This window comes from Carcharhinus amblyrhynchos, chromosome 16, assembly GCF_965287045.1.
Source record: "Carcharhinus amblyrhynchos chromosome 16, sCarAmb.v2.hapA, whole genome shotgun sequence".
Taxonomy (NCBI): domain Eukaryota; kingdom Metazoa; phylum Chordata; class Chondrichthyes; order Carcharhiniformes; family Carcharhinidae; genus Carcharhinus; species Carcharhinus amblyrhynchos.
Genome location: NC_137339.1, coordinates 36720043 through 36792131, shown reverse-complemented (window position 1 = coordinate 36792131; position 72089 = coordinate 36720043).

The window sequence follows — 72089 nt, the reverse complement described above, 5'->3', positions numbered from 1 at the left end:
TAAAAAGCCAAGTTATAAGTGTGATATACAAGCTGCGGTGGAACATGACTCCAGAATTTCAATATACACTGGATTTTGCAATACCTACCAGAGAGTTTGTTCACACCAGCTTTCAGAACGCTTGCATATGTCGCCTTAAGGATTACACTTTCCTAAAGCATCTGAAATAGCCAAGTTGCATACTTCCTACTGAAAATGTAAAACTTATTTCGCTCCATATCTTAAGAGGTTCCTAAAATAAATAGTAAAATCCAAATGGGCTTTAGCTGAAACTTACTACAGACACAGCAAACCCACCTTGTTATATATAAAATACTTTTTAATGGAATTAACAATACGTCATGACAAAGTTCTAAACAAAATATGGCCAAGATTTCCCCCCAAAAATTCGAAGTGTTGAATTTGTGTGAAAATTGGAATATTTCATGCTGTATCTCCCACAGTCTGTGCAGTGCAGAGGTCACGAGAGTAAATCACTCCAGAAGAGCAGGGCCTATTCCCACTGAAGAGAATGAAATCAGTGCACTGAGTGGGCCCCTGCATACGTGCACATCTCTGGGAGATCGCTAAACAAGTCCTCCCAGCATTGGGATCACTGGCCTCAACCCCCCATAAACATTGTTGGACTCACCGCTGGCCTCTTCCCCTCTGCCCCACTCACATTGCTGGCCTGCTGGCCTTTACCCATACCCCCCCCACCCCCAAATCACGCACATCGCTGGCCTTCACCCACCCCCCACGCTGGCCTGCTGGCCTCTCCTTCAACCATCCCCCAGTGACTCGGACTTCACTGACCTCCCCATCCACCAGTGACCCGCACATCGCTGGCTTCCCCATCCCCCAGTGACCCGCACATCGCTGGCTTCCCCATCCCCCCGTGACCAAGACATTGCTGGCCTTCCCAAGCCCCCCAGTGACACAGACATCGCGGGTCTCCCCAGCCCCAGTGGCCCAGACATCGCGGATCTTTCCATCCTCCAATGATTCGAACATCGCTGGCCCTCCCCATCCCACAGTGACCCAGACATCGTTGGCCTCCTGGCCTCCCCATCCCCCACCCTCATCACACACACAATGCTGATCTCCCTTCTGCTTTGCACACAGATAGAACTGTACTGCCATGTACATCCCCTGCCTGCAAGCGTTCTCCTTTGTTGAGTGAGAGCCTTGAGCATTGCACCCACTCCCCCCGGGACAAATTGAAAGCAGGTTGCCTGTGCATTTCTCAGAAGGAAATTTACCTAACAGGCCAATCACTGGCCCAAGCTGACTGCATCTGGACTGCCCTAACAGGCCAAAGCTGTATATTAGCTACAATGATAGACACACAGCCAGTCATGCCAGGAAGATGGCCCCAAAGATATTGGCCTCGAGATTCGCAGAGACTGAGCAGGCCCTCCTGTTGGCCACAGTGGAGGAGAGGCATCAGCAGCTATTCCCCACTCAGGGCCATCATCCAAGGGCTCCCACATCAAAGGCATTGTGGGAGGCAGTGGCATCCACAGTTAATGCCAGGACCCTGACACCTCTGTCCGCAAAGCAGTGCCACAAGAAACTGAACAACTCTCTTCGGGCAGCAAGGATGAGTTGGCATCCCGTTCTGAAACCTTCACATACATGTTCTGTATTAACAAGGTCAAACTATCCCCAGGCACCTCAAGGGTATCAACCACACAACCCACCAACGCAGAGACTATCACGGCAGTGGTCATGTTATTGCTGAGGCTTCTGGGTCACTTACTGGGGAGCACAGCACAGCCGCTGATGCACCTACTGGGAGGTGCTGCGAGTGGAGATCGGCATCTGAGGGCTAGGGCACACAGAAATCTGCCAACAAGGATGCAGCTGGCACCAAGCTGGATGCCAGGCTTCAGGTTCGTTCATCACAAAGCTGGTGGAGATGTAGATGGGCTGTTAGCAACCATGCTACGACTGGGAGACAAACAGAGTGCGGCTGCAGGAGCGTGAAACCCAGGCCAACACAGAAGGGGTGGCATCTGTAGTGGAAAGTCTAGGTCAGGGATTTGATCACATGAGCAACAGGTCCAGCCATCCTGGAGACACAGCAGGCCATGGCAGAAACACAGCAGACCGTAGAAAAGGGTTACAACGACATCCAGTAGGCACATCCTTGGCCACGGGTATCGGGAACATGTTAGAAATGTTGGCGGCCATGGCTGGGACTCTCACTTGGATTCTAGAAACACAGCAGGCCGTGGCTGTGAGCCTCGACAACTTAGCCCATTCTCAGAGGGCTATTGCTGAGGGGCTCCAGAGCCTGGCTCTCGCATGGAATGCTGTAGCAGAGGGGCTCCAGGGCTCAGCACAGTCTCAGAGAGCCAGGGATGATGGATGACAGATCATGGGGTAGATGCATCAGGGCCTCCAGGACTGGCACAGCTAGGTGGTGTCGGAGCTCCTGGAGCTCAGTCCAGTTACTCTGACATCCCATGGAATGTTCCTGGGGCCTCCAGGCACCCTGAGGGAGGATGACGGGCAAGAGCCCATGCTGGGGCCTTCCACCCAGAAGACTCTGGATGTCTTGAGACCTTCCGATTTCCCCCTTCCTCACACCGGGGATCTCAGGCCCAATTGGATGAACAGGGTGGCACAGAAACATCAGCGTCATTCACAAGTCAGCCGGGGCCCTCCAGGTTTTGGTCCCCAGGGGAAAGCTGCCAAGGGCGTCACAAGCTGGATCAGAGCGGGACTCCTAATCTTCTGATGTGCATCCTAGGGGAGCAGCTAGACAAAGCAGTTGGCCACACAGGATTAGAAAGTTGTAGGGTCATTAAGAAGTCAGCAGTAGGGTGAAGGTCACCAATAGTCAGGGTTAGGTTTTGGGAAATGTTAAGCGGACACTAAAATGTTATTTGTGCCTCACAGCAATGACTATTCTGTCTCTGATTCTCCTCCACAGAGCTGAGTGCACCCCAATTCCATGCATCGAGGCGCAGACTGCGGTGCTGTGCAATACCAGCCCCTTGCCCAGAAGTTACAGGACGCCTGCCCTACTTTCCCAATCATGCACCAGACCCTTAGTCAAACACAACCCCCTGTCATGGCACCCCACCCCCCCCCCCCCCTCCCCCCACTCCCCCGACCCCAGGTGATAGTGTGCTTTTGGAGAACAGGTCAGAGTTAGACTAGACTGGCAGCAGGATCCCAGTGTGCCTTACAACAAATCGTCAGCTGGGGGAAATGGGGAGTGCCGACAGAGGATGGGGATGGGTGAGGGTCAGTTGAGAGGGGGGGGGAGGGGGAAGGGTCACATGGTTTCAGTGTCCAGCTTTGGGTTGTAGGGGGATGGCAGCTGCAGTGGGGCATGGTGAAAGAATGTTGGCAGCAGCCCCCACACTGGACATAACCAGTTAGGTAAAGCGGGCTGCTATCAGGACCTCCTTGTTGCCCTACCAGACTCCTGCCATCACCACCTGCCCTCCATCCTCCAGCTTTTCGTATGGCAGGTCCTCCAGTTCTGCCTGCTGCAGCTCCTCCTCCTCTTGCTCCAGCTGGCCTCCCCGCTACTGCGTGATTTTGTGCAGGACACAGCGCTCAATTATGCTGTGGGAGACACGCTCCGGATCATACTGGAAGGCACTCCCAAAGCAATCCATGGTCACAAACAATTTGCACGTTGAATGACCCTGTTGCATAGAAGTGAAGGACTGCCATCACTTTAACTCCAACTGGCAGCAGGTGCCTGCCCTCCATCATTCTCTCATATTTGCATGCGTTTTCTCCGGGTGCTCCAGTTTCCTCCCACAGTCGATGTGAGGGTTAGCTTGATTGGCCATGCTAAATTGTCCCATAGTGTCAAGGGGATTAATAGGGTGAATAAATGGGGTCAAGAGGATAGGGCCCGGATGGGATTGTGGTTGGAGCAGATTCGATGGGCCAAATGGCCTCCTTCTACTCTGTAATGATTCTATGATGTTAAGTTCCTCGTCTGCCACTGGCACAATACCAGCAATGGCTGAATGAGGCCCTTAGAAAACCCATAGTGGCTGTTTATTGGCCTCAATTGGTCACCAGATGGGAGACCTCTTCTAGAGAAGAGCTCTAGCATGTTAAATCTTTCATGATAGGTATAACCTCTTAATTGTGCAATCAAATGTGGGCCTCACAGCACCAGGGAGCCAGGTTCAATTCCGGCTGGCGTCGCTGTCTGTGTGGAGTTTGTACATTCATCCTGTGTCTGCATGGGTTTCCTCCGGGTGCTCTGGTTTCCTTCCCCAGTCCAAAGATGTGCGGCTAGGTTGATTGGCCATGCTAAATTGCCCCATAGTGTCAGGGGGCTTAGCAGGTTAAATATGTGGGGTTACAGGAATAGGGCCTGGATGAGATTGTGGTTGGCGCAGCCTTGGTGGGCTGAATGGCCTCCTTCTGCACTGTAGGGATTCTATGATTCTGCAGTCATTTTTGCACATTCTTATTTTCAAAATAAGGAAGTCAGAATAGTGCACAGTGGTCCACGTGTGGATTAGTATAGTCACTTGATAACTTAATTTTAAAAATGGAATTTCTGCTCAGACATGATTTGGTGGAGTTAGGAAGGCAGTGGGACCCTTATCCCCAGCTAATGCACTAGTACATTATTTCTGTGGACCAAAGAGCACTGTTTATCTTTCATTAGATGATGCCATATTTGGATGACAAGAGTTCCTGGGTATATGCCAATATTTGCAAAGCGTATCCCAAACAGTAATATTTGAAGTTACTATTGTGTCAGGACATAAGGGTAAATACAATAACACATGGTACAGTTTCATAGTGGTTACCTTTTTGACAGAGTTTCTCCAAAAAAGTGAAACGTGCGTAATTAATATAAAATGCAAAATGCCTCTGATAAGCATTGATTACACTTTGACAATCAGACAACTACCCTTCGTTAAAATGTCATCACTCAAGCCTCTTTTCTCCAAATAATTAATTGCCCTGCGAGATTGGTCTGAAGGAACCTGATTCAATATTGCTGGAATGATATTGATTGGGATTTAGAAGAAAACTTCACATCCTATTGAAATGTGAATCGAGTATAGAGGCCTCCTTAATCCCAGGGTTCTGAGCTCTGCTGTGGCTTGGCTTTTCATTTGAGCATTTTATTCGACATCAAAGCTTACAATGGAGGCTGATTAAAAATGCAAACTGCAAAGTATATTGCCCAAGGAGATGAAAATGCAGGTATTCTTAAAAGGAAATTATTGATAGCTATGAAACGCTAAACTAGTCACTGCATTCAGATCGCACTATGGAAACAGCTTTTTTTGATGCAAATAGATTATCTCTCTTATCAAACTTAAAAGATCCTGCAGACTAATTCAAGCAGTATCTTTTTCTCAGTGTTGTTTAGTTTTAATCTGATTAATTTTGCTGTGCTGAAAAATTCAGCAAAAATATCACCAATGTGCGGATATAAATAAAATTCTGATTATTAATATTAATCTTTCCTTTTAGTCAATCACTAATAGCCCTTCTGTGCATTTTTAACATTTTCTGATTTTAGGATAATAACATACAGTGAGTGGCGCATTCACCTTTTTTTCAAGGTTGTATTTTTCACCACTTTTCTTTCCCTGTGTCATCCATCATCCATGACCAAATGGATTGATAGATGATGGGGCCATGACCTCTGCAAATACCAATGTTGTTTCATCTTTTGAGTGTTAGGACGTGAGCTTGAAACTTTCTCTAATTCCCCTTGCCTCTCACTGGCCAACTGTAGAGAATTACCCACATACTTTGCGTTACATGAGCAAAACATGCTGCCAAGATTAGAACTATATTTTTGAATCGGGTATTTATTAATAAAAAGTATAACTTTTCCAAAAATAAAGAAAGCATGTTCTCTTAATGCTTCATGTGCCCTCTTCTCCTGCTGGTGCTTATATTGCTTCCTGTACTGTAATAAACTTCAGAGAAGGGCATTTACGTATATTATGTATTTACATTGCGTTTCATACATCAGCATGGCAATTAACTGATACTATAATTTCAACAATTTGCATTGTTCACTGAAATAGAAGCTGCCAAAAAAAATTGGTGACATAAATTTATCTCAGGAAATAATGAAATCTGAATAGAATTGGATTAGCTTCCAGTTATGTAATTCCATTGCACGCTTAAGTTTTAAACTGTAAACTCTACTTTGCGTTTTCCATCAGCTCCCTCTTTTGCAATAAAAACACAAACTGCCAGAAGTATCAGCAGGTTAGGCAGCATCAGTGTTGAGAAACAGAGTTAACAGCTGGAATTCTCCAACGTTGCCTGTGGCTGGGATTCTCCAGTCCCGCTGCAGTGAATGGAGATTTGGCTGAGCGCCAAATTCTCTGTTTTTGCTAGCAGCAATAGCTGGGCATCAGAATTTGGAGAATTCCAGCCAACACTTCAGGTTGAGATGACCTTTCGTTAGAACTGCAAAAAAGATAGCAATGTCAGGGGTGAATTTTACCGCCACGAGAATCGGAACGGAAAGTGGCAAACCATGGAAAGGACCGTTGATCTCGGGTGGGATTTTCCAGTTTTGGAGTGAGCAAGGCCGGAAAATCCCACCCTAAGAGTTTGTAAACCAATGGAAGGGAGGGAAGCAAAAGAAAAGCTCTGCAACAGGGTGGAGGGCAGGAGAGATTAAACAACAAAAGTGTTAGGTATGAATCCAACCATTGGAAAATTGTCCCTCTGACTGTCAGTGACTCTAGTTTTGCTAGGGTGCCTGAATGCCACGCTCAGTCAAATGCTGCTTTGATGACAAGGGCAGTTGTTTGATTTCAGCCTTTTTGTCCACACTTTTACCGAGGCTGTAATGAGGTGAGGAGTTGAGTGGCCCTGAAAAAGTCCAAACTGAATATCAGAAAGTAACTTATAGTTGAACAAGTGCTCCTTGATAGCATTTCACCAACACCTTCCATCACATTGCCAATGATTGTGAGCAGACTGATGAGGTGGTAGTTGACTGTATTGGATTTGTTCTAAGTTTTGTGGACAGGACATAGCTGGTAATGTTTTACATTGTAAAGTAGATGCCAGTGATATAACTCAGATAGTCCTGGAGTTTGTGTGTTCAGTACTATTATGGGAATATTGTCAGGGCCCACAGCCTTTGCAGCATCCAGTGCCTTCAGCCATTTCTTGATATCATGAATTATAGTGAATCGAATTGGCTGGTATTTTTAATGCTGGGAACCATAGGCTGACATCAAGATAAATTATCCACCAAGCACTTTTGTGTGCATGTTTTGCAAATGCTTTAGCCTTGTCTTTTGTACTGATATGCTAGGTTCCTCATCACTGGGGAAGAGGATATTTTTGGAGCTACCATCTCTAGTTAGTTGCTTAATTGTCCACCACCACTCATGGTTGGATGTGGGAGGACTGTAAAGCTTCGATTTCATCAAACAGTTGTGGGCTTGCTTAGCTCTGTCTATTGCATGCTGCATCAACTATTTGGCATGCATATTGTCCTGTGTTGCAGCTTCACCAGGTTGGCACATAATTGTTTCATCTGTCTGATGCTATAGTGGTTCACTAAGGATTTTCAATATAGCACTTTGCAAACCCACAACCTCTACCACATAGAAGGACAAAGGTAGCAGGTGCTTGCAAACGCCACCACCTGCAAGTTCCCCTTCAAGCCACATACTAAACTATAAGGTCATTCCTTCATTCCTGGGTAAAAATCTTGGAATTTCCTTCCAACCGCTCTGTGGGTGTACCTTCAACAGATGGACTACTGTGGTTCAACAAGGCAATTCACCACCACAGCCTTGTCAGTGGTAGTCTCATCCCCTGAAAGATTAAAATGAACATCCCGGAGGGAAACTTCTTTCTGATTATATAAAACCGTGCTACCATCTTTGGTGGGTCTGGCCTGCTGGTGGGGCTGGGCCTACCCAGGGTGTGATGGAGGTGTCTGGAACATTGGCTTAAGAGGTTTGACTTGGTGAGCATGACTATGTCAGGCTTTTATTTGACTCGTCTGCTCGACAGCTCTCAAAAAGTCATAAAACTGGTTTTGAACCAACGAACAGAGATGTACTTCAAATCTATGTTTTGCTTTAATGCCAAGTTAAAACTTTGGAAAAAGTTTAAGAGCCAGTAAAGCTGTTATTTTTACTAATAAAGATGTTGAAGGAATCTATAACATTCACAAGAGATGGAAAGTTACTGAAGGAAGCGTGAACAGATGGACAGTAGCAAGGAAGTGTCTAACATAGCTTCAACAAAAAATTAGATGCCTCATTATATATTTGTGGCTCAAGGTGGATTTTGGTAGGACAGTATGGTCTTATCAATGAAACATCCTGGCCCACACTGGAAATAAAGCTATAAAAATCATTGCAGAAATGATTTAATTCTTAAGTTGCATGGCTTGTCAATGACTAAGTGGAAAAATTGGCAACGGGGTTGACTGCCTATGTGTTGATCAAATGTATGATCTCTTGTAACCAATTTGTGATTAACAGGAGCATTATATTATTCAAACTTAATATATTTGAACTTAAAACATTGCTCCATTTTTTTTAGCTCTCATTTCTGAATAATAGGAGTAACCTATCAGGAATAGAGGGTCATGTCTTACAACTGGGCAGGCTGCCCTGCTGTTATTTCTGGTGCCTGGTGATCCATCTGTGTTTTATTCTGTTTTGGCTTTTCTGTAAAACACTCCCGCTTACCACTATTCTTTGCAACATTGTAACTAGCTTCTTTTAATTGAAGGGGGAAGGTCATGCAGACTCCAACTTGCAGATTGAATGTATCCAGAAGCACAGTGTGATTTCCATGTGGTCAGATCTAGAGTGGACATGGGTTGATGTTAGGAGAGATGTAAGGAATGAAGTAATTCTTTCCACATTGCTTTCAACACCATTGGCAGAACAGAACACCAGAAGATGTTTGAGAAAATCAACTATTCTCCAAAGCTTCTTAATTTCATTCACTCCTTTCATTACAACATGAAGAAATGATGTACCTTCTGAAGACTCCACCACAGACAGTTTCAGGGTGAAGAACGGAGTGAAACAGAGCTCTGTTCGAGTCCCCACTTTCTTTAGTATTTTCTTCTCCATCTCCTGACCTTTGCCTTTCCTGCAGACATGGAAGAGTTTACTTACGTGCTTGGTCAGTTAGCAATTTCAACAATCTATCTAGATTGAAAGCAAAGACAAAAATACAGCTTGTTTTAATCAGAGAATACCTATGTGGTGATGATACCTGACCAGTCTCCCACGTGGAAACTCAGCTACAAAGATTCATGCGTCACCTTTCCCATTCCTCAAACCATTTCTTCCTTACTGTAAGCACCAAGAAAACTGTGACCTTGGGACGGGGTGTGCCATTCCCACGATTGATCACGTGGAACAATACTCCACTAGAAACGATTAGCAAACGTTATCTCCTTGGGTCCATGGAGACAGACAATCTGTCCCTTGATGCAGAACTCAACATGCACACGTAGAAAACTCAGCTACCACATCTGGCCAATTTACAAAGAATGCATGGTAAAATGACAAGCTGACCCTTATGTCCAAGATGCCCATGAATTAATCTTATGTTCTCAGCATCTTGTTGTATAGTTGAGAAAGATGGAGCAGCTATCAAGAAAGAAAGCACAACAGTTTTCATTCCACGTTTTCTGAGTTGCATTCTTGACATCTCATGGAAGGACAAAATGCGACAATCCTCTTGAAGGCAGATTATCCAAGTATGTTAGCACAGATCAAGCATTGGTGACTTTCCTGGCTTAAACACAGTAAAAAGTCTGACAACACCAGGTTTTAGTCCAACCTATTTATTTGATAATATTCTCACAAGCTTTCGAGGGGTTACCCTCTTCGTCAGGTGAATGGAGAGTTCTGGCCTCAGACAGAGCATATAAAGCACAGACAGTTTAGAGATTACTGATTAAAATGCGAATCCTTACACCTAACCTGCTGTTCAAGACCTGAAGTGGCTGACAATGTGAGTGGTAGGAGCACTGATCACAGTTTAAAGAGATGTGTATTGTCTCCAGACAGTACAGTAAGTGAGGTTTTGCAAACCCAGGCAAGTCACGGGGGTTACAGATAAAAACCTGGTGTTGTCAGACTTTTTACTGTGTTTACGCCAGTCCAACGCCGGCATACCCACATCATTTCCTGGCTTAGACATATTATGGACTGGGAGGAGAGATAATCTGAAATGCTCAATTGTCTTCCTTCAGTCCATACTCAGTGTGCTTTTCCTTTGACTCAGTTGTGTGTGTTCCTAAATTCACATTCATGTATGCTCAGAAATTTGTGTGTTCAAACCCTGCAGCCCCGGTGCTTTCACCCTGCAGCCCCAGTGCTTCTATCCTTCAGCCCCTGTGCCTGCAGCCCCAGTGCTTTCACCCTTCAGCCCAGTGCTTTCAGCATTTACCCTTCACCTGTGGTGCATTGGCCCTTCTGGAGCCTGCCCCTCTACCAATAACCCTTCACCTTTGCTTGTTTGCCAAGGTCTTTGCTAGTGCCCTCTTTCCCCTCTGAATAAGTAGCTCTGCCCTGGAAGTCAGTTTGTCAGGCCTTTTGTTGCAGTTGTGATTCATGCCATTGTGATGTCTCAATGCCAAGGACGAACCTTTGAAAGAGAGTTGATCCCTGCAGGGAGGCCCAATATTGAGATGGAAATGAGGTGCCTGATGCTGCATCATTGGAAACCCGTTACATTACTGGTAGAGAGAAGGGATGAATGTGGTTACCATTTGGGTCTCTCGTGAGATTGTCCACTCCCATCACCAAACAGGCAGCACAGTGGTTAGCACTGCTGACTCACAGCGCCAGCAACCCTGGCTCAATTCTGGCCTTGGGTAACTATCTGTGTGGAGCTTGTACTTTCTTCTCATATTTGGGTGGCACAGTAGTAGAGTGGTTAGCACTGCTCTTTACAACTCCAGGGACCTGGGTTCAGTTCCCAGCTTAGGTCACTGTCTGCGTGGAGTTTGCCCATTCTCCTCATTCTGTGTGGGTTTCCTCTGGGTGCTCCGGTTTCCTCCCACAGTCCTAAGATGTGCGGGTTAGGTTGATTGGCTATGCTAAAATTGACCCTTAGTGTCCTGAGATGCATAGGTTAGAGGGATTAGCAGGTAAATATGTAAGGATTGGGGGGTAGGGCCTGAGTGGGGTTGTGTCGGTGCAGACTCAATGGGTTAAATGACCTCTTTCTGCACTGTAGGGTTTCTATGTTTCTACGATTTCTATGATATCTGCGTGGGTTTCCCTGTAGGTGCTCCAGTTTCCTCCCACAATCCAAAGATGTGCAAGTTAAGTGGATTGGCCATGTTAAACTCCCAGTGTGCCCAAAGATGTGTAGGTTAGATGGATTAGCCATGATAAATGGGTGGGATTACTGTGGGGGGGGGGGGTGGATTCCTGAGTAGGGTGCTCTTTTGGAGAGTTGGTGCCGACTTGATGAACCAAATGGCCTCCTTCAGCACTGCAGGGATTCAATGGTAAGCCCACCCAAAATAACTGGCATGGAAAATCCCAGCCACTGAAATTGGTCCTCTTGAAGGAATGAAGTTTCATATTTGAATATTCCCATGTCAGTTTCCATAATTTTTCAAATGCTAATTATAACTTAGCTATTATTAGCTTATTATAGACTGCTTATGTTTTCAAAAGATGTTATGCTTGATTCTCTCAACCCGCAGCGCTGCTCGAGTAGTACAGTGGGACGGGAAATATCAGCGTGGGGCCTATAGCAGCATTCACGACCAGCAATCAGCTAATCACAACTCTCCCAGGCCATTTTTGTCAGCATAATTAACCTTGGCCGGAAATCAGCGTGAGGCTGATTACAATAGAGAAAATAATTTCCATAGCGTTAGCGAGCCCGAGCCAAGCTTGCAAATATTTCCCACCTCGCCGGGAGAGGTTCCCATCAGTGGGATCACGCTTGGTCTAGAACTATGTGTACCTGACGTGACGGCAGAGGCCTTTAAGACCCCACTGGGAGATCGGGGACAGGGGGAATGCCCCTTGGTCAGTGTCAACCTGGCACCCTAGCACTGCCCACCAGGCACTGGGCAGTGCCAAGGAGGCAGGATCTGAGGGGGTGGGGTATACTGGGGGGTGGTTGGTGGTGGCAGTGGTGATGGGACGGACCTGCTGTGCATACTGCATTAGGGATCAATGGGGTTGGGAGGGAAGGAATGACTGGGGCCAGCCATGGAGAGTGGGGGATGGGGTTGGGTTGGTCATGGGGAGGGGTCAGGCTGGACATGGGGTAGGGAGGTCACGGAGGGCGGTGATCAAGGGGTTGGGGAGGGTCACAGTGGCTGGCCATCAAGTAGGTGGACGGTCATGGAAACCGGCGATCAGGGTGGGGGGGGGGGGAGCGGGAGGTCAATGAGGCCGGCAGTCAGGAAGCTGCCAATGGGATGGGGGGTGGGGGCCAGTGTGCAAGGGCCAAATTCCTCACGGTGGATCAGCGCATGTGCAGTGTCTCACTCAGCACGCTGATGTCAAGCTCTTCTGTGGGATTAGGCCTCCTCCCCCCACTGGCGTGAATCACAATCTGAATTCTGTGATGCATAGAGTCTCAGAGATTCAGCTTGCCCAAAAAAAGGGTGGGAAAATCCCCTGTATTCCTGCCCATTGGGGCACTTAGTTTTTTTTAAGTGAATCCCCTCATTGTCTGAATTTTCTACTCTTAATCATTGTAAAGTCTGTTTGAATATGTGTTGGGGCAATGTCTCAATAATCTTTTGGAGCATTTCATGTTTCTATATAGAGGATGACTAATGCTTCTTCTGCCTTGATTCCTTTATCCAAATGTCATCCATTATCATTCTGCCTAATGCATTTTGAAAAATCAATACATGTTAAACCTCTATCTCCAAATGAAGTCTGGATTATTTAACTACAAGCACGTTTCTGAGTCAGTGCATACTCACCAATGGAATGCCAACACTGGACAAATTATTTTCTGCAAAATCACAAGTACTTCCAAAACTAGAGAAATCTTGTTGTTTTGAAAAAATCTATTTTGTGATAAGTGTAAGGCGTTGGAATTTTAGAAGAAACATGTTGAATTAAATTATTAATTATTTTTTACTGTTTAGTAAAGGTTAATTTTCTATTGCAGCATAATTATATTCAAGTTGTTTCAAAGATCTGATTTCATAATTTATACGTTTTAGAAAATTGATTTTTAGTTTGGGAATTGGAATGTTTTAAAAGGTCAGTGATGTGTGTTCATTCAGTCAAATGTTGTAAGTGGATATATTAAACATTGGACAGCCTATCTTTTAGCTTTGGGAATAGCCATGGTGTATAAAGTTATTTCAGTAAATAATTTAAATTATTGAAGTGGTTTTCAGATCAAAGAAACTAAACGCATCTTTGTAAACAAAAGATCTTCTTGGTGAGAGCAGGGAGTCCGGAAAGAGGGAAATTGTATCCATCGAAGATATAAATTATTTACGCAGACTTCAGAATCAAAGGGTTTTTTTGAAGGTAAATGATAATTAGTTTACATTTCTCTTTGGAGCATTCCAAAACATATCATGTTGCCATTGAGAGGGGCTATGGAAATTAGGAAGGTTCATTTATTTTAATTTGACTGAGCATTTGCTCATGAAAAGCAAGCAGTCAGCTTGAGAAATTAGTTTGGAAAAGGCAGAAAGAAAGCATCTGCCAGGATCCATTACTCAGCTTTGGGACTAGAAGCCGTACAGAAGATTTGGGAGCAGAAAGGAGCCTGTCTCTATCCAAACCAGGACGGGAGGAATAGCGGACCATTAGGGACCTGCGATGTTCCAGGTTTTGCTTAAGCTGAGCAGACCATGTCCAGAATTTTATTGGCACGCCCACCCTGCAATTGAGATGGCGTGGCTCAAAGAATGGCATTCTCCATTGGCCTCAGGCGGAATCTTACGAGCATCAGACAGGCGAGGTGGTAAATTTCCGGCACACAGCTGTGAGGTTTTAAAAGAAAATTGGGAAACTTCTTAGCCAAAAGTGAATGGAAGGATACCCATGAAATCTTACCTCGGAGAATAGCTGGAATGCCAAGGAAAAATTAAAAGTAAATTTCTGAGAGATGTAGCATACCTTCGGGTTAGTCCCAGAAGGAGACATGAATGATTCCTCAACATATCGCAAAGTATAAGCGAAGTAAAAATGTAGAAACTGATTTTTAGAACTATAGACCTATAGAATCATAGAACCCCTTCAGTGCAGAAAGAGGTCATTCAGCCCATTGAGCCTGCACCTACAACAATCCCACCTAGGCCATATCCCTGTAATCCCACATATTTACCCTGCTGGTCTCCCTGACGTCAAAGGGCAATTTACCATGACCAATCAACCTAATGCACACATGTTTTGGAGTGTGGCAGGAAGCTAAAGCACCAGGAAGAAACCCACACAGACAAGGGAGGGGCGAGGGGGAGGATGTGCAAACTCCACACATTTAGTCATCCAAGGCCACAACTGAACCCGTGTCCCTGGTGCTGTGAGACAATAAGGTTAATCACTGTGCCATCTGGCCACCCATATAATGTAAGACTTTTTAAACTATGGCCTTAAATTGGTAGTGTTTGTTTTATTTACTTTGTGATCTATTCAATAAAGTTAATTTTCATTTAAAAATGTGAAATCATGTGGAGTCGTTCTTTTAGCCAATTAATGAGTGCTTGTATTTCTCTTTAAACATTATTGCTTCACATTTAGAATAAAAATGAAATGATCTACTAAATCCAAAATGAGGGAATTTTGGATTTCCCTCATTCTTACCAATCAGGAGATAGAGCCATGCGCACAGTACAACAGCAGCAGCTGACTTTTGCAGGTTTAACAGGCAGTTGGTTAGCGTTTAATATGTGGATTGGTATCATTTCCACAATCATTCTGGTTTGCACTTCAATTATAATACAAAATACAGAGAAAATACAACCTGCATTAAGCTTATCGTGGCCTTTGAATACCCAGAAGTCAATGGGTACTTTTAGATTGCAATCACTATTTTTACATTATGGGCGGGACAGTGGTTAGCAGCGTTGCCTCACAGCACCAGGGATCTGAGTTCAATTCCACTCGGGTCACTGTCTGTGTGGAGGTTGCACATTCTCCCTGTGTCTGCGTGGGTTTCTATCGGGTTGTCCGGTTTCCTCCCACAGCCTAAGGATGTGTGGGGTTAGCTTGATTGGCCATGTTAAATTGCCCCTTAGTGTTAGGGGATTAGCAGGGTAAATAGATGGGGCTACAGGGATAGTGCCTGGGTGGGATTGTTGTCAATGCAGCCTTGATGGGCTGAATGGCCTCCTTCTGCACTGTATGGATTCTATGATTCTACATGAAAAAATGTGGTAGCTAAGTTGTCTACTGTAAAGCCAAAAGTCAGTAAAATGAACAAATGATTAAATCTGATTTTGTGTGATCGGTATGAGAACAAAATATTGATTTACTGTAGTAAAAAAGACCAGAAGAAAATGTCAACTTTTATTGCAACACGGTTAGCTGAGAGCAATACTTCCCTATGAGAGACATTGGGAGACGTTGTAGGTTAACTTCCACTATTAAGGCAACCTGACTGTTTTACCATATTCCCAGCCCAGCTCTGAGTCTGGGGAGAGGCCAAAGCAATGTTCTCCACCGTGTTTCTGCCTGCCTGTAGCTTCACACTGATTAGTCCCATTGTGGGGAAATGCAGCTGCCCATGTGCAGGCAAACACAAGTATATATATATATATATGAGGGAATCATACGGTGCCTACAGTACAGAAGGAGGTCATTTGGCCATCGACTCTACACCAACTACAATCCCACCCTGATCCAATTCCTGGAACCCCACATATTTATCCTGCTAATCCCCTGCAAATTTAGCATGGCCAATCCATTTAACCTGCATACCTTTGGACTATGCAAGGAAACCGGAGCACCTAGAGGAAACCCATGCAGACATGGGGACAACATGCAAACTCCACAGAGGCAGTAACCTGAGGCCAGAATTGAACCTGGCTCCTTGGCACTGTGAGGTAGCAGTGCTAAACACTGTGCTACCATGCTGCACAACTTCCATTGTGTTTCCAATCATCTTTACTCTTGAAGTGTTGGAGATGCAGGCTGCCTGTTAGAGTAATTAAATAAAAAATCAAGAGTTTGTAAATTGCATGAAAACCAGGCTAGATTTTCAGGAAGGATTTTCTTTTTCTTCCAAGGCTCAATGCAGACTAAGGGCTGGATTTTTGTTCAGCGAAGAGGAGGGAAGGTGACTAGGTTGAAGTCAGGAAATCATTGAGAACACGTTGCCTTCAGACCTTGCCAAATTTAATCACAGGAGTTGATGAATTTTCTTGGCCTGTGTCCCTGCGAATGATCAGAGGCCAGTAAGACCAGAGGTAGGGTAGGCGATTGGAGATTGGATTGGGATCTTTGAAGTAGGATGGGAAGAATCAGAGACCACAGGCCAGGAATTGATGGTCAGAGGCCTGGGGAAGTGAGAAATCGGAGGCTGGGAGTCAGGTGGTGTGGTCAGAGATTGGGAGCTGTGGGTGGAGACCTGTCTCGAGTAGGAGGTCAGAGGCCAGTTTTGGCATGTAGTGGAGGTCAGAGTCTTTGTGAGGTTAGTGAAAGGGAGATCAGAAGGGTTATCAAATCATATAGGTTGATAAGGCAGGTAAACTGGATCCAGTGAGTAAGTGGGGAAGGACATACCTGCTGCATCCAGCAGTTTCCACCTTAATTTATCTCTGAGACCTCATTAAGCTTGGGAAACTTTATGAGCCAGCGTGAAATTTGAAACCATGCCAGATTTATTAAAATATTTAAATTGCCATCCACTTCCTGGGAGGTTGGTTGTGTGCCCATAAAATGCAAGAGAATGGGAAGATTCCCAGCCTACTTTCTGAAGCTTTCCCCACCCAACATACTGTTGGTGCACCTAAATCACACAAACATCAGCAGTTGAAGTTGCTTACCAACATTTCTCAAGGGCAATTCAGGATGGGCAATAAGTGTTGGCCATGCCAACGATGCCCACATCCTATGAATGAATAAAGGAAAAGATTTGAGTCACACATCCTTTAATGCAGCAAGTTGTTACGTCCTGGAATGCCAGCCCGTAAGGCTGGTGAATACAGATGCAGGGAAACTTTCAAAAGAAAAGTGGACATATATTTGAAAAGGAAAATCAATTCCAGGGCTGTGAGTAGAGCTAACAGGCTAGTTCTTTCAAAGGGCCAACACAGACACAGTGGGCTGATTGGCCTCCTGCTTTGCTGTCAGATTTCTAGGTCTTCCATTAGTGAATCAACATTTAAAATGTCCTGTAAACCCGACAGCCTGCAACTTGTACCGCGAGAGATCAATGGAAGTTAACTTGAGAGTGAAGTAAAAACCCTCGGCTCTCTTGTGTGTTTGGTGTACATAGCCGGATCCAAAATTCTGTTTTTACACTTGCATCATTCTTCAGGCCAACCATCTGATACTCTTTGAAATGTGCTTTCATTTAGAATAAATGCTCCGGGTAAACAGTATGTAAACAGTCAGATCTGACTCCTCGGCAGCAACTAGCCTATATTAAATCAGATACCAAGGTTATTACATTCTCATTGATTTCCGAGAGTACTGTCAGTTAGGATGCTATTCACCACCCTGGAATTTAGAATCTGTTAAACCTACTTTATACTATAATCCTCTTAAGATTACATTCAATTTCAGCTGTCCTGGCCCAAATTGAATGTGATTCTTCCCTCGAGTACATACAGAGTTTTGATTCCTAGTTGAAATCCACAAAAGATTCTCATCTTGTACCAGCATTTATTTATACAAGGATTGTTTAGAAGCTCACCATACAATGTAGTTGAGAGATTTTGCTCCAAATCTTATGAGGATAAATAACTCTAATATTTAGACTTGAGATTGTGATTATATAGCTTTATTCCCGATTAGGTTGAGTTCTATGATTCTGTTGCCATCTTCTTTAGAATTCATTCTTGGGATGTGGGCTTTATTGGCCAGGCCAGCATTTATTGTCAATTCTTAATGGCTCTTAAGAAGGTGATGCTGAGCTGCCATCTTGAATTGCTGCAGTCCCTGTGATGTAGGCACATCCACAGTGCTATGAGGGAGGGAATTACAGGATTTTGACCCAATGACAGTGAAGAAACAGTGATATATTTCCAAGTCAGGATGTCGAGCGACTTGGATGGGGACTTTTAGGTGGTGGTGTTGGACATGTATCTACTACCCTTGCCATCTTGTCCTTTGAGGTCGTCGTGCTCATAGATTTGGAAGGTGCTATCTGAGGAGGCTTGGTGAGTTCCTGCAGTCCATCTTGCAGGGTACACACTGTGCATGGAGGGAGTTTGTAGATTAGGTGCCAATCAAGTGGGCTGCTTTGCCCTCAAATATGTTGAACCTCTTCAGTGTTTTGGAAGCTGCACTCATAGAACCATAGAATCCCTACAGTAGAGAAAGAAGCCATTGAGTCTGCACCAACTCTCTGAAAGAGCATCCCACCCAAGGCCCTTCCCACCACCTTATCCCCATAACCCCGTGGAGTTGCTATTGCTAAACACCTGAACCTACATATTCTTGGCCACTAAGGGGCAATTTAACATGGCCACTCCACCTAACCTGCACATCTTTGGACTGCAGGAGGGAACCAGAGCACACGGAGAAAACTGACGCAGACACACAGGGAGAACGTGCAAACTCCACACAGGCAGTCACCCAAGGGCAGAATTGAACCTGGATCTCTGGAGCTGTGAGGCAGCAGTCACGATGCCACCTTGCCACTACTCATCCAGGCTTGTGCCTTGTGGATAGGCTTTGAGGAGTTAGGAGATGAGTTATTCACTGCAGAATTCCTTGTCTCTGACCAGCTTTTGTAGACAGAGACCATAAAAAATAGGAAGATGAGTAGTAGACCATTCGGCCCCTTGAGCTTGCTTCGATATTCAATAGGCTCATGGTTGATCCAACATTCCTCACGTCTGACTTTTTTCTGTAACCTTTGATTCCCTTACTGATAAAAATCTATCTCAACCTTAATTCTACAAAAGGACTCTGCCCCCACAGCTCTCTGCAACAAGGAGTTCCAAAGACTCACAACCCTCTGAGAGAAGAAATTACTCCACATCTCAGTCTTAAATTAGCATTCCTTTATTCTGAGACTCCAGTCCTAAACTCTCCCTATAGGGGAAACATCCTCTCCCAAGCCCCAAAAGAATCTTATATGTTTCACCTCTCATTCTTTAAATTTGAATGAGTAGAGTCCCAACTTGTTTAAACCTTTTGCCATATATCCCTCCATAACAGGGATCACCCTCCTGAACTTCCTTTGAATTGCTTCCAATGAAATAGCAGGGTGATTTTCCGACCTTGCCTGGCACAGATTGTGCCAATCCCGGAAAATAGCATACAGCCTAAAAATTGGCTTCAGGTCCGGCGCTAAACAGTTTACAATCGTCCAGGTCCCTATCCAATGATACAAACCAGGTCACGCCCAGAAAGGGTGCAAGGCCTTTTAGCATATTTAATGTAGCATTAAAAATGCACAAGCCATTCAACACCAATATTCTCCCAGCTCCCGGGACCAAGTCTGGTGTGAATCCCTGCTGGTCCCCACTAGCAGAGATCAGGTGCGATGACCATGCCAGGGAGCTCGGTGGCCACTCAAGATCCTGGGTGGGTGGGGACATGGCTGGGCAGTGCCTATTTGGCAGTGCCATCTGGCACTGTCCTCCTGGTACACTGACATGGTCCAGCTGGCACTGTGGCAGCAACAGTTGAGCACTGTCAGCGTGCTGGGGCAGTGTCAAGGGGTTGGGATCTGAGTAGGGTGGTGTCTGAGTGGGGACTATGACAGGATCTATGATGGGGGCTACGCAGGATGTTCGTGCAGAGGAGGTTATGCAGGGGTGGAGCATGGAAGAGGGATCATGAAGGGGCTCCATGTCATGGGGTCATGAAGGGATTGGGAGAGCCCCAATACCCCGAAGCCAGCGATTTATGTCAGGAAAGGGGTGGGGAAACATACCGCCACCAATGGAGGCAGAAATGTCCCAGTGTCCATGGAGGGAGAGGCGGCCTCCCACTGCAATGAGGTCGGGACACCCTTCCAAAATGGCACCCAATCACTTTGCAGCCAGATTCACCAGAACCAGTGCAAAATTCACCACTCTACCTGAAAGTGGCATGTTCCCCCCACCCCATCGCTGACACAGGTCACTGCATCGGAGCTCTGCCATTGGGTCCCCCAGCCTGACGCCCAACATGTCTCCCCAACATGACCCCCAACATGATCCGCCTTGGCATGCCACCCACCCACCCCCACCCCCCCTCCCCCCACATAGCCCCTTCATCAAAGCCCTCACTGAAGTTCCACCCCCTTAGCACTTCCCCTGGCATACTGGTTGTGCCCACCTGGCACATCGACAGTGCCCAACTGGCACGGCCGCATTATACTCTATTTGCCATTATGCCTTCCTTCTTAACCTATTACTATCTCTTTGTATCCCTCTCGCAATGCCTTTTCACCTAATATTTATTTATATGGCTAATCCCATTCAGTTTGTGATCATCGGTAACCCCCATAAGGATGTGGGCTGGTCACTTCTATTGATGATGTCAGGAACAGGTGAATCTGCAGCAAGCAGGTTGGTGAGGATGGGGTCAAGTATGTTTTTCTCTCTTGTTGTTCCCTTACCACCTCCCTCAGACCCAGCCTAGCAGCTATGTCCATTGCAACTCAGCCAGCTTGGTCTGTGGTGGTAGGACGGAGGCATTTTTGGTGATAGATATTGAAGTCAAAGTACATTCTATGCCCTTCCCATTCTCAGTGCTTCCTGCAAGTGGTATTCAACATGGAGGAGTACAGATTCATCAGCTAAAGGTAGGGAGGGCAGGTTCCCTCGCCCATGTTTGACCTGATGTCATAGACTTCATGGGGTCCAGAGTTGATGCTGTGGACTCCCGACTGTATACTACTGTGTCACTGCCACCTCTGCTGGGTCTGTCCTGCCAGTGGGACAGGACATACCCAGGGATGGTGATGCTGGTGACTGGGACATTGGCTGTAAGATATGATTCCATGAGTATGACTGGTCGGACAGCCCGACCAATTTTAACACAAGCCTTCCAGATGTTAATAAGCCGGACTTTGTAAAGTCAGCGGGGATGAATTTGCTGTTGTAGTTTCTGGTGCCAAGGTCAATGCCAGGAGGTCCATTCAATTTCACCGTTTTGGGGCATTTTAACAGTTCGATGTGACTGAGAGGCTCCCTAGGCCATTTCAGAGGTGCATTTGCTGTGAGTCTGGATTTAGATCCAGGTAGGGAAGACCAGGTACGAATACTTAGGACGTTAATGAACCAGATAAGCTTTTTCGATAATCAACACTGGTTTCAAGGTCACCATTAGACTTTTGATTCCAGATTTTTATATTGAATTCAACTTCCACCATCTGCCATAGTGGGATTCGAACCTGGGTCTCTGGATTATTAATCCAGTGACAATACCACTGTGCCACTGCTTCTCTCCTCGAACAATTTGTGATAATAGAATCATAGAATTGTAGAATCCTTAAAATACAGAAGGAAACCATTCAGACCACTGAGCCTGCACTGACAACAATCCCACCGAGGGCCTATCCCATAACCCATGTATTTACCCTAGCTAGTCCCCCTGACACTAAGGGGCAATGTAGCGGAGCCAATCAACCTAACCTGCACATCTTTGGACTGTGAAAGGAAACAGGAGCACCCAGATGGAAACCCATGCAGACACGGGAAGAATGTGCAAACTCCACACAGACAGCGACCCGAGGCCAGAATTGCCTGGCGCTGCAAAACAGCAGCGCTAACCACCGTGCCATCTTGCCACCCAGTTGTTGTGAATTTGCAGTGCCAGCATATTTGTTTAAACATCTTAGGTCTGTGATCAGTGCAGACAAGAAAATGGAGTACATTTTTAGCAGGGGCTGGACTTGGGGGGAGGGGGGAAACTAATCATTTTTAATCTTGCTTCAGCTGCAGACAGAAAGTAGCTGCCTTTCATGGTGCTAGTACAATAGTGGTCATACTGTCTATGCACCAATGGAGTCTTTATTCCTCTGTAATTCATTCACTGAATGCAATTCATTCGCTGAATGCATCCAGTGTTCTGAGAGCTAAAGAATAACCACTCTTATCAGAAGGTTTGACGGAGGCCATAGATTACATCAGGTTTTCTAAAAATAACAAGCTCATAGTTTCAAAAAATCACATTTGAGGACACAGTATGTGAATAATTTGAGTCTGGTAAGTGGGTATACCTAGGCAGAAAAAGGTGGCTTTTGGACTAAAAGCTTTCTGCCACTGGAGAAACAGGATGAAAAATACTCCAGATTGTTTTAAGCAACCGCACCCCTCCCCCCCCACACCCTCCACTCCCCCATCTCACTGGACCAAATCTATTAGTTACCTCAGTGATGGAGCCATCCTTTGACTTCGCACCCACTCTGGATAGAATTTATTTTTCCGCCAGTGTTTTGATAATTTTCTTACTAATTCCAAATTCATCAATGGTGGTTGAATTAAATTCATGGCATGAGATTTTGCCTTCAATATGGAGGGTTGGATCTTTATCTCCGAGCAGGTACTGCGAGTTGGGAATTTTGCTGTCTCCGGGTGGAGGGGGGGTGCAAGCAGCACTGGGGTGGGGAATTGGGATGGAGGGGCACAGAGTGTCAGGGGGAGAGCAGTCATTGGAGGTGGGGGAGAGGGCTGTAAACCTTGAGTTGGGCCTGCTGACCTTAGTCCAAATGTCACCTTTTTCTGCCCAAGTAAACCCACTTATCACACTCAAAGTATTCACATGTTGTGTCCCCAAATGTTATTTTTTTGTTACTGTGCACTTGTTATTTTTAGAAACTTCAGAGCCTGCCAAGTGCCAAGGTGGATTAGTTTAAACGTCTATCTCGGTGCTCTAGGAATTTATCCAAATTATAATAAAAATAATGAGGCCCATACCCTTCACATCCCTTCACCCTTCCACAAACTCCCCAGTCACACTGCATATCCCTTCTATGCCAATTATGTAGTCTACACACTCCCATAGCCTTTCATACTCTCCATGCCAACCTGTGCCCCTCCACTCGCTCTCCATGACCCCTCATATACTCCATGCAAATTTATGGACTTCCACCAAACCGCCCCCTCCCCACCCCCACACCCCAATTCCACATACCCTCCATGAAAGCCTATGCCCCTTGATCGGCTCCCATGGCCCTCATAAAACCTCTGGCACTTTCATTCCCATTTACCCAGGGTGCATGCTGTATAAAACAAATGATCAATGACATGTAAAAACACTTCAAAAAATGGTCAACTATTCATAATTTTTTTTTAAATAAGCTGCTTTTACTGAAGCCCTGTAAAAATGTCAAGCAAGTAGACAGTTACAGTGGACAGGTTCCTCAGATCAACCCATTTTTTTCACTGATTTAATGAGGGTCAGTTTTCCCAGCGGCAGGAATGAGATATGCGCCCTCCATCATGATTATGCAGGTCTGCCTGCATGAGTGGGCTGCACTCAATCCAGCCCAATGTTATTATGTGTTGAAAACAGCGTGTAGTACACAACAGTTCAAGTAAAGTTGGGTAGATTACCTCGCATCCTGTAATGTGTAGGTTAGTAAAGACTCGAGGACTGGTGCCAAATCTCTATAATCAGGTAAACTATTCCCAGGAAGGTGTGGTGACAAACTATAGTATTCAATCCTGAATCAAATACCTACATTTTATGTAATAATGAAACAGTTCTCCTGGGTGGTGAAGGTTTGAACCATTGAGCAAATAAACTAGATCTGACATTTTCCAGTTATTTAGCAGAGGGAAGGCTGAGCCATATTAAAGTTCGATATAGTTATCATAAGGTTATCAACTAGCTGTATAATATTTTCTTCATTTTAAAAAATAATTTATTCAAAATAATTCTTGCAATGTAAACTTTTTTGTTTAAAGTTTATTTATTAGCATCACAAGTAGGCTTACATTAACACTGCAATGAAGTTACAGTGAAAATCCCCTAGTCGCCACACTCCGGCACCTGTTCGGGTACACCGAGGGACAATTTAGCATGGCCAATGCATCTAACCAGCATGTCTTTTGGACTGTGGGAGGAAACTGGAGCACCCAATGTAATAAGGCTTCAGAGACAAAACCCCTTTATTTACAATTCCAACAGCAGTACACAGAGTGCTGTCAATCAGCAGTCTACCTTCAGGAGTTCCAGAGGAACTGACATTCCCAGTTAAACACAAGAAAAATACTCCCTGGTTGGCTCACCAATTGCTTCCTTAATCAGGAAATTCATATTCCAATAGTCCAACATCAATTGCCTGATTGAAATCATTACACCGGGGGAAACCCACAAAAGTCATGGGGAGAACGTGTAGACTTCGCTGTGACCTAAGCTGGGAATCAAACCCGGGTTCCTGGTGCTGTGAGACTGTGGTACTGGCCACTGTGAGCTGTGCCATCATTAGTAAAATAAAGTTTCTGTCGATACTTCTCCCTGACCTGGCAAGTCAACAGCGCAATTTAACTCTCCTTTATTTTATAATTGGGTTTCTGCTGCTCAAGAATTCATCTCATCTCAATAAGCTTTTTCAGTTGTGATCATGGGCATGTCATTGTATGCCATAGTTACAAAGAAGTTGATAAAAATATCAACATTGGATCAGAATACTGAGAAACTGCATGGATTACACGACAGTCAAACACATCGAACCAAAGGGAATTTTTTTTCTCTTTACAAAAGTAGGATACTAAATAGGATACTAAATTATTAATTGCCATTGCAAACAGAGTATAAATTAAGTTGACAAATCATTAGTGGGAATAATGATTTCTAGAAACTCAAGTGACCTGTGTTTATAAATCAAGCATGCTGATTAAAGTACTTTGTGGCAATGCTGTAGGGTAAGAGGTTTCCTGCAAGTTATTTGTTAGATTTTAGCCAGTAATAGTTCATCCATCTGTGGAACTTGCAGTCCAACTATGGTCCATAAGTTCATGATAGAACTGTGAGAAAAATTGTAAGCAATTCAGTCGAGATCTATGCCTGTCTTCTCATTAACTGTGCCTAATCTTCTCATTAACGGGTACAAGAATTGTGTAAAGACCAGGGAATTAGATAGTACAAAGAAGAACAAAAGAAAGTACAGCAGAGGAACAGGTTCTTTGGCCCTCCAAGCCTGTGCCGATCATGATGCCCCAAACAAAACTAAAGTAAACCTTCTGCCCTTACTTGGTCTGTATCCATCTATTCCATTCCTATTCATGTAACAATACAGATTCCAAATGGTTTTCACAGGCATTCTTTAGAGATGGAAGAAGCTTCACATGAATTTCATAAGAAACCATGAAAGGAGATTGTAATAGCTTGAGGTGACTCCATGTGGCAAACAGTTAGCTGAAAGGTTTATTCATAAGAAGAACTATATGTGGAAATGGTTCAACAGCACAATTAATACAGGTCTATTTCTAATAACACCTTGAACTCTAACTGGAGTGCCCCAGCTATGGGAATGCCTGTCCTCACTCCCAATTGGCCAAGTTTGTGCACTCGCGCTCCATTGGCTCCAGCTTCACCACATGGCTCACAATGGCTTGCCCCTTAAAGGAGCCATACTGCCACAGACGTGAGGGACATTGATACATTGATGTAGAATTTCAGTTGGCCACCCAAGAATTAGTCTGTTGCTCGGGATCTGTTGCTATTCAAGGAATACTGCATTTCCTGTCAGTATACAGGAACAGGAAGTTGGTGCCCTGACATTACCATTGTGCACCTGGAACAAGAAGTCACCACCCACTCCACCCATTGGTACACATGGTTCTGCTGACTTCATTGTTGAATGCTCACTGCCCACTTGTTCACCCCGCATGTTGCCCGACTTGCCGTTTCACTCGTTGGCCCATTCCCAATCCTTGGCTTCTTCATTTGTCATTCTGCTCACTGTCTGTAGAAAGCAAGGGAGCAGGGCAAAGAAAGGGAGGGAGGCATCAAGGTGTTGGAAGCAGGGCAATCAGTGAACAAGGCGGTGAACGCATCACAATTGCAATTCCAAAATTTCAACTGTCTTTTTGGGATTCAATTTTCTTCAACAGGGAAAATGCAATTATGTTGAAAAGAGCACATGTTGATGTTGCACTTTTAAAAATATTTTTACATCGCTCAATGCTATGGGTTTTGAAGTCAGCCTTTTAATTAATCATAACATTACTCTTCAAGTAACCAGGCCAAGTCTGCCCCACCCGCCATGGGAATTGGAGCAGGCAAAGGGCAGACAATGGGAAGATCCGTTGACCTTGGGTGGGATTTTCCGGCTTCAGAACGAGCAAGACTGGAAAACTCTGCCCATGGAATTTTCTTAAACAGCTGTTTTAATTGAGCTATATAGCTCAAACTCTGGAAAGTCATTAGTCACAGTCTGTAACTAGCCAGAATGCTGAATCCAAAAATACACAAGCAATTATAGTTTTGATTACAAGTGATTAGCCATTACCCATCACGGGATAGGAGTTATCCCTATCTGCTCAGAGTTATTGATTGTTCATTGTGCAGATATTAAAACCAATCACAATCACCTTACACTTGCTTAATTATAATATCCAATCGGCATGAATGCTTAATTATGTTAGCTGACCTAATCCATCATTGTTACAATTTATCTTTGTCCCAGCTTGTGCCTGCGTCAGTGTACATCACTCCTTTTTTCCAGTTCCAGGTGTCTGATTTAATGAATTATCTCAGACTAATGGCCTTGGTGCTTATCTGTAAAGACCTTTTTATTCATAGCAGCCTATGTGATTTTTAAACTTTTTTTCACTCAACATTACAAATGGTCCTATTCAGACAGCTATTTATGGCATGGCAGGCAGTAATGTCACAGGCACTTTTACTGCATGTCTGGTGAGGACCCACCTTGCAGTTGTGGTGGGAGCAAATATAGCCTTAAAGGGACTGCCCAGTGTGTAGCTCATATCTGAATAACAATAGGTTTTAAATCTCGTACTATAGTTATTCCTATAATCGACAGCTGGCTTGTCTGCCTTTGCAAAGGCTTTAAGCTTTCTTATCTCATAAATGACATTGTAGTGAATCAATAATGTGTATCTTGCAACAAAATCTTCAATTTGAGACCAAAGCATTGTTAAATTTGGATAGATTACTACCATTAATACTAATACATGATAGACAGCAATTATGTCGATTCTAGCTACAAACTATGATCTGCATGGAAGCTTAGAAAGTGAAAAAACCTAGTGACTCACAATAGTAACTTAGCAATTGGAACAAATTGGCTTGGAATTTTCTTATTAAAATTATAACTCTTTGAATGCCCTCGTTGGCATGATGTAAGAAAAATTAGGCAATTAATTGTTCCAGTACAATCCCACTGACAAAGAAGCTGTCAATATATTGCTCTTGGTCTCTGTCAGGCATTGGGCCATATCTCATCCCTAATCATACAGATTCATTGGCAGATGAGCACAGTTTAAAGCATCATCTTCTCGCTCTGCATGGAATTCTCTCATCGCGCCTGCAATGGGTTTAGTGGTAGGCAGGAGTGGAGAATCTAGCAGGAGCCAAAATGTCAGAAACCTCTGGCATAAAATCACGTGGTAATTCTGCCGATAGCGTATTAATGGTGGGAAAGCCTTCCCGCTGGCTGGTGGTGTTAATGTTATTTACATTCAGTTGCATCTCATGAATGCTCATTAAAAAAGCTACCCACCTGTGTCCTGTTACAGTAGCATGAAATTATGCCAGTCTAAAACTTAAAGAGTGGCGTGTACAAGGTTGTCTTCAGTTCACAAGGGTCTTTGGGCTGAGTACAACAAAGCATTTCTGCCATAGTGCTGCACTGCTCCCGATGTGCTGTTCATCACCCTGCCGGGGCAGACCAGATCCTGCTCTCCATCCCCATGCTAAACTGGTCTTCATGGGCAGGACCATACTGCTGGACCATCCTGGGTGACTATGTCGGATCAATACAGGGCCCAGGGGTTGGGGGTGCAGGGGTATCCGTCCCCCCGGTGTCACACACCAGTGTCTATCTGGACACGGTTGTTCTGTGGTTCTCATTCTGCCACCGTAACAAAGCTCTGAAGTTTGATCGGGGGGTGGAGTGTGAGGTGAGGCCAGGAATGGGTGGATGAATCAGCTGCCGGCTTGCCAGGCTTGCTAGTGCATAATTATGTTTCAAGTGCAGAATCTGCCATGGGATCCCACATTTCTGGCCAGCTGAGATGGCACCTGCCCACTGCACTTTGACTCACAAACAGAGAATTCCACCCTTTGTTTCTGCATCCTGCCCAGATGTTTCTGCATCTATAATGAAGTATGAATTAACTTTGTTTTAAATGTAATTAAAAGGCCAGTGTACTACACCAGAAGTAATGGAGCAGAATGAAAACCATAGCCTCCAAATTATGGCGTCTTCTGCAGGTATTTCACAGGTTGCAAAGTCATTGTGAACGATTGGAACATTTTTACTTTCTAGTCACCAAAAAATAAATAAAATGATCATAGTAAATTAATGGATTCTCAATTATTTTGTGAGAATAGCCTTATACCTATATTCTAAAAAAGAATGAAGATATGGAAGGGGCAAGGACAACGGCTACAATAAAACATCATTTCAGGCATTTTCAGCCAACCCACAGGTGCCCACTCAACCTTAGCTTTTCACATTGAAAATGTACTGGGATTCCGCATTTCAAAGGGTATTGCCAACTGTTGGCTGAAAACTTCCATGTCAACCCATGTCAACATAAAACCCAGTCTGATCAGTCCCTACAAAAGCAATCAGAATGCTGGATTTGTGAGGAGGTGGATCCTCCTTTATCTTCCAACAACCACAGATACAGCAATCAGTGACTTCTGTACCTCTATTATCAATGAAACTGTATAGAAAAAAGAGAGGCTATTCAGCCATATGTCTTCATGCTGGCTCTTCATGTCAGCAATTTAAGACTAATTCAAACGTCCAGCATTCTCCATATCTTGCCAGCTATGATTAAATGGAGGTTTTATACATAAATGCCCTAATATTGTGCTAATATTGTTGACCAATATGTCTTCCATGTGACGCACTGCCTTCCCATACCAATCGGAAAGAATTAAGACATATTTCCCAATTGGATGACACTCAACTGTCAGCAGAGCAACCTTTTTCCCATTTTCAATATATTAATACCTGATAAAGAAAAATGACAAAAAGTAAATTTTAATGTCCCTCTGATGTTTTCACTCTCCCATGGCCTTGTAACCTGTACCTTACATTTTTGTTTCGTTTTTCTTTAAAATTTACAATGGTCTCTGACTGATCAGCAGCTGGTAACAACACACTCTATCTTTATCAAAACTCTAGAAGCAAGTTTTTCCAAACTTTTCTGTCTCTCCAGATGATAATATAAATTGATGATCCTTTCATTGCTGACAATCGAACCAAAGAAAATACTCTTTCCCATTTTACTCTGTCAAAGTTTTCTGTATTTAAAAAAGTCTCTTAAACATCTTTGCTGCAGTAGAAATAGAATCATAGAATCCCTACAGTGCAGAAGGAGGCCATCCTGCCCATCGAGTCTGCACCGACAATAATCCTACCCAGGCCCTGTCCTTGTAACTCCACATATTTCTCCTGCTGATCCCCCTGACATTAAGGGGCAATTTAGCATGGCCAATCAACCTAATCCACAAATCTTTAAACAGTGGGGGGAAACTGGTGCACCTGGGGGAAACCCACACAGACAGGGGGAGAATGTTCAAACTCTTCATGGATAGTCATCCAAGGCTGGAATTGAACTCAGATCCTTGGTGCTGTGAGGCAGCACTGCTAACCATTGTGCCACCGTGCTGCCATCTCTGACAGTATCCAAGCAAAACCATGCTGCATATTCTCTATGCTTTTAATGTCCTTCTTGTAATAGGGTGCCAAAAACGGCAGACAATGTGGTTGACTCGTAGCTGCCCCCTAAAAGGACCTAGCAAACCATTCAGTTCAGGGGTAATTAGGGAGGGCAACAAATACTTGCCTTGTCCAGATCACAAGAAGGAATTAAAAAGACAGTGGGTGAGATTCCCCGGCCTCCCAACTGCTTGTTTCCGGCAGTGGAAGGGGGTGTGCTGGTTGCTAGCAGTGGGATTCTTTGGCCTTACCACTGTCAATGGAATTTCCCATTGATGTCACCCCACACTGCTGCGAAACCTACTAGCGGGGGTACGCTGCTAGTGGGATCGGAGGATCCTGCTAGCATGAACAGCAGGAAAGTTCTGACCACTATCTGAATGTGGCCTAACCTATATTTTGTAGACATTAATCATCCTTTACTGTAGTAGTTTATGTCCCTATTTGTAAAACAGAAAGAGAGCCCACAAGAGCAGGAAATGTAGTGTGATCTAATTAGATTGGATGCAAAATCTAAATCTGCAGAAAGTGGGTTGAGATATAGCAATAAAATCTGCAGCATATTTAAAAGTTAAAGTTTATTTTTTTGGTACAAATGGGCTGACATTCACACTGCAATGAAGTTGCTGTGAAATTCCCACACTCCAGCACCTGTTCAGGGAGAATTTAACATGGCCAATACACCTAACCTAATCTTGGACTGCGAGAGGAAACAGGAGCATCCAGAGGAAACCCACACAGACACAGGAAGAACGTGCAGACTCCACACAGACAGTGACCCGAGCCAGGAATCGAACAAGAGTCCCTGGCATTGTAAGGCAGCAGTGCTAACCACTGTGCCACCACGCTTGCAGCAGATCAAACTTCACTTTGGCCAGTGGTAGATTCATACTCATAATTCATGCCATAAACACTCATTCATGTAAAACCTTTCCAAAAATTACATGCTACCTTCAAGTAAAGTCACCATCACATGAGAATCTCATTGTACCCATTTCATGTTTGATTAAAGGTGGTGTGTACCAGTCAGCATTGTGTAGTTGTGTGCAGGATCAGCAGTTTCCTTTGTTTAACACTGTGGTGCAAGGGAAGGGAGTAGGAGAATGGCAGCTTGCACAAAAACTCCAAAGTACCAAGGGTGAAAAGAGAAGCTGGGAGGTGGGGGCGGAGGTGTGGTGTTAGGTGTGGAATAGGGTCAGCAACATGAAGGAATGGAAGAGAAAACCAGGACATAGGGTGGAATCAGGGGATAGCAGGATGAAGTGTGAAGGGCCTGGTGTGAAGTACAGAGGGGATGAAGGGTGGGTGGGGACAGTGAGTGAAGGCAAGAAAATAAGGGACCCAAACAGCGATGTCAGTACTGTCTAGATGTGTTTCCATTTCAGGGTGTTGGCTGATAGAATCCTTATAGGGTTTTTGGTTCACCTATAACACTTCAATTTTCCCTGCTGAGTGATCTTGGATCATGTCCTTTACAATGCATAGAAGGGAAGTTCAGCTAACCCTGCAAGTTCAGCCATGTTCCAAAGTGTGATGAGTACAACACTGGAAAGCAACACGAGCCAGAAGAGTGAACAAAGAACACAATATTGTTTCTTTAACAGTAAAGGACACATCTCCCCTATAGCCATCAATGGGTGTCAACCATGAAGCATACCGATACATTTAGCTCTCTGAATAACTTACAGCAAACGCAACGAGGCAATTTCAATTTGTCTTTGACCATTCAATGTTGACGCCTTATAGACTGCAATGCAACCCACAAGGGCATATAAAGAATAATTGTTATCTGTTATTTGCCCCACAACTATGCAATGCAGAGAGACTTAGTTAACTGAAAGGACAGGCTTGAAGGGCTGAATAGCCTTTCTTCTGTGATCCTTGATTCCTATGTTTTGGACTGTTAAAATAGACCTTTACCAAAGACATTTGCTTCCACACCAAAGGTAGTGAGGGGCATTACTAGGCAGAAGGTCAATTTACTCATAATTCTATGCTATTGTAGCGATGCCAAACTACATGAGAACAGAGAAAGGTATACACAAAAAGATCAAAACACTCACTTTAACAATTCTGAAACAAGGTTGCTCTTCCTCCACTCTGTCACATCTTAAATGAATCTTTTAGGATGTAACTGTGCCACTTTCCATTTGTCAAAACATCTATTCTGTCCATTTTACTGAATTTACTGAAATCAGCAGAAGTTTTATGATGTGAGTTTGTGCTCTCTCGGAACTAAATTGAAGATATTGGATTCATTCTACAGTTTGTAAAGCTGACAATCATGGAATAGAATAGGTTCCCGACAGCGCAAAAGGAGGTCATTCAGCCCATCGAGTCTGTACCCATTCTCCGACATTTTACCCAGCCATCCACCCTGCCCTATTCCTGTAACCCCATGCATCTATCATGGCTAATTCACCTAACCTCCACATCTTGGGACACAAAGGGGCAATTTAGCATGACTAATCCACATAAATTGCACATCTTTGGACTGTGGGAGGAAACCAGAACACCCAGAAGAAACATTCATTCCACCATTCAGGGCTGAAGTACGTTTATTTTGCAATATATATAGAAATCTTAAAGATGACCAGATGGGAGCTCGCAATTGTTGTTATTAACAATGCAGTTATCTGCTTATTAAATATTACTCAGTCATCACTCTCTTTTGCATATTAGTATATCATTAGCTCCACTGTAATTATATCTTAAATACTTTTTGTTAGCCACCTCAGAAAAATGCTGTTATAGCTGTTAAATGTTACATGGTTGTCATTCATTGTATTGTTTAACATACTAATAGATAGCTTCCAGTATTACAATCGTGCTCTTGTTAAATATGATAATAATGAACATTCCTTGGTATTTTAATTTGGACTGTGAAAGTAAGAGCTAATTAATACACAAGGAGCTGCTGAGTATTGTTTATGACTGTGAAGTCTCAATCCCAGAACAACACATAGGAAAGGATTTTTTATAGTCACTGTGCTTTCTTTATTTCTTTCCAATCAATTTAACATCTTCAGATTCTCATTTTTTTTCCCCAAAAAGATCCCAGAATATTTATGTCGTTACCCTACTTGGTACAACAAAATCTAAAGATTTTCCTGTAACACCAGGAGTTGGCACAGATAGTCCAGGTCCTTTCAGGAGATAAGTCAGATGGGCAAAATGCATTTTGAGATGCACTCATCATTTTTTTCTTCCTTCAGCATAAGAAATTAACCTTGGCGATTAAACTGGAAAACTTGAGCATTACATTCCTTTGCTGTAGATGTGAGGTAGAATAAAGTATATCCCAGGACGTTGTGGGAGGCTAGGGAAGAAATTGCAAGTCCCCTAGCCGAGATATTTGAATCATCGATAGTCACAGGTGAGGTGCCTGAAGATTGGAGAGTGACAAATGTTGTGTCTTTGTTTAAAAAGGCTGCAGGGAAAAGCTTGGGAACTACAGGCCAGTGACCCTCACATCTGTGGTGGGTAAGTTGTTGGAAGGTATTTTGAGAGACAGGATCTACAGGCATTTAGAGATGCAAGGACTGATTAGGGACAGTCAGCATGGCTTTGTGAGTGGAAAATCATGTCTCACAAATTTGAGTTTTTTGAAAGGGTAACCAAGAAGGTAGGTGAGGGCAATGCAGCTGATGTTTAGCAAGGCATTTGACAAGGTACCACATGATAGGTTGTTGCATAGAGTTAAATTTCACGGGATCCAGGGTGAGGTATCTAAATAGATACAAAATTGGCTTCTTGACAGAAGCCAGAGGGTGGTTGTAGAGGGTTGTTTTTCAAACTGAAGGCCTGTGATCAGTGGTGTACCTCAGGGATCAATGCTGGGCCCACTGTTATTTGTCATTTATATTAATGATTTGGATGAGAATATAGGGGGCATGGTTAGTAAGTTTGCAGATGACACCAAGATTGGTGGCATAGAAAGCTATCACCAATTGCAACGGGATCTTGATCAGTTGGGCTACTGGGCTGACGAATGCCAGATGGAGTTTAATTTAGATAAATGCGAGGTGATACATTTTGGTAGATTGAACCAGGGCAGGACTTACTCAGTTAATGGTAGGGCATTGGGAGAATTATAGAGTGAAGAGATCTAGGGGTACATGTTCACAGCTCCTTGAAAGTGGAGTCACAGGTGGACAGGGTGGTGAAGAACACACTTGGCATGCTTGATTTCATCGGTCAGAACATTGAATACAGGAGTTGGGATGTCTTGTTGAAGTTGTACAAGACATTGGTAAGGCCACACTTGGAATGCTATGTGCAATTCTGGTCAGCCTGTTATAGAAAGGATATCATTAAACTAGAAATAGTGCAGAAAAGATTTACCAGGCTGCTACCGACTCTTGATGGATTGAGTTATAAGGAGAGGCTGAATAGACTGGGACTTTTTTCTCTGGAGTGTAGGAGGCTGAGATGTGATCTTATAGAGGTCTATAAAATAATGAGGGGCATATAGACAAGGTAGATAGTCAATATCTTTTCCCAAAGGTAGGGGAGTCTAAAACTAGAGGGCATAGGTTTAAGATGAGAGGGGAGAGATACAAAAGTGTCCAGAGGGGCAATTTTTTCACACAGAGGATCGTGAGTGTCTGGAACAAGCTGCCAGAGGTAGTAGTAGAGGCAAGTACAATTTTATCTTTTAAAAAGCATTTAGATAGTTACATGGGTACGATAGGCACAGAGTGATGTGGGCCAAGTGTAGGCAATTGAGATTAGCTTAAGTGTTTAAATAAAAGGGCAGCATCGACAAGTTGGGCCAAAGGGCCTGTTTCCATGCTGTAAACTTCTATGATTCTATGATTCTATGAGAAGCAGAGTTAAAGAATGACCTCTTTTATTGGAAATTCTGTATGATCCATTTTTATTTTTCAGATGAAACAACAGTTTAAATCATATCACTACATTATAAAAGTTATCCCATCACTTTGAAGCCTTAAAACCATAAAATATAGGAGCAGAATTAGGCCACTCAGCCCATCGAGTCTGCTCTGCCATTCAATCATGGCTGATACGATTCTCATCCCCATTCTCCTGCCTTCTCTCCGTAAGCCTTGATCCCCTTATTGTTCAAGAACTTATCTATCTTGTCTTAAAGACGCTCAATGACCTGGCCTCCACAGCCCTCTGTGGCAATGAATTCCACAGATTCACAAATCCTCTGCAACGCAGTGTTGTCCAACAAGTTCACTACCTTTTTCCTCCAGAAAATTTGTTGGTTTTTATTTCCAATATCCCAATTTCGCAAGACATTTAATGAATATTGATTATCATTGGTTTTCCATAATTCCTGTCTGTCCAATAGGATAATGGCATGTAGCGAATTGAGGTTCATTAAGTGAATGGAGATTAGGACCCTGGGGCAGGCCATTTGCCTGCCTTCCAGACTAATCCCTGGCTACATCAGAAATGAAGAGTACATCCTACAGGGAAAGCAATCCTTAACATTAACAAATTGCAGCCTGGCTGCCTTAAGGTAGGGATAAAGAGGCCTCCACGGAATGAAGTGAAAGCATGTTGAAACATTTTAGTTGCTACATCATAACTGAATGCGGTGTAGTGATTGCTCTGAGCAATGTGCTTTGACAGAGTTGCTATCACAGGGCATTGCATGATTGCTCACCCCTTACTCCTTTCCATTAATCTCTGGGGAATTAATACGAGATTCATTCCCCTCCTTGCGTATATTTTGTATCATGTAGTGAATATGATTATCTGCTTTCCTCGGGTTAGTGAGCATTCAAATTCTATTAGACGGCACTGGGGTATAATGAATTTGAGGGGCTATTCCTTCTGTGTCGCAAAACTATAACACTCTTCATGCAAAACATATTTGATTTCATTGCATGGAGAGGAAATCCTCCCAACTAAATCCCCGACCCACCCTGGGTAATCAAACAAAGGCCTTTACGATGCCTTTAATGGAAAAAGGGAACAGAAACAAGCAAAGGCCAAAAGTGACAATGACATTAGAATTCAGATAATGCTGCTTTTGATTTGTTTAGCTTAGTGTGGGCTTTTATTAGTTAATTATCTGTAATAACCAGTTTACTGCTGCTTAAGTATACTGTGTTGACATAAAATCTCGCAATGAAATTCCAACCAAATCACGAGGATCCTGATTAGAGTTTTACTAGGGTTATTCTCTGTAAAGTTTATGTTTCTCTATTGATTGATGGAGATTCTGCAAAGACCTGGAAAATGTTTCTTTCTGCATACATTTGTAACTTGTTATGCATTCTAATGTCAAACTGTTACTACTTTTGTATAACAGAGAAAGATTTTAAAAAATTGCCTGCCTAGTTTGGCTATCCATCTGATGGCCTCCTGTGATTCTGAGTGGAGAAAGGATCTTAGTGAGTTGGTTGATGTGATGAATTCCACAGCCTGGGGTTCGTGTCCACCATTCTATACTGAGTCATCTCTCATCTTCTGCGCAGCTAGTCATTAACATCCAATCACTTTGCAGTTTCTGGTCACAGAATCCTGTAGTGCAGAAGGAGGCCATTCAGTCCATTGAGCCTGCATCGACAGCAGTCCCAATCAGGCCCTATTCCCATAATGCCACATTACCCCATCTATTTACCCTGCTAATCTTCCTGACAATAAGGGGCAATTTAGCATGGCCAATCCACCTAACCTGCATATCTTTAGACTGTGGGAGGAAACTGGAACAGCCAGAGGAAACACACACAAACACAGGGAGAATGTGCAAACTCCACACGGTCACTTGAATTGAACCTGGATCCCTGGCACTGTGAGGCTGCAGTGCTAAACACTACACTACCAGTGCTGTCCACTGCCTTCGTGGAGGTTGAAGCCAGGGCGAGTGCAGTTGGGCTTTTATTTCAGCTGCAAGTGCTCCATGATTCTAACCCTCTGGATAGTAGGGTTGATACCAGTCGCACGGATATTAGCTGCTGTTTCCAAGGCTGGCTGGCACAATGTTTAGCACTTTATCAGTAGGTTTTTCAATTGTTGTGAATGTGAAGACTGGTGGTATCCTTTTTTGTCCTTTTCATAGCAGCGCAAAAGATTCGTACTCTATTTTCTAACCTCATCAATCCAGGCCAGGCTGTGTCAATTCAGCAAAAATCTATTAACCACCCCCCGCCCCAACCCCCTCCCCCGCCAGAATACTTTCTTTAATCCCACCTTTCACAAATCCCTAGTTCAACACTTCAATCAATAACTTCACTGGGGTGATACAGTAGCATAATTAGCACTGTTGCTTCACAGCTCCAGGGACCTGTGTTCGATTCCCGGCTCGCGTCACTGTCTGTGTGGAGTTTGCACATTCTCCCCGTGTCTGCGTGGGTCTCCACCAGGTGCTCTGCTTTCCTCCCACAGTCTAAAGATGTGCGGGTTAGGTGGATTGGCCAAGCTAAATTGCCCCTCCATGACCTGGGATGTGTAGGTTAAAAGGATTAGCGGGTAAATAATTGGGGATAGGGCCTGGGTGGGATTGTTGATGGTACAGACTCAATGGGCTGAATGACCTCTTTCTGCACTGTAGGGTTTCTATGGTCCTACAGCACATTGGCATAGCAGCAAATAAGTTTAAAACTTTATTTATTAGTGTCACAAGTAAACTTACATTAACACTGTAATGAAGTTACTGTGAAAATCCCCTAGTTGCCACACTCTGGTGCCTGTTCAGGAGCACTGAGGGAGAATTTAGCATGGCCAATGCACTGAACTAGTGCATCCTTCGGACTATGGGAGAAACCAGAGTACTCGGAGTAAACCCATGCAGACATGAGGAGGATGTGCAAACTCCACACAGATGCCCAAGCCAGGAATCGAACCCAGGTCCCTGGCGCTATGGGGCAGCAGTGCTCACCACTATGCCACTGTGCCGCCCATGACATATTATTGAACAATGTAAGGCAACAGAAGGCTGATGATTTGTTCTGTCAAGAGAATGAGAGTCTCAACTTTCTGCATGGTCAACTGAAAACTGCTGAAGTGAGAATATATAAATTGAGAAAAAAATCGCCATTCACCATTTTTCTTTTGTAACCCACTCTTCTCGATATTCAAAATGCTGGGATCACTCAGAGAATCAACTCAAATCCTCAACATGAGATGAAAGATACTGCACAATTATCTGGTTTCAATTCCATGTTGTCTCTTCTTAACTAAGCCAAATGTACAGAAATGTCATGGTAAAGGTTGGAAGAATATGCGTACTTACTTCTCCTATGAACTGGAATAGACGAGAAGGTTATCAATATATTCCGCCTTGTAGAAAATATTCAACATTTCCAGAAAATGCTGCAGCAGGAACACTGACATTAATCTCTGTGCTGATCCTCTCTATGCAAAGGCAGCAGCGGAAGAAAATCAATGTTCCCAAACAGAAAGATGAAACTGTTTCAAGTTTCTTCTGATTCCTCCATGCAATTTGATTTCCTGCCTCTTCAAGGCAATGATTAATCTCAACTGATACAGAAACCACTAACCATCTAAAAGAGCAAGAATATAATTATTGTTCAGTCATTAAAATGGGCACAGACCAGATCAAAGAAATTGCCAATAAGTATCATGCATCTCTTCTATTCTTGCAAGAAGAAACATCTCTTGCTAACCAACATGAGTAAAGATCAATGAAAGCCCCTAATCTTGACTGACATGCAAGGAAAGTGAGGCATTATATAGACTGTGCATTAAATACCATTGGATAATGGAGATTAAAGAGAAAGAGTTCATGTTTTCCTTTTTGAAATGGATTCACAGTGTATATTTTCTGTTGAAAAATAACTTGAGTCAGAATTTAAGCTTTGTAGTACCACACATTCTGTTAAGGATCCAAAATGACAGGTCAAATGAGTACCCTGGCAGGTTTTAATAGATGAGCAGCTGTCGGGCAAGAAAGAAGGTGAAGCTCATTTGATGGGATCTCCTGTGCCATCCAGAGATATTGCCTCCTCCTCTTCAACGCTTCCCCTTGGCCTGTCTAACATGGCCCTCCCATCTCCTTTACTTCCATCTCAGGGACCTACGAGTCCGGCCCCACTGTTATCCTGGACTTGCCTTCAGTCTAGTTTCCAGAACCTTTACTTCAGGGGCATGCTGTCATTTCAGTAATAGTCACCACTCGAAGCTGGTGCTGCTAGGAGTACAAAGTAACATTCTAAGATGGACTTCTGTTAGACAGGTTGGAAGTTTCACTCTGAATCAATTAACATCCCACTGAGGGTAAAGTGGCTGCGAGACAGCCAACTTTTTCCTGGGCATGCTGCTGAGTAACTTATTCAGAGGAAGAGTGTGGGAAACACAGTGCCCTGTAAATAAGGTGTTCATGGAACAATTCTTCTACCTGAATCTCACAGGAATCCAATGCTTCGGAAGTCTGCATTTCCACACTTAAATTTACAACTGCGATCTCAGAGCAGGGAAAGGAAGGACCTCATGCTAGTGGCTATGAAGGTGACCACGGCAACAAACTTTAGGTATCTGACTCCTTCCAGACTGCTACTAAAGATAGTAGCAACACCTTACAGTTTGCTATCCACTGTGCCTGAAGGAGGTCACTAAGTCCCTATTGAAAGAAAAATAATTTCATTTCATTCTCTCTTAGAGAGAAACAGGTCAAACAAATACAAGGGTTTTTCAGAATGCAGTAGTCTCCATAATGCTGGGTGTCATTGACTGCACACACATTGCTTTGTAGATTAAAACCTGCCAGGCTACCCATTTAACCTGTGGATGCCATTTTGGATCCTTAACAGCGTGTCTGGTACAACTGAGTCCAAGATCTCACTCAAGTTGTTTTTCAACAGAAAATATACACTGTAAATCCTTTGCGTCAACTTTACCCTGCACTGGAATTAAAAGGGCTTCCACTCCATTAAAGCCCAGCTGGTGTGTGACCATAGCAGCACATTGTGCAAATCAATGCTCAGTATCCTGGCAGCAGTCATAATGCCTTCATTCTGTGGCACTCTGCCATGCTAGCTGTATCACAGTAAACTGAATGATAGCTATTGGTGACACTGGTTCATCACCTATGCCTGTGTAAGCAGCAGGTATATAATGAGAACAGTACTATACTGCCATAGAAACTGTGATGGAGCAGGCCCTCAGGTTGCTGCACCAATGTTTCCAATGCTTGGACTGCACTGAAGAAGCCCTGTAATAACTGGCTGAATGAGTCTGAAGACAGCTGTATGCTGCATCTACTCACCATTATGAGGAACCTGTCCTTGCCATCAGCTATGCAGTGAGACATCAAGGAAGCAGAAAACAAGAAGCCAGAGGAGGTGGAACAGGAGGAATGAGGTAGGACGGTGCTGAATTAAAACAGATCTTTTCTATCTAGACTGCATGTGAAGAACTAATTCAAAGGCATTACCAAAAACTTAATCTCAATTTCCCATTCAACAACAGTCACACTCCTTACCATCACATCAGCCTATTAGCTGCAATAAATAATTAATCCATAGAATCCTTACAATGCAGAAGGAGCCATTCAGCTCCGACTCTCTGAAAAAGTTTCTTATCCAGACCCCAACACCCCCCACCCTGCCATCCAATCCTCTCCAATCTCTGTAACCCCATGCTTTTACTCGGGCTAATCCACCTAATTTACATATCTTTGGACACTAAGGGACAATTTAGCATGGCCAATCCACCTTCAGACTGTGGAAGGAAACCGGAGCACCCTGAGGAAACCCATACATATACTGGAAAAATATGCAAACTCCACACAGTCACCCAAGACCAGAATCGAACCTGGGTCCCTGGTGCAGGGAGGCAGCAGTGCTAAACACTGTGCCACCACGCAGCTGGAAAGTCAAGAGAAAGTGACATTTTATAAATGAAACCTCACCATATTGCATGCAAAAATTAACAAATCATCTTTGTGTTTTCTCTTTTTTCCTGTACGCTACTTGCTTTTGCCTGTCCTAGTGCTCCTATGTCATTCTGCCTATGCATCTACTACATGCAACTCTCAATCTGGGAGGCCTGGTGTCAGAATGCACCAGCATTGAGTTGGATTGACTGACTGACAGGCAACAGCAAAGACCATATTGAGAATGTGAGCAGTGATCCCACAAGTGTCATTGTGAAAGAACAGTCAGTTTGTGCTCCATGCAGCTACAGCCACGCCCCCAGAATGGTGCTTCAGAAATCTGAGTAATGTGCTAAAAACAGATTGCCAAACTACTCAGAAACTCTGCAAGACCCTTTGAACAGTAGGATCCAGAGCCATTATGGCTGAGCTTGGGTGGCAGCAAGCTAACATTGCAGGACTTCAGTCTGAGCTTCCACTGTCACACTCAGGCTTTTCAGATGGGAGGCTCTTGTGCTGACATTAGCTATTACATGCTGCATCATGGTTGGGTCCACAGGAGTGCAAAAGCCCACCATTTTTGTGCTGGATTGCATGTTCTTCATACAGTCTTATATCAAGTTAGTGCCGGTTTCATGGTCTGAAACATTTCATGGTCTGAAACATTGAACACAAGCTTTCCAGGATGTTTCTCCAAGCATCAAGCATTTTGATCTGTAGACTCACAATGTCAAAATGGCGGCGCGGGCTCGTTGGGCCGAAGGGCCTGTTTCCCGTGCTGTGTTGTTCTTTGTTCTTTAGACTCGTCAGCCTTTTTCCTTTGTCAAAGTTTTATTCACATGCAGAACTCATGTAATTTCATCCTTCAACAAACTGGAACCTTATCCTTGCCCATAGCTCTGGCTGCAAGGATACGTGTGCCCAGTGTCTCTTCCACCAGGTTACACCTCTTTCCCATCCTTTAAGAGATGTGCATTGCTGGTAACTTGCGATCATGCCGTGAAAGTGAAATCAGGTCACAGGGTTGTGTCTTTATTATGACCGCCTTCTTCATTCTTCTAACTAGGTTATTATTCTTTGGTATTTGAAAGGAAAAGGACAAGGGTAGAGCAGTGAAGGGAGACAGGAAAATAAGAAATGCCTGCATACACCACCTGAAGCTTGCAAATCAGAAGAGGCTGTGGAATGAGGAGGACGTGAGATTTGAGGAGGACAATTAAATATAAAGATTGTGTCACCTTCAATAGATTTAGACCCACAACTGAGTAGGGCCTCAACAATGGTTGTTCTGATGTTGACCAGCACCATCCCCTGCAGAGGGGTTAGAATATGTGGGTGTACATGTCCCTTTCTGGTTAGCTCCTGTTGACTTTTCAGTGTGGGACAGGCACCTCATCCTGCAAAGCGAGAGTGAGAGCAGTGTGTCAGTGAATGTAATGCAATCTGCCTGGCAGATGTCACTGTCATGATTGAATAGCAAGCAGGATGTGCTGTGAGGTGTGGGGGTGAGGCTCCCAACAGTGCAAACTATGTGAGGATGAGGTGTCAGGTAACAGTACCTGTTGAGAGAGTTTGTTGTTAGGTGAATGATAGATGTATTAATTAGCCTGAAGCTAGTCCTGTAGTTAGTAGGATATGTTATTTGACTGGCCTTAGCACTCAAGTGAGGTTATTAAACTTCTTGTGGGACTACAATAATGAAAGCCAAAAGAAAACCTGGGCTAAATTCTAGGTATTGACCACCATGGGTCTCTGCTCCAAATGCCTTTTCATCTTGGGCTACATTTTACGGGGTGCTGTGGTCCACTTCCTCCCAGCTAAAAGGTCACAGGGAACATGTTCAGCAGAAGAAAGACCACCCAATGACTATTTAATGGCTGATTGGCTGTTAATAGATGTGAGATGGGTCATGTGCCCCTCAGGGATGTGAAGCCTCACCTCAAAGGGATGTCAGCCTTCAGAGGCTGGCAGCAAAGTGGGGCATAAGGAAGTGTTCAGCAATGGATTGGGACTTAGTATGTATTCGGGTATCTCACTAGACCATGGTGAGAGGACTGGAGTTAAGGTTTCAGAGAGGATAATAGTTTGGGAGTGGGGATGGGAACAGTGGAATCAGAAGGCCCATTACAGAGGGAAGCATGGCACCGACTACCAGCCCATGCAGTGAAGCCAGCAGGCTAGCCACTTGGCATGGGTCTCTCCTGCTGCCAATTAAATCCCAGCAATGATAGGTTGAGGTTTTTAAGTAGACATTAATTGTCCACTTTAAGGGCCAATCACCCCTGCCACTGAATTGCAATGGGGGCAGTGATGGCAGATAGGTGGTGGGTAAGCTGACCACTGGATTTTACAGATACCTCCTTTCAAATCCATGGTTGATGGGCCAGTATCTCCATGTCTGGAGGGCCTTCTGTCCCCATCCCACTATAATAGAACCATAGAACCCCTACAATTCAGAAGGAGGCCATTCGGCCCATCAAGTTTGCACAGACTACAATCCCACACGGGCCCATTCCCCATAACTCTAAATATTTACCCTGTTGGTCACCCTGACACTAAGGGACAATTTAGCATGGCCAATCAACCCAACCCACACATCTTTGGAGGGTACAGGATATCTCCCCAACTTTCAAGCTCTTCCATCAAGGCCTCTGGTGCTGCATCTGAAATCCATGATGCCCCTGCTCTCGCATTTTCAGTTATTACTTTTTCTTTTCTAAGTCAAATTTAGTTTGCAAAGGGCTCATAGATCCAAACCAGCCACAGTGCAGTGCCCTTCAAGCAGTAGTGGCTAAGGTTGGTACCAACATGTCACAATTTTGGGCCCTTGCCATTGCAAGCAGCCCATTCAACAACGTGGTTAGCACTGCTCCATCGAGATTACATGATAATGAGCTGGCAGCATGAAGGTGCTATGTTGCCTTCTAAACTTGGAATTTGTGTTTATTTACAAATGTAACTGAGACTTCTTTCTACAATTGTACAGAATCGATCAAGGGTCATTTATTGGAAATGTTAACTCTGTGTCTTTCCACATATATTGTATGATAGGCTGAGCACTTCCAGCACTTCTTGTTTTTAATTTCATAACCTCCTAACTCTCTCTTTCTCTCTCGTTTAACAGAAAATAAAATCAGCATGCTGAGGTATTTTGATTTTCTAGGTATAAAACAATGTCAAGCATTGAATATGGCCATTTTGCACTTCATGTCTATATTGTTTCAATTCCAAGTATACCTGTGAATTATGATCACTCTTGAATAATGTCACTTCACAACTTATACAAAATTGATGTTAAAACAGAGATTTATTTGCTCTACCTTCAATTTATCACACTGTAATAACTACTCACAATGTCGTCTCCTCTACACCGGGGTGACAAATGTGGATTGGATGGCTGCTTTCCTAAACAGTTCAGTTTGCAAGTATGACTGATCTTCGAAGCACCTGCCATTTTAATTCTCCACCCCACTCCTCTGGCCTCTGTCCCCAGCCTCCTGCACTGTTCCAATGACTTTCAATGTAAACCTGAACAACAGCACCTCATCTTTCATTTTGGCAGTTCACAGCCTTCTGGACTCAACGTTGAGTTCAATGTTTTTTTATCATAGCCTTTGCTCCCATTTTGTTGGACAGCAGCTTTTGGTGCTGCTCCTGTTATTCCCATTTAAACTTCCTCGAATGCTACCTTTTGTTTCTTTATTTGACCCTTTTTTAACCGGCATTGTCATTACTTATGCTATGTAATTTCTCATGCTTTATTCCCTTTCAGAGAGTCTTTATTTTGTTTTTTCTCTCCTCTAGTTATGATCCCGTAGAAACAAATAATCCTTTTTCAAAAAAATGAATTCCCAGCAGCCAATGGAAATTACCAAAAGGACAAGATTTTGCGTTTAAGACTTTTACTGTAACAAACAAACTAAAATAAAATTGGGTCAAACACTACTTAGCCAACAACCAATGCACCAAAATTAAATAAAAGGTACTTTTACATTAACTAATTAATTCAATTGCAAAGTGCAGTATAACTTATTTTTACTTTAAGCCACGTTTCTGGCAGGTGGATAGCAATAGAAAATTAAATCTCAAGCACTCCCACCTTCTAGCATGCTCACTTCTCCCAGCCACATCAGGATGACTTTTATAATGTATGTCAAAAATCATTCCACTCAAACAGAGTATTCCAGAACTGATTTCCACCAGCAAGGCCCAACTCAGCAATTCATTGTTCCTTAAATCTCAAAGTTCCATCATCCCTGTCCCATCGATGACATGTTGAAAGCTCTTGAGAAGATGTCGCAGCTTCTCTGCTCTGGGGAAGAGCTGGACAACGAATGGAACATCTCGCCAAGGCCATCCCCACACCCCCACTTCTTGCCTTCAAACAACCGCACAACCTAAAACAGACCATTGTCCGCAGCAAACTACCCAGCCTTCAGGAGAACAATGACCACGACACCACATAACCTGCCAGAGCAACCTCTGCGAGACATGCCAGATCACCAACATGGGTGCCATCATCTCACATGAGAACACTATCCATCAGGTACATGGTACATACTTTTTCGACTTGGCCAACGTTGTCTACCTGATGCGCTGCAGGAAAGGATGTCCTGAGGCATGGTACATTGACGAGACCATGCAGACGCTATGACAATGGATGAATGAACACCACTCGACAATCACCAGGCAGGAATGTTCTCTTCCTGTCAGGGAACACTTCAGCAGCCTCTGATCTTCAGATAAGCATTCTCCAAGGTGGCCTTCACAACACATGATGACGCAGAATTGCCAAGCAAAAACTGATAGCCAAGTTCCCCACATATGAGAACGGCCTCAACCGGGATCTTGGGTTCATGTCACACTGTCTGTAACCCCTATGACTTGCCTGAGCTTGCAAAATCTCACTAACTGTCCTGGCTGGAGACAATTCACACCTCCTTAACTTGTGCTTAACCCTCTCTCCACTCGCATTGTCTGTACCTGTAAAGACTTGATTACCTGTAAAGACTCGCATTTCAACCATTATCTTGTATACTGAGTTTGTGCCCTATTTGTGAACACAAATCCTCAAGCACCTGATGAAGGGCAGCGCTCCAAAAGCTTGTGCTACCAAATAAACCTGTTAGACCTGGTGTTGTGAGACTTCTTACATTACTTCTTCCCTACAGCAGTAAAACTTTTGCCTCTGCCTCTCTCTTTCTCTCTCCCGCTGTCTGACTTGAACGGCAGGATGTTCTGGTTGTGCCCACCCCAGGACTGGACATTTTTGCTCAAAGTCAATGGACCTTTAATTGGTCCATCAAATTGTCCGTCCTGCCTGGCAAAGAAATTGTTGCATTTGCCCCTACATCTCTGATTCCAAAAAGCAGCTGTCCATCTTCCTGTGTCAAGATTTTCAATTAGGTTTTAGTGTACATCAAGTGGGTCTGTCTCTGGGCAGAATCAGAATGAAAATTATCCCCATCCCTAATCAAGAACTTTTTTTTACTTGAAATTAAAGAGATATTTTAAAATGTAAATGTCTTGTCTTCCAATCTACTCACCATTCTGACTTGGAAATATATCGCCGTTCCTTCATAGTCACTGGGTCAAAATCCTGGAACTCCCTCCCTAATAGCATTGTGGGTCAACCCACAGCACATCGACTGCAGTGATTCAAGAAGGCAGCTCAACACCATCTTCTCAAGGGCAACCAGCGATGGCCAATAAATGCTGGCCAGCTAGCGATGCCCATGCCCCATGAGTGAATTATAAAAAAATCCCAGATTTATGACAACCTCCTCCCTTTCCCTGCTCAACACAAACTGTTACAGCTCTAATTTTTTTCCTGTTTTGGTGCAAGGTCTTTGACCCAAAATTATAAAGATGGTGCCTGACTCTGCTGAGTATTTCTTGCTATTTATTTCACACTTCCAGAATCCACGTTATTCTGCCTTTGTATTAGAAATTGGTGGTTGCCAGACTAATGCTTTGGCACAAGGAGATTGCAGGGCACAGCAGGACTGTTGCTCATATTTTCACACATGAGTAAAGCTTTTATTTCAGCGTTGTGCAAAGTCAGTGGTTGGGACTGAAATAACAGTAGTGATGGATACCAATATAAACTAAAGTACTTTGAAATCTTTCTCTTGACACAGATAATTTCATTATAATTATAGGACTGTGCATGAGAGACATTCTAAGCAATTAAAATTGTCAAGCGCTGTCTAAACAATGCTGATTTCTTTAAATGGGTTGACTTCTACAGCTCTCACAAATATAATTTATTGTTCTATTGTTGGGACAAGTCATTAATTAACTGGTCTATAAGGAAATTGCATGCGAACATATGAAAAAGGAGTGGAAGTAGGGATAGGGTTTCCATTTGGCCCCTCCAGCCTGCTCCACCATTCAATAAGAGGATGGCTGATCAGTTTGCGTTTCGAATTCCACATTCCCACGTACCCCCGATAACTCTTGGATCTCTTGCTGAACAAGAATCTATCTACCTCAACCTTAAAAACATCCAGTGACTTCGTTTCCACTGCCTTTTGAGGCAAAGAGTTTTAAAATCACACAAACCTCTGAGAGAAAGAAAAATTCTCTTTATCTCTGTCCTATAAAGGCGACCTCTAATTTTAAAACATTGTCCCCTAGTTCTGGACTCACCACAAGAAGAAACATCCTTTTTATGTCCACCTTGTCAAGATATTCTGGATTTTGTGTACTTCAATCATGTCACCCCCTCACTGTTCCAAACTTGAGCGTAAACAAGCCCAATCTGTCCAACTTTTCTTCATAAGACGGATCCTTCATTCCAGGTATCGAGCTCGTAAACCTCCTCTGAATTGCTTCCCTTACATTCACACCCTTCCTTAAATAAGGAGATCAAAACTGCATACAATATTCAAGGTGAGGGGTGAATGTTCCCAAAAAAGCCTAAGGTTGGGATTGTCCAGCCGTTCACGTCAGCAGGTTTCTTTGGGACAGTGTAATGAATGGAGATTTGGATAAGCGCCAAAATTCCCCATTCTTGTAGGCAGCAGTGGCGCCATATGAACGGCTGGAGAATTCCAGCCTACATGTTATAACGGTGAAAATAACATAGCGATCTGTACCAGTCTCTCAAGTGGGCTCCACACCACACTGCAATCATCCAACACTCAGGTACTTTTTGCAGCGTGGTGAGTTGCACGCCTGTATGGGGGAAGGGGCTGGGCCTAAACTTGCTGGTGAGCCTGGCTTCAGACCACTCAGCCGCCATTTCTCAAGGGCATCCCAATCTCACAGTGCACTGGGAGACCCCATCCTGCTGCCATGGTCATCAAGACCACCCTCTCCTTCATTGGCACTATATTCCCCCATGCAGTCCCAGCCTGGGTCAGCAGCATTGACCCCCAACATGTCCCCCCATCATGACTCCCAACATTATCTCTGCAGGACACACCTATCATAGCCCCCTGCAAAGCCCCTCAGTCATAGCCCCCGCTCAGGCCCCACCCCCTTGGCATTGCCCCTAGCACACTGGCAGTGCCCAGCTGCCGCTGCCCAAGTGTCTGGTGCTCCTGACCACCCAGGATTTCAATGCCTCTGTGCTACCCGGTGTGGCTATTACACCAGGTCTCCAGTAGTGGAGACCAGTACGAATTCTTGTTGTTCTTGTGCTGTGTCCAAATGCCAGAAGATTTCATGTGCTGGGAATCGAACAGGCTGTGCATCTTTAAATGCTACTTTAAATATGATAATTGGTGTCACACCCTAACTCATTGTGATACAGTTGGAAAGGAACTGGGACGATTGCAAACTGTTTGGCGCTGATACAAAACCCAATTTTAGGTCCACAAGCTATTTTCTTGAATCAGCATGATCTGCGCTAGGCGCAGGGAGGTTGGAAAATTGCCCCCATATATCACTAAAACCCTGTATAATTGAAACATAACATCCTTAATTTATGTTCAATTCTTTTCATAATAAAGGATAGTATTCCATTAGCCTTCTTGAAGATAAAAGGCTTGAAACCTTTTGTGACTCACATACGAGAATACCTCGATCCCTCTGAACTGTCCAGTTGTTCTCCATTTAAGTATGCTCTGCTCTTTTATTCTTTCTGCCAAAGTGAGCAACTTCACATTTTCCCGCAATATATTCCATCTGCTGGATTTAAAGTAAAGCTTATTTATTAGTCACAAGTTACTGTGAAATTCCCCTAGTTGCCTATTCAGGTCAATGCACCTAACCGCCAGCTCATCTTTCAGACTGTGGAAGAAAACCAGAGCACCCAGAGGAAACCCACACAGGCATGGGAGAACATGCACACTTCACACAGACCCAAATCAGGAATTGAACCTGGGTCCCCAGTGCTGTGAGGCAGTAGTGCTAACCAGTGTGCCACCGTGGTTAATTGCTTACACCTTCTTCACAACACACTATTTTTGTGTCATCTGAAAATTTTCTTACCATGCCTTCACTGTCCTCATCTAAGTCATTGATATAAATTGTAAGATGTTGAGGCCCCAGCACTGACCCAGCTATCTCCACTCATCTCCATGTACCAATCAGACCAAGGCCCATTTATGCATTCTTACATTTATCTGAAATAAGATATTAAAACGTATGAAACATTTTATGCATAATATTTTCACTTTACACTTTGGACACATCCAAAGAAAATCTTGTAATGAATTACAATGAGAGACATTTTTCAGTGTGTGCTATTAGTCAGTGCACCTTCATATTTAATATAGCACACATCCAGATTGCATAATCAATCTCGATTTACACAGTTGTGACCACATAGGAATGCAGGGTATGATGGAATGTTAGATAGGTGTTTATAAGTTAAATAGTTTGATTTGTAATCCTGTGTGTAAGATGCTACATATCACGTTTTGAAAAACATATGTATCTGGCAGTACTGCCCATTGTTAGTTCTGCCTGAATAAATTCAAAACATAAACTGAGATGTTGCAGTTTAGTTCATCACTTGCTAAACATTTATATTGTAGCCATTAGGAGAGGAATATCCAGAGGATGAATTGCAATTGGAAACCAATGGGAATACAGAACTGCAACTGCTGTTAAGACCAAGTTGCATGAAATATCTGCAGCAAAGGTTTGCATATTGGCTCTTTCTAAATTATTTCTGTACAAATGTGTGTACACTTAGCTGCAGCAGAAAGATAACCATTAGAAGTAAGTTTATAAGTAAAGTTTATTTATAAGTCACAAGTAAGTCTTAGATTAGCACTGCAATGAAGTTACTGTGAAATTCCCCTATTATCACATTCAGGCACTTGTTCGAGTCAATGCACCTAACCAGCACGTCTTTCAGACTGTGGAAGGAAATTGGAGCATCCGGAGGAAACCCATGCAGACACAGGGAGAACATGCAAACTCCACACAGATAGTGACCCAAGTCAGGAATCGACCCAGGTCAGTGCTAACCACTGTGCAAAAGCTTTTCTTTTCATTTTGAGCTCAGTCTCGAATGAAATTAACTGTATAACTGTTCCTCAGCTATTTTCTCTCCCAAGCTCCTATTAAAAGTTTACCGGCAGGACTCTCTAGCCGCGCTCACTCAAGACTGGAAAATCCCGTCTGAGGTCAATGGACCTTTGCATGGTCCTGTCCCATCTGCTATGATTCCTGTGGCAGGTGGGATGGGAAAATTCCACCTGACACTTTCACAGTGGTCCAGGAACTATCAATCTTATACGGGAGGTGAGAAATCAGTCAGCACTGCTTAGATCAGGGATGGGATTTTCAGGTCACGCCTGCCCCAAGTTCAGAAGGCCTTTCAATGGTATGTCAAAGATTTACTCCTAGGTGTACCATCAGTTACTTCCAATGCACAAATCCCTTATTTTGTCCCAATAACTGATCTCTGTGCCTGAAAACCTCCAACTACATCAATGTAACATCTTCATTTCCCAAGTCCACTGCATGAAGCAGCTGATTACAGCGTTCTTCGTGACCATGAATACAATTTAGATGAATCTTATGAATAGCCACAACTGATACATTAGCATGAAGATTCATACACGGCCTACCCTCACTGGCCACCCATCTTTCAGGAGGATTGACTTTTGAACTATTTGCCTCATTGGTAGTGGCCTCAAATCCTGGGCTGAATTGGCAGGACAGTAAGGAAGGGGGAGAGTGATTATGGGTGATCAAGAATGCAATCGTACACAAAATATTCTAAAAGCATGATAAAGCGCTTGAAATCCTGATGATTATAGTATCTTCCTCAATTCCAATATTCTAGTTAATTGATAGTTAACTATTGCATCTACCTGACAACATATATTACACAGATATAAGAGACCATTTGGTCAAACTGATACAAAAATATTCTGGTCATGCTTCATTCATGAGCTGTTTTTATAATATGAATTTTATAGCTTTGTGCCACAAAAAAGGTAGACGATGTTCTCTTGAAATCACAGATTCTAAACATGTAGGCTGGAATTCTCCAGTCCCGCTGCACTGAATACAGTTCCGGCTGAATGCCAAATTCTCCATTCTCACTGGCAGCAGTGGCAGGTCATAAGAGATCAAAGCAATCTGGCCATAATTATTACTGGTTGAGGAACAAAGCATTTTATCTTGTAGTGGAAACCTTACATCAATAAACAACTGACAGGTAAAAAATTGAGAACAGCTCGTGGTATAAATCTGATCTTTGGTCATATCAGTTCTGGCATGAACAAATGATAGTGTCACAGTCTGAGGAGTATAATAATGTTGATTTACTGCACCCATAGAGCGAGTGGATGTTTTTGAGGTGTAAGTGAGAGTTATGCCTTTCGAGAAATTGGGAAGAAATCTATTGGTGAAGTAACGCAGCAAAAGAATGTTGCTTCAACAAGAAATGAATAAAAGCAAATGACCATGCTTAGTTGATTCTGGGAGTGAGGAAAGGCATTGATGTGTGTGCCTGTGGACATTATAACAAAGGGACAGCATATTCCAATGCTGTTACAGAGGTTCCTGCCTGGTAAAAAGGTTGGGACCCACTGTTAGAGTGCTGATTGCCAATGATACCCCAGACTGGTTAACAGGTCAGTCAGCAAGGCAGGTTGAGACAGTTAGCTTTAGGGAACCAGCCAGCAGGTGTCAAAGACTGTGGCACAGGCAGAAGTTTGAGTTAAATTAAAGAAAGTGCTATGAACTAGATGTGCAGTAGGATTCAGGACAAAGCCTAGGGGCAGTTTGGTGTCTCCGGACTGTGGAAAGGTTTAGGGCTAAAGGAAACCCTGGGAGTTGCTGATAGCTCGGTGCAGCAAGGAAGTCCACAAGCTATTTGTGTGTTTATGCCCTGGAAGCAGAATGTGAAGGAACACTGGTTTCTCTCTCTCTTCCTCGCTCCGCCCGTATTACCTGCAATACAGGATGAGTTAGTCTTCAACTAGAAAATTCTCATCTCAGAATAGAGCATGTGTATTTTGACAGGTCAGAGTTAACAAAGATAGTGGCAGGAATTTTCTGGCTGTTCAATTTGGTGGGATCTTCTGGTCACACCAGTGGTGAGGGGTGCATTCGATGAGAAACCCCACTGACAACAGTGGGTCCAAAAGATCCCACCTCCAGCCAATAGCATGCCTCCTCTGCCACCGCGAAACATAGCAGGTTGCACAGAAATTCCCTCCCAATGTTTCATCAAAGGTCCATCTGGATAGACTTCCTGACCTACTGTGATAGGAACTCTGTCCAATCAACAGTGTCAAGATCCTTTTGAACTTTATCCCTTCTATAAAATTCCTGTACTCCAACCTCTGCAGAGACCTTACCTGTCTTGTCCTTTATTTTGTGTTTGTGTGTGGGTAAATATGTATTGGAATTTTTATAAAGGGATAAAATTGTTACATTTCGGATTACAATTACATATTAACCAGTTTGCAACTTGTTTTAAAATGTGTTGAGTCTCAACCATGTTAAAGTATTTTTTCTGTTGTGTGCAGCAATTGCAAAGGTAAACAATTGGCCATTTTGGAAACTGAATTAAACATTTACACTACTGTACAAGCTGTGGCGCAATGGGGCTAGATTTATCTGCGCATTCCTCCCAACCTGGTCTGTTAACAAGTTCTGAATGTATGGGAGAACATTTAAGTTTTGCTAACTGTTAGTTTTGGAATTTAATCAAATCTGTTGTTGCTTCATTTTTAAGATGAGCTCCGTTTCTCCCATTAGGGCGCAGCACCTTTTGACTTTGCCACTATGAGGCCAAGTTTAACTCCTGGCATAAATCCGGCTGGAGCAGATGGTAATTCCAAGGGAGGGGGGTTGCTACTTACAGTCTTGGCAGATTTTAGCTGTCAGGCATCAATTAGATGGTGCTGTTTGGCTGCGTAACTATTTCTGGCAGTAAACGGCAACTGACTGGTGAGGAAGGGTGGAATTAGGCTGATCTGAACGATGTCTGTCTACATCAGAAGTGAGCTGCCAGCTGCAAGATAAGCCTGGGAGGTGGTGGGATTGTGCAGAGTTGGGTTGGGGGAGGGGGGGGGTGGCATCGCTGAGGGTGATGATGGGGCGAGCATGAACTCGAGAGATCTGGAATTTTGTTGCTGGGCCAAGATGAATAGGAATGTTCCTTCAAGCAAAAAAAAATCAAATCAGCAACTGAACGAAAAATGTTCTATGTAAAGACACAGAAAATGTCAAAAATTGAAGCAAGTTTCCTGTGTTTAGAGGCTAGGGGTTGTTGACTTTATCCATGCATATTGGCCCTGATATTTACTGGGAGCTGTAGCAAAAGTAACAGGGAGCATTTCCAGGTGGGGAACCCAGAAATCCTATTGCCTGGAAAAGAGTGAGGACCTGAGCCCACAAAGTCCTGGACTGTGTTGTCTAAAACGTTTGCCACATGTGGTGGATTGAAGTTGTTCATTTTTAGAGCCATGCAATACTAAGTTATGTTAAATATGCAGCAATGGATGCAAGTATGGATGCCAGCCTTCGTTTGTCACCCAAGGATGAATCAATGACATTGCTTTTATACAGGAGTCACAGATTAGTCAGCCCACAGCAATGTCAAATGGAATATTTGTCGGGTTTCTAAGGAAAGGAAGCTCAAGGGCCACTTGCCAAATGAAAGTGAAAAACAGTCTACTAGTTTCTGCACCTTGTCTGCACCTTGTGTCCCTGGCTACCTCTCAGTGATATATTTAGATCTGTGGGACTACTCTGTGAAGTGCTGTGGAAGCAGGCCAGCCTTTAGAAGGACAGTAGTGTGGTTGCACTCAAAATGTTCTTTGAGAAGGGATGCTGTCTGAAAAACATGATTTTGTTTCATTGCTAGCTGGCGGTTTTAGCAAAACAGCAGAAGTACATGAGTGATGGGCACTTCTGCGTGCCTGTCAATGAGGCTTGAAATGTGCAATTTTGACAAGCTGAGGCAGTGCAGCAACATGTTGCACCTTCATCTTAACGGATCTGTTGAGACGAGTGATTAAAAGGAACAGGGCACTATATGCATAAACAGAGAAATTAGAGAAGGTCGGAGGTCTCTTAAATGTCTGGATGTGTTGGAAAGATGACAGAGAATAAGCAAGAAGAGTCAGAGCGCAAGAGCCGATTTGTCAATTCTTTTCCATCCCAAGTCTCCTAATTTATCAATTCAGATTAAATTGAGGCAGTTTACTCTTGAAGAAATGTGTTTTTTTTTAATTAAACTGGAGAACACTGTCAGAAACAGAGCACTTCAGTTAACAGATTATCATTACCCTTTGAGAATGTATCCAGAAGGTTTGCCTTACAGAACAGTTGGATTGCAAAACCCTTTTGAAGCTGTTCTCCTGGCTTTGGCAGTGAGTGTATTGGTCTTGATTGCTGATTGTTTAAAACTTCAAATCCATTTTCTGTAGCTCACGCAGTTGTTTTTATTAATTTTGCATTTTTTTATATTCATTTGTGGGACATGGGCATTGCTGGCTGGCCAGCATTTATTGCCTGTCCATAGTTGCCCTTGTGTATCATATAGCAAACATGGGGACTTGGCTGTCATAAGTTTGACAAACATTAAAATCATATTGGACAACATTGTTCCAAGGGGGTTAGTTTATGTAGATAGATTTCAAAGGCAAATTTAATCCATTCTACTGACCCACAGGATAGGCCAGACTCAGTCCACCGGGCATTGTCTGTTTTTGAATGGATGATCAACTAATGTGGTTACGAGAGATTCATTTTTTTAATTACCTTTGTTCTGATATATCTTCACAAGTACTTAGAAGGGTACATCAAGTTGATTTCCTCTCAGTCAGCAATCGCTTTGAACTGATTGGAGATGTTGGCAAACTTCTGTGCAAGAATAATTAGAAATTGTGCTTTGAACTTCAACTTTGCCTCATGCAGAAAAGATAAATTTATGGTTTTCATATGTAGAAATCATACAGTTAAATAGATACCACTAACTTATCTCCTTACTATTCAATAAGTATGATTAGATGTTTATTGTCTGAGCCATACAACAACAACTTGTATTTATGTAGCACATTTAAAGTAATAAAACATTTCAAGGCACTTCACAGGGATGTTATCAGACAAGATTTGGGGAATGAAGGCAAAAGGTTAATCAAAGAGTTCAGTTTTGCAGTGTTAAAGTGGGAAGAAAAAGTTGAGAAGCAGAGAGATTTAAGGAGGGCATTTAAGAGTTTAAAACTTTGGCAGCTGATAGCACAAACATTAATGCCGGAGATCAACATTAGAGATGCTCAAGGGCTGGAAGACTCAGAGGAGTCCAGAGAGCTCAGAAGTTGTAGGGCTGGTGGAGTTTACAGAGATAAGGAGAGGTGAAGCCATGGTGGGAATTGGAAACAAAGCTGAGAATTTGAAAATTAAGGTATTGCTAAACTGGAAGCCAATAGTGTGATGGTGTTTATTCTTCCAAATATTGACGGCAAACAAGTCATGTGAATTATCGAATGAGCCGGAATAGAGTGTTAGCTGTGGACCCCTGAGATTGTTGTGTTTACTTAGTTATGATGCAAATAATGGAATATTCTGCTTTGTCAGGAATGAAGGCTGTTTGGAGAGAAGGAGTCAGTGACTCAACCACGTACCTGACAGCATGTCTCTATTGCAGCAATGTAACTGAAAGAAAGTTAATCAAATGTTCCAGATCTTTGTATCATTCATCTGACAAACTTTTCACAAGTACTCTCTGGGTTATAAAAAGTTTATCTTATTAGTGAGACAAGTAGGCTTACATTAACACTGCGATGAAGTTACTGTGAAATTCCTCTGGCACCTGTTGGGGTACATTGAAGGAGAATTTAGCATGGCCAATTAACCTAACTAACACATCTCTGGGACTGTGGAGCTGCTGGAACCCAAGCAGACACGGGGAGAACATGCAAACTCTGCACAGTCACCCAAGGCCAGGAATCAAACCTAGGTCCTTGGCATTGTGAGGCAACAGCGCTAACAATTGTGTCACCGTGCCACCCTCAGTGAACTCCACCAGTTTCTGACCTGTGTTCTTTCCTCACTGGTGGCGAATTATCACTTTACCTTTTTATGTTGAGGGGCCAAAACGGATGCTTTATTGCTTTCATTGCCAATGGTGAAAAACAAGTCGGTAAAAATAATTCCTTGTTTAAATTAAATCAGTCAGCTCATATATCAGATGGCTCTGTGAGGCTCAATGTATTATGTAGGGCATTACGTTGTGGCCTCTGTCAGATCCTTGCTTCATCTGTTAATTTACTGTCTGTCTTCAAGCTCAGCTCTTTCTATACACAGTGCCAGCATTTCAGAGGTGGGATTGCTCGGAATCTTTTGCCAGGCTGGCACTTATTGCATCATCTTTAAAGGTTCCTATTTTCAGTTAAGTGATACACATGGCAGGTCTCTCACAACTTCCTCGCTGTAACTTATTTTGTATCAGCTTAATTCTATTGATAGCCTTAGTTCAGAAGGTTTGTCTTTCAAGCCCCATCCTTGACCTGGAGTGCGTAACCAGTCTGACTCTCTGGTGCAATATGAAGGTAAAGCTGCATTGCCAGAGTTGTTAGGCTGACTTTTCTCTTTGGAGGTTGAGGAGACAAGAGTTAGGAGTCAGGACTGCTGAGCCTGAGGAGGGAACAGTTACCCTCTAGGATTTGAATCAGGTTGTCCTCTTAATTGGCAGGCACACAGATTCCCTGTCTAATGAAGGACGTTGACTGGGCTTTCAAGCTGGAGCACCAATCAGAGGACTTCCAGCTTGTGGGGTGCAATAGAGGGTAAATTTTATTTTCTATTTATTTATTAGTATCATTGGTAGGTTTATATTAACATTGCAATGAAGTTATTGTAAAAATCCTTTAGTCACCACACTTCCGCACCTGTTGGGGTTGGAGGAGGGGGGAGGGGGAGATGTGAAGTTAGCAGTGGGTGCCACAGTTCCAGGTCACCCCAAATGAAAGTTTTCGCTCACCTCTACCATTCATTGCCATCCCCTCTCCCCAACAATTATCACTGATGGAGAATTTAGCATGGCCAATGCACATAAACCAGCATATTTTGGGACTGTGGCAGGAAACTGGAGCACCCGGAGGAAATCCATGTAGACACAGAGAGAACGTGCAAACTCCACACAGACAATGACCCAAGCCGGGAGTCGAACCCAGATCCCTGGAGCTGTGATGCAGCCATCCTAACCACTGTGCCACCATGTTGCCCACCAAATAAATAACCAAGAGGGCATTTCAAGATGAACTTACATGTTATATATTTAAATGGTTGTGTGATTGCTTTAAGAGCTGATCACATGATTGATGTTGCTATGATTGGGGTGTTCCACAGGCTCCTGTTTAGTTTCAGTTTCTTCTCTGTGCAGGCAACAACCCCTTCTTTGAAACCCTTTCGTTGTTATTTTGAATCTACATGTGCAGACCATATCTTTTTCTTTTTGTGTAAAACCCACCACCCTTAACATAGTCAGGACATGACAGTATCCTCTCTCAAACTACTTTAGAAATTTAAATAAAAATTATAAAATGCAGTCAGGCCACCATTGACAGTTGTTGGGTAGAGGGGACAGCAGTGAATAGTAGAGGTGAGCAAAAACTTTCATTTGGGGTGGCCTGGAACTGTGGCACCCAATGATAACTTCACCACATCTCCCCCTCCCCTCTCCTCCAACCCCAAACCCAAATCTGTTCAGCAGATAGTTAGACTGGAGTCTGAAGCATCAGGAAACTGGATGATCCCAATTGGCCTCCTTTAACTCTGGTTAACAAGAGTCTTAACTGTGCATCTCCTGTGGACAGGAGATACACAGCTCTGAACTCACATCAGTAAAAATGGCCATGACAGGAATAGAGCCACACTAGCTGGTGCCCATACCTTTGAGACCCAACAGCCTCCATTCCCGACATCAGCGAGACCTGAAAATCCAGCATTTCATTTTCAAAGAGATATGAAACTACGGCCCTTCTCGAGTGAAAATTGGAGCTTCCAAGAACATGTGGTAGTTTTCAGTGCTTTGACCAATATATTGCTTTTAGAGTACCATTTTAAAAAAGTTAACCTGTCATTCATCACTCTGCTGTCTGCGTAAAGTGGCTGGCACTGCTTCCATAAAATTCCCTGCTCTCAAAAACTAATTTGAACTGTTTGGGCAAGGTCATACAGGACATAATTGAAAATAATATTTATTACCTGATAGTCTTTGGTGCTGCTTATAACTGGTATGTAGCCTAGGGCGTGGGACTAATGTTTTGCTGCTAATCTCACCCTTCCTTTCCAAGCTGTGCAAGGCTTTGGTACAAAGGGTGGCCCAGTGATTAGCACTGTTGCTTTACAACATCAGGGACCTCGGTTCGATTCCCAGCTTGGGGAACTGGAATTTGCATGTTCTCCCTGTGTCTGCGTGGGTTTCCTCCAAGTGCTCCAGTTTCCTCCCACAATCCAAAGATGTGTGGGTTAGGGTTAATTGGCTATGCTAAAGTGCCCCATAGTCAGGGGGGTAGCAGAGTAAATAAGAGAGATTTTGGGGATAGGGTCTGGGTAGGATTGTGATCAGTGCAGACTTGATGGGCCATATGGCCTCTTTCTGCACTGCTGGGATTCAATGAAGCTGCTGCAAAAATGCTTGCTTTAGGAAATAGTTTGAATTGGTCTTGTGGTCAATTAGGAATCAATGAAAGTTTCTGCCTACAAGTCAGAGGAGGAAGTGTATCTTTTTTCCCACTTAATTTTTGTATTAAATATAACAGTTAAATTTTGAGATGAACTCTCAAAAATTTGTGCATAAATAGATGAAACAATCGCCAAAAAAGCACCAGTATAATCTTGGACAGTGCACACAGGGTTGTAAATGAAAAGGAGTGAAGAGAAATAGAAGAACATAACAAAACCATTGCACAGTTTGTGTCCTCTTTTCTTTCAATGTGCTGACATGTACATGTATGGTGAAAACATAGATCTTACTGGAAAAGGTGCATACTGGCTCAGAGATCCTGTGAGTGCATAAACCCAATAGGATTGTGCCCACTGCAGAATTCTACTGTTGACCTGTAAACGTCATGAGTTTCCTCAATAACAGACAACAAGGACTTTCAACAAGGTAGTTCGTTCACTAGCTCTGCAGCTAATTAAAACACTTGTGCTCTGCTTGCATTCCTGGGGATCACTCCTGCACTCCTGCCATGTGCTCTTTTTGTAGTCAGACACAGTGGCACAGTGGTTAGCACTGCTGCCTCACAGCATCAGGGACCTAGGTTCGATCCCCAAGGCTGAGAATTGGATCCAAGTCTCTGGCTTTGTGAGGCAGCAGCACTAACCACTGTACCATCAAGCTGCCCAAAATAAAGTTACAATCCTGTTCATGGCATTGCAGTATTCAGGATGGTTTCTCACAATTGTTATATCCAAGTCCAGAGCAGTAAAGAAACTCTTGTTTTTTACCGCCCCTTACTTTGCTTATGACAAAGTTTGAATTTTTTTTAATACTGGGATTTTTTCAATTCAGTGTGTGCTAGACTCTATGTGTTATATGAAGAAATAATTCAGACAGATCTCTTGTGTTAATAGGTAAGAAGTTTGTTTATCATTAAAAAAATGATTCAGGCAAAAGTATAAGACATTAAAGAGGTTAAAAACAGATCCTGAATTTTGCGAGTAAGAAGTCTCACAACAATCCAACAGTTTCATTTGGCAGCACAAACTTTTAGATTCACACTCCTTCTTCATGTGAGTAGGGAGTTGTGTTCACAAACAGGGCATATACAGACACAAACTCAATTTACAAGATAATGGCTGGAATGCGAGTCTTTACAGGTAATCAAGTCTTAAAGATGCAAACAATGTGAGTGGAGAGAAGGCCAAGCATAGGTTAAAGAGATATGTGTTGCCTCCAGCCAGGACTGTTAGTGAGATTTTGCTCGCCCAGGCAAGTTGTGGGGGTTACAGATAGTGTGACATGAACCCAAGATCCCGGTTGAGGCCGTCCTCGTTTGTGTGGAACTTGGCTGTCAGTTTCTGCTCAGCGATTCTGCGTTGTCATGTGTTGTGAAGGCCGTCTTGGAGAACACTTACACGAAGATCAGAGGTTGAATGCCTGTGACTGCTGAAGTGTTCCCCGACAGGAAGCGAACACTCCAGCCTGATGATTGTCGAGCGGCGTTCATTCATCCATTGTTATACCGTCTGCATGGTCTCCCCAATGTACATCCTTTCCTGCAGTGTATCAGGGAGACAACGTTGGTGGAGTCAGAGGAGTATGTACCATGGTGGATGGTGTTCTCACGTGAGATGATGTCATCCGTATCGATGATCCGGCACGTCTTGCAAAGGTTGTTGTGACAGGGTTATGTGGTGTTGTGGTCACTGTTCTCCTAAAGGCTGGATAGTTTGCTGCACACAATGGTCTGTTCCCGAGCGTGAAAACTTGGTAAAGTCAGGCGTGAGGCGATTAGAGCAATCCGCGCCCGCATCCGCCCAGATGACCTCTTTACCAAGGCCTGAAAATGGTCGTGATTCAAACAGCGCCCGAAATGGGCGCAACTATGATTTAAGTGCATTTGAATTGAATTAATGGGCTGCCTGCCCACCTTTACCAGTGCTTCCCCCTTTACCACCGCGTTCGCCCGCCCAGATTTGGCGCGAACAGACATGCTCGGCAAAAGTCTGTTTCAGATGCTCCAGCTTCTGAAGAGATAAGTTCAGAGCTTCCAATGGCTGTCTGTCTCAGATCGTTGGTTGGGGGGGTGTTGGAGGGAGGTGGGTCAGATCATTCTCTGATGAGAGGGGAGGGCGAGGGAGGCCCAATCGCTCTCTGGTGGGAGAAGCACAAGCTTTCAGATTCACACTCCTTCTTCAGGTGAGTAGGGAGTTGTGTTCACAAACAGGGCATATACAGACACAAACTCAGCTGGAATGCGAGTCTTTACAGGTAATCAAGTCTTAAAGATACATCTGATCCACTCACATTGTTTGTATCTCTGGTAGGGGGGAGGAGGGAAGCCAGATCGCTCTTTGGTGGGGGGGAGGGAGGCCAGATGGATCTCTGGCAGGGGCGGGGGTGGTGCGGGGAGGGGACAGATGGACCCCTGGTGGGGTGGGGGCTGGGGTCCAGGGGAGTACCACTGCCACTCTGTGGGTGATCGATAAGGGGAAAGGAGGGCAAAGGGTCGTGATCGGTCTGGGTCGGGGAGGTGGCTGGATAAGGGGGACAGTTATGTTGTGGGGGTAGGGCGATATTTGTGGGGGTCATCGCTCCCGCTTTTCGCTTCCGGGCCGCTTAATCTGCTTTTTGAGGCCTGGGAGAAGTGTGACAGGGGTCCTTTTTTCAAATTTTTTTTCACCGCGCACACGTAGTTCAAAGCTCCGATTGGAGCTGCAGCGATTCGGGCATGATAAGCCCCACCCACGATGCAATTCAGACTCACGATTTTTTTCAAGCTAAGTGCATATGGGGATGCCTGAGAGCAGTTTTCCAAGTCGGATCTGAATTACGCCCAGATTCAGAACTTAGAATCAAAATGGTAAATTCAGGCTCTAAGTTTTCTAAATAAACTTTTCAACTTACTCATGCTCTTAAAAAAATAAATTCTACCATTAGCCTTCCTGCCAGCTCATTGAGGCTATCATTTCAGCGTGCATGCAATGATGGAAATACAACATTAAATTTTAATCGCAAATTTTATTATTCTTGGCATGATGTTTTATTACGAACTTTTTGCATATATATGAGGAAATAAATATGTTAGTATTTGTATCTCCTGTGCCTAACTCTTGCAAAAAAAAGTATTATAAATTATCAATGGAAAAGGAGTCGGGAATGAAATCAGCCTGACTCAATGGTAGATTTTCAAAACAACGAAGACAAGAGTCATTTTGTGTATTTTGCCCCTAGGGGCATAAAGTAACTTCTGTCCTGGTTTAATCACGTTCTTCTAACGGGCACCAATGTTGTGTACATCATTATTTTCAGATACTATAATTTATTTATATTGAATTTGGCAACATTGAGATTTTACTTAGACAAGTCCATCCATTTTTATTTCAGATTTTGGTGGTTGAACCTTGTGCAACATGGCACAATCTTACTAGTCTTTTACCGTTTCTGCACCTTGACATCAAGTCAGCATTTGACCCAGTGTGACAACTGGAACCCTGGAAAAATTGCAGTCAATAGAAATCAGAGGCAAAACTTGCCACCAGTTGAGGTCATACATAACACAATGGAAGAAGGATATGGATGCTACAAGCCAATAAACTCAGGCCCAGGACATCACTGCAGGAGTTCCTCAGGGTGGTGAACAAAACCCAGTTGGCAACTGCTTCATCAAATTGCTGTAAGTGGTGATCTCTGCTGATGATTGCACAGTGACACCTCAGATCCTGTCCATGTGGAGCAAATCCTGGACAACATTCAGGCTTGGGCTAGTAAGTGGCAAATAATATTTTCACCACGCAAGTGCCAGGTGAATCCCCAAATTGCCTTCCTGTCATCACTGTGAGTGTACCTACATCACATGGACTACAATGGTTCCAGAAGGCAGCTCATAATCACTTTCTCAAGGGCAATTAGGGATGGGAAGTAAAAGTTAGCCCAGCAACCGATGCTCATATCCTATCAATGATAAAAAAGGTATTCTCACACTCTATCTCCCACACTTGCTCACTCTCTCTCTCACTCTGTCTCCCACACTCACTCACTCTCTTTCCCACACTCACTTTCTCTGTTTCTCTCCCACATTCAATCTTCCTCTCCCATATTCCCCAGGCAGCGAGTCTCTTCAATCTCACCATGCACCCACACCAGCTTGCACCCTTGCAGCCAGCCTCCCCACCGCCCCCACCACCCCAGCCAGCACAGCCTTCTCCCCCACCCACCCCAGCTCAGCACAGCCTCCCCCCCACCCCCCCACCACCACCCCCATTCCAGCGCAGCCTGACCTGGCAAGTTTTTCTCTCCCCGCTGTCAATACCTCTTTTTCTGGAACACACTCACTGCTGCCAATGTTGCTGTTCCTCAAATTACAGGTTGCCTCTCTTCCACATTAGCTGCTGATTGGTTCACTTTTCTCTGATTGGAAGAATAGTTTCTGCACTCAGCGGCATTTTGGAAACTACCTCTGGGGTCATTTTGGGAGGCTTTGTGGGCCATTACTGGCCTGTGAGCTGTGCATTGAACAAACCTGCTGCAAAGCTTGTCCACTGCCACAGTTTCCTTACCACAAGGTACAAGTCAAGAATGTGATGGAATACTCTCCACTTGCATGAATGAGTGCAGCTCCAACAACACTGAGGAAGTTCAACACCATCCAGGATGAAGCAACACATTTGATTGGCACCTTATCCACTACCTGAAACATTCATTCCCTCCACTATCGGGGCAAGGTGGCAGCCGTAGTACCATCTACAAGATCTTTGACAGTAACTCACCAAGCCACATTCGAAAGTAACTTCCAAACTTGTGAACTCTACCAGATGGAAGAGCAAGAACGGTAGGTTCTCCTCCAAGTCCCACATCATTTTGAATTGGAACTACATTGCTGTTCCTTCATTGAGTCAAATACCTTGCTCCCTAACAGCATCATGGATGCACCTACATCAGATGGACTGCAGTGATTCAAGGCGGCAGCTCACCACAATCCTCTCAAGCGCAACTAGGGATGGACAACAAATGTTGACCTCATCACAAATCCTCACCTCCCAAGAAAGAATGAAAGACACGTTTAAGTAATTACCTTTTCTGTCCTTGCTGCCAACATGGAGAATCCTATATTTCCCCACAAAACACTCTGTCACCTTCTTATTTATTCACTTGACTTATCGATATTCTGTTGCAGCCTCCTTGCTTTCTCTATGCAGCTTACTGTCCCACATAGTTCCGCATCATCAGCACATCCATCCATCATCTAAGACTTTGATAATAAGCTGTAAGTACTTGGGCTTTAATTAGTTTAGGCCGTAGTACTGGTTCTGGCAACATTCCAGTCATTAGATCCTATAGCCTGTTCTGCTTAATCAATCTTATATCCAAGCTAATATATCACCCCAATCCCATGAGTCCTAACCGTGTGTAGCAACTTTTTTGTTGAATGCCCTTTGAAGATCAAAATATACTACATTGAATTGTTCCCTTTTTATCTACCCTGTTGAAATAATTTGCTTTCCATGAAACTGTGCTGGCTCTGCTAAATGATATCATGATTATATTATATATTATTATATCTAGGCACCCTGTCATCACGTCCATAATAAAAAGATTCTAGTGGTTTCTTTACCATTGATGCCAGGCTAACAGGTCTATCATTCTCTGTTTGTTCACTCCCTCCTTTTGAGTAGTGGCTTGCCCTGATCCTAACATATGAAGCTGAGAAACTTCCCATGGGTTTCACAGTTTTGATCATTACTTCCTGCTACGTATGGTGCATCATGGCAGAATCTTTTCAAATGATAAAACATCAGTTCCTGACAATGTGAAATGAGTAAAGTGCGACCAAGTAAAACTCACTATCGCCAAATCCTAAATAATCCACAGCATTTTAACAAAAAAATGTATTCACACCTGATCCATTTCCCTACTCCACAATAACATTTCACACCATAGGCCTAATGGACACAATGGGTTGACCAGGTGGTGGTGAATGGTCTGTGTCTAAATCGCCTAATTTTCCTTTCTAATCACTTCAACGGAATGAAATCTCAGGCAGGGTAAATTTTTTAAAAATGGCCCACCATCGCAGTTTGGAGCCTGTGAAAAGTGACATGTGCAGGAAGAATAGAGAAAGGGGAAAAACAAAGGCAGCCTGGGGAGTCAACGTGAAGGGTGGAGGTGGGGTGGGGGGGGGTGGAAATTAAACAAGTATTCCTCACCTGTTATAAAAAAGCAGCCACAAATAGAAAATAAAAGCTACCAGACCAATTTTTGCAAAGACAAGAGCTAAACCAAATCTAAAGCTAAGAATCTTAGAGTGCAACATTTTTAACTAACGGGAGTACACCTGATTAGGTGAGAAATCAGATGAATTGCCACCTAACACATTTTTATACTTGATTGGTTTACTTGTGGATGAAGTAATCCTAAAACAAGGTATGATGGATCCTTAGCCACATTTGGTGAGATATTAAAAGCCTTTGACAAATATTTAAAACTCTTAAGTTGTGGAGTACAGACATTAAAAGTTCTTGAACACCCCCATTAAGCACCAAAGGGATGAGGAGATCCCAGGCTGAGGGAGATAATACCTGAACAAATTGCATGAGTGTGCCATAAAGAACAAAGGATAGCCAAGTACTGGGAACACAGACTATTACAATTTTAATGCCAAGCCAACAAAGTTAACGCAAAGCAACTGAGACTACCCTTCCTCTAAACATGACAGACCAAGACCTGGAAGGATTGTCAAGTCTCCCGACTGTCTGAATTCATAAAGTCAGAGGGGTGAGAAAAGGTAGGAAGTATAGATTGTATTGTAAGTAGTTATACTTTGGTGGAAGGGGAAAGTATTTTGAAAAGAAAGGGAGAGATTGTAATATGCCTTTAAGTGACAGCAGCATGCCATTGTAGTATAAGGGTGTTCATCGGAACAAAAATAAACAAGAGAATGGAGAACAGTGCCACTCATGGTGTAATGTAGGGAGTCACATGACTCTAGGCTATGTGGTAGAGTCTGTAAGGAGCCAACATGAAGACAGCACCCATCTAAGCAGAATCTTGGATACATACATAGTTATAGTGTACCAATAAACGGTTTAAGTTCAACGATGCAAACTTCCAGACCTCTTAGTGAGACACCAAACAACCTTTGCAACAGTTGTTCCTGTTTGAATTTTACAACCACAGTGATGGAAGGGCCTGTAATAATACAAATCTCAATAGTGCTTTAAATATTCTAATATAGATTTAAAATTGCTGTTACATTATTAGTGCAAGAATTTGCTGAGGATGTATTAAATCTTTTTGAGGTCATTACTACGCAGTGCAGTGCTGGGGGGTAGAAATTAAACCAAGAAAAAATCATATGTTTTAGATCTATGACCTTAAAGGAAGAGTGAGAGTCAAAAGCCTGAATACTGCAGATTTTCCCTTATCATTTTTGCAAATGTAAGTTTTTATTGATATTCACAATTAGTGCAGTTACTATACTAACAATGTACCCAATTTTCACCCAACAATCCTCGCATAGCTAAGTGCTTTAATAATAGTCAAAACACAATTAATGGGACCTATTTTACTTTGCCTGAGTGCACTATCATTGTAATAAAGAGTGCTACAGCACAAAAGATTTGCATTTTAAGCAATGTTAACAGTTGGGGTAATCATGAGTCTAATAAAAACAGGAATTGGGTTAAAGCACTCATTTAAAATCTGTTACTGCAGATTATTTTGCTTTTTGATGTGCCAAATTTTATTGATTTCTCTGCTCACTGTTAGACTGTTAAAACACTGCAATGACTAACTGATGGTTTTGTGTATAGACCCAGTCTATCGCACCAGGCAGCCATTTTATATGATGAAAAGTTGATCTGCAGGCTTTAAAGGTCAAATTGCCTATTTCTGCTCCTTCTTATGTCTATATGTTCTTATGTAAAATGTGTTAGCTTCTGTGAAGCAAATTGGGATGTTTTATTAGGTGAAACATGCCATATGAATGCAAGTTTTTGTTTCAGTGTCTAATAAAACATTCACAACAATCAAAATAATCATAATTTACATAAGCATAACATTGTAAGTGAATTACTATGAAGCAATACAATTAATAGCTTTAACATCAGAAACCATGGATGGAATTTATCCCAGGAGCTTACAGACCGAGACATCAGGCTCAGAAGTCCCAAGCTGTGTAGGGGACAATCACCCAGGTGTGATTTCTCTGAATTGGTCAGGGGATGGGCTTACTATTCATTTAGTGATGATAGATAGACCAAGACAGAGGGCAACTGGAGGCCACCCTTTGATAACACAGGATACCTTATGACATGCCTCTCTCCAACTTTTTAATCCTTAAAGAAAAACAGCCACTCCAGCCAAGCAAACAGGAAGAATCCTCAAAGCACTGGCCCTATCCCACCCCCACTGCTCGGCAACCAAGAAGCCACCCCCAGTTAGCTGGCCTGTTCACCGATTCCCCTCAACCTTGAGGCCATCTGGAAAATTCTTGTCTTCCCAGAATCAAAATGGATGACGCAGTGACTATAAATTATCAAGTGATAATTGACAGTTGATTACAAGGAAGTAATCCAGTTCATTTCAAAATGAGATTAGTTTAAGAGCCTGCATAATGTAATGTAATTAAGGCATGCATTTAAAACACATTAGTTGACACACTGAACTGTTTTGATCCATTATTGTGGACTGTTGTTCATATGTGTGGGAGACGATCATGATTGCTTTTGACGTAAATATAAAACATTACTCTTGGTGAAGGAGCTAACAAAATACAGCCATTGGCATAATTTTATATCTAACAGTAAAAGAAAAGGATTTGAACTCCCAGCAGAACGCTGTGGGCTGTGGAGTAGATTTGGTTTATTTGGGGGGAGCTGCAACTATTGAACTTCTCACCTGGTGGTGCCTGTGAGGAATCCAGCTGATTTTAACAGCCATGTCTTATTATAATGCTACCAGCCAGCTGACTAGCCAAAATAGAGGCTCAACAGACTCTGTTAGGCAAAGTTGGCAGCCTGGAAGGCAGAGGGGGATGGCCCAGGTTTTCAGTACAGTCCTGCAGGTGGAGAGGGGCGAGAGCCTGGGTGTCATGCCCAGTGAAGGTAGTCTTTGGGGGGACAAATGCATGTGCACCGAACTCCCCATTGTGGAATACAGAGTGCTGGAGATTCATTTTGCTAAGTATGCTCAAAAAACAGGCAGGAAAATCTGGTGCTTTCCATCTGTTGGTAACTTTTTTTTTGGAAAAATCCTCCCCACCACCCCCCATCCCATAATGGGAGAGCTTCCCACCAGCAGGGGTTACAACTGGGACTATGCACGATCACCCCGCTGGTGGGGAAAAAAGCCACTGAGGCCTTCCCAGGGGGTTGGGAACTTGGGGAGAGAAAACCCTTGGGCAGTGCCAGACTGGCAGTGCCCAGCGGGCACCCTGGCACTGATCACCCAGGCACTGGACAGTGCCAAGAGGGCGGGGCCAGAGGTGGCAGGCTCTACTGGGGGCAAGACCTACTGCGTGGCTGATTGGTGGTGGTAGGGGTGGGACCCGCTGTGCACTCTGGCAATGGGATCAGTGGAGGAAGGAGGGAGGAGCCAATCGGGCCTGCACATGGTGGGGAAATTGGCTCTGCACATGGTGGGGGAGATTGGGGCTGCACATGGAGGGCATCAGGGCTCTATAGCGGGTCTGGCAATTGGAGCTAATCTAGGGAGGGAGGGTGGTGGGGGGTTGGTTGGGTCGGCCAGTGATCAGGGGAGGTGGAGGGGGGGGTGGCATATCAGGGAAGCCAGTGATCGGGAGGCCAGAGATGGGGGGGCCAATGCGTGTGCACCAATCTCCCCATTGTGGAATACAGAGTGCTGGAGATTCATTTTGCTAAGTATGCTCAAAAAACAGGCAGGAAAATCTGGTGCTTTCCATCTGTTGGTAACTTTTTTTTTGGAAAACTCCTGGCCGTAGAAGCTGTAACCTCTTAAATAACGGAGACAAATCTGACTGACAAAAAATATGCCTTGACCCTAGGAAGTTGGCAAAAGCATAGGCTTTTAATAAGCCTGTTCCTTTCTTCAAGCTTCCTTACTGAGTAGTAGAATTTCTAATTCAAGTATACAATGGCACAATGAGATTACATATACTTCCATTTGGGTATATGTTTTCAATAGCCCAGAGAACTGTGGAGAACCTGAAATAAGATAATCTTCCTACAGCTATTTTCTGTTCTTCATGTTTCAAAAAAAAAAACAGATTTGAAAGCCCCCTTTAACAGTAGACTATCAGTGTGATGAAGCTCTCAAGTGGCCATTAATTCACCACTTTAGGATATTTTTGGTGTCAAAAACCTGCCTCCTGTGAAAAATGGACCAAAGTTGAGATTTTCATGAGAGTGAGCCCTTAAGGAGACCTCAATCCATTGTAGATAGGATTGAAGGTGGGTCAGATTTGTGAGACTGACCGAGACTCCCCATGTCGACTAATTTATGGGCGACATGGTAGCACAGTGGTTAGCACTGCGGCTTCACAGCTCCAGGGACCTGAGTTCGATTCCCGGCTTGGGTCACTGTCTGTGTGGAGTTTGCACATTCTCCTCGTGTCTACGTGGGTCCCCTCCAGGTGCTTCAGTTTCCTCCCACAGTCCAAAGATGTGCAGGTTAGGTCAATTGACCGTGCTAAAAATTGCCCTTAGTGTCCAGAGATCATATGTTAGAGGGATTAGTGAGTAAATATGTAGGGACATGGGGATAGAGCCTGGGTGGGATTGTGGTCAGTGCAGATTTGATGGGCCGAATGGCCTCTCTCTCTGTACTGTAGAGATTCTACGTTCTAATTCTAAGATTTCTCATTACTTGATTGAACCAAAGCTTTCCATATCAGAGGGAAGCGAGACATTACAATGGAATTTTGCTCAGCACAATTTCCGTCTCCCTTCATTTCTCTCCCTATCTTTTCTCTTGCTCCTGCTCCTTCCCCGATGCGCTGTCTCTCTCTCTCTCTCTCTCCAGGGCCTCAGGATCCTCAAGGTCCACACCACTCTGGAAGATTATGTTATGGGGAGCAAAGCAAACTATCACTGTGACCAAGATCCTTCCAGGAGGTTATTGGAAGGCATCACTCAACTGGCCAAGGCACTAGAATCACGACTTCAGAAGCCCATTGGCCTGCTCAGTTGTTGTTCTGCTGAGCAGCTGACATAGGTTATATCACCTCTGTGCCTTTCTGAAGCTTCTGTAGAGTAGCCAGCGCCATCTCTTCAAAGGATCTCTCTTGTGCTCTAGGATCCATTCAAGCACTTTGGCAGTGAAGATCTGAGGTAGCAGGGGCTGATAGAGGATGAAGGATTCATGATATCTGAAAGGAAACACATACATTGCGGAAGGTCTTGTGCTGGAAAACCAGATGGACACTGAGGGAGAGGTAGCCCTTCTTTTTGATGGACCACACTTGTCAGTCACTGGATGCCTTGATGAGCACGTGAGTGGAATCAATGATGCCCTAAATTTGAGGGAATCCAATGATGGAGGTGAAACCTAATTTCCTCTGCCCCTTTGAAGCTACGACTGTTGTGAAAGGAATGTGCTGTCCAACATTGACAAAGAGGGCCTCAGCGACCAGCTAGATGCAATGTTGTACAACCCTTTTTGAGATGTCACTGAGGTCTGTCAAAGGCACTGTTCAAGGCCACAGTGTCTTTGACAGCCACTGGCACAACATGGCCACCAGTGCTGCGAAGTGTGAGGTCCTTGACAATGAGGGCAATGATGTCTGTGATTACCTGCCCGGAGGGTTGCAAGTTTTCCGCAGCATTGGTTGTCATTTATCTCCACGTAGCTCTGTTCTCAGTAGTCGATCCTGTGTCCAGGCTTTGGCACTTGTTGCTTTCCTGCCCTTCTCTCCTCTCTCATGTCTCTCGATGCCCAAAGTTTGAAGGAAAGGGGTGGAGCGGGGGGGGGGGCTGCCAATTCTGATCACCAGGGGCAAATGTTGGCTCCAATCTGAGGAAGAGGGGGGATTATGGGGGATAGTGTTGAATGCTGGTTCCAATCAAAGGAGTGGAGGTAACCATGGCGGGGGAAGGGGGTGCCGCTGAGACTTCCGTGGTGGGATGCGGGGGAGGTTACTCTTTGCTCTGATTAGGCCGTCCTTTAAATATGACACCCTGACCTCAGTGCAGCCTAACTTTACCGGCGTGTTGAGGCACCGGCCCCTACACGATGGGTTGAAATTCGCCCAGTTTTTTTTTCTTTTATTCCAATTCAATCCAATCAAGTCCAATTCAGAGTCTCAACAAGTTGAGACATTCCTGATTCAAGCTGACAAGACAGGGCTCTCACCTCCTGTCCCAGGCTTGATCTACATGATCCAAGCTAATTGGAGTAGGCATAGCTCCTCCTCCAAGGCTTGATCTCATTTGCATCTTAGCCAAAAGGCCGAGATGCCGCTTTTAAAAATTGCTTCAAATGAAGCTGAAATGTAACCTGATGACTTCAGCCAATAACTGCATGTTGATAGTACACTTGATCTTAGCCAAAAGGCATTTTTTTTTGTGACAGAGTGTGGTAAGATCTGAAGTGAAAGCCAGTTTATTTCTCTAGGGAGAATCGTCACTGGAATCAATACTCTGCCACTTTCAGGTAAGATTCCCCCTGTGGAGAGAGGCACCTGGGATGAGAAAAAGTTAGCCTAGCAAAAAGGTAGCTGGAAAGTTGAAAAGATATCCTAGTAAATACAATAATATTTAAACTGCAAGATCAGGTCAGACACTTGTTTCATTAAACTGTAAATGTGGAATTCTGATTGGATCTTACAAAGTCTGTCAGAAACAAAGCCTTTGGCTGAGGATGTTTGAAAGACAAAGGAGTTGTGAAAGATGCAGCTGCCTCTTTGAAATTCACATAAAAACCACACAGGAAGGTGTTCAGAACAGACAGATAAGAAATAAAGCCACATACAATATAACATGGGCACTGTGGGGTTCAATCTGGGAGCAGGAAAATTAATGAAAAGGAAGTATTATTTTGTGAGATCAGGTAGCAGAAGGAAACCAATCAAGTGAAAGGTAGCAGATTGAAGACTGCTACATATAGCTGAATCTAATCTAATCACCTCCCCTTGTCATTCAATCAGATTACCATCAGTCACATCCTCGAGGTTAGCACTGACCAGGAGTTTAACTGGACCAGCCATCTAAGCATTATGGATGCAAGAACAAATCAGAAGTTGGGAAATCTATGGCAAGTAGTTCACTCCTGATTTTCCAG